Source organism: Molossus molossus, unplaced genomic scaffold, assembly GCF_014108415.1.
Source record: "Molossus molossus isolate mMolMol1 unplaced genomic scaffold, mMolMol1.p scaffold_m16_p_18, whole genome shotgun sequence".
Taxonomy (NCBI): Eukaryota; Metazoa; Chordata; class Mammalia; order Chiroptera; family Molossidae; genus Molossus; species Molossus molossus.
Window position 1 is genome coordinate 26,163,906 of NW_023425353.1, and position 71,303 is coordinate 26,235,208.

The 71,303-nt window shown below is 48.0% G+C and overlaps 1 protein-coding gene across 2 annotated transcripts; it reads left to right on the top strand.

The window, feature by feature from the left end:
• The first annotated feature begins 18,990 nt into the window (after positions 1-18,990).
• SLC6A1 (solute carrier family 6 member 1) lies at positions 18,991-60,375 on the top strand. Of its 2 annotated transcripts, XM_036267330.1 has the most exons (17): positions 18,991-19,041; positions 28,209-28,394; positions 40,879-40,941; positions 42,088-42,430; positions 42,799-42,930; positions 43,500-43,600; positions 44,427-44,536; positions 45,956-46,088; positions 49,772-49,906; positions 50,139-50,242; positions 50,458-50,582; positions 51,806-51,918; positions 52,298-52,429; positions 54,064-54,166; positions 55,211-55,311; positions 56,215-56,382; positions 58,349-60,375. In XM_036267330.1, the coding sequence occupies exons 4-17, from the start codon at positions 42,193-42,195 to the stop codon at positions 58,451-58,453; spliced, it is 1,800 nt and encodes a 599-aa protein (XP_036123223.1). In that variant the 5' UTR covers positions 18,991-19,041; positions 28,209-28,394; positions 40,879-40,941; positions 42,088-42,192; the 3' UTR covers positions 58,454-60,375. The 2 variants fall into 2 exon arrangements, with proteins under 2 accessions (XP_036123223.1, XP_036123224.1); XM_036267331.1 differs by lacking the exon at positions 28,209-28,394 and having other exon boundaries at positions 18,992-19,041.
• Positions 60,376-71,303: the final 10,928 nt, after the last annotated feature.

Here is a 71,303-nt window from a genome sequence, read left to right on the forward strand (position 1 = left end):
TGCTTAATAAAATCTAAAACGAATTGATGAGTGAGTGAACTCTAATTCATGCCAGAATGTAAATGGTTCTGTTAAAATCAGGTACAAAGAGCTCTGTGAGTTTGGAAGAGGAAGACATCCAGGAAGGCTTCCTGAAGGAAGGAGTGTCATAGATGGAACTTCAAGTGAAGAGGCCGAGACTGGCCCTGCCTGGGGCTTCCCTGAGCATCTTCTCATTTCAGCCTCACAACAACAACTCAGTCATAATTAGACCAATGATTGTATCCACTTTACAGATGAGAAAACTGAGGCCTGGTCAGGAAAAGTTCTTTCCTCGACGTTTCACTGCCAGGAGGGAAAGAAACTGGATTGTTAAGCCAGGTCTCCATGCCCAGAGCACACTTGCTCCCTCCTGCCATGGGCTCCAGTCAGATGTATTCATGGGGGAAGAGTTATCACGACATCATCCACACCCACACCAGCACAGGGATCCGCAGGCTGGAAGCCTCCACAGATGTCTTGCCAATGGGATTTTAATCCATTGAAACCTGAGACCCCCAAACCGCCATCCACAGAGGGCCGCTGTGAGGACTCCATGAGTAGACACACTCCCTGAGTGTGCTCAGTGCTGGGCACCCAGTGAGCATGCATAACAGGGGACGGTTGCTGGTGGGCTGTTTATTGTTATTTGAACTTGACCAGCATCCCTTGCTGGATTCAGAGTAATTCCTATCCCCAGAGAAGGGCAGAGAAGAGATGACCACATGGCCACATGCGGTTCAAAGCCAAGTTTCCCAACTCCTGACTCCCAGGAAGTGTTCCTTGACCCTCAGAAACCTGCCCACTCAGCCTCACTGAGCTCTGCATTTTTGACGAGATAATTCAAATGCAACTCCATCACAGAACCACACATCTATTCCCATCTCATCTTGTCCCCACCCTGCTCCCTGTTTCTAATCAGAGATTTGATGCACCACATGTCAGACTAGCCGGGGTGTGCTGGGGAAAGTATGTGAGCCCAGGGGAGAGAGAAAGTAAGAAGGTGTGTGTGTGTGTGTGTATGTGTGTGTGTGTGTGCCCAGTATATGTGTGAAAGAGAAAGAGAAAGAGCCCAGGGGCGTGTGTGTGTGTGTGTGTGTGTGTGTGTGAAGTGTAGTTTCAGTCAGCCAAAGATGTGCTATGCTGCAGTAACAAATGGCTCCCAGATCTCACTAACTCACAGCAGCAGAGATTTCTTTCTTAACATCTACTGGTTAATTCACAAGTCACCTATGGCTCTGCTCCTTGTCAGCTGTACCCCAGAACCCAGAGTAAATGGGCAGTCCCTACCTGGAGCACTGCGGGTCGCCATGGCAGAGAGACAAGAAGACGGAGAGGAACCTCTGGCTAGCTCTTAAAGCTCCCGCTCAGAAGTGACACACAGCGTCTCCACTCCTACTTCATGGGCCGGAGCTGGTCACATGAGCGGGCCCGTCTTCCACAGGACGGGAGGGAAACTCCTGTCTCTCTCTGGGAGGCCAGAAAATAGCCGTGAACAAGGAGACAGTTTGCCCCACTGTGGTTCCAGTGTGTGAGAAGCCAATTCAAAGGAACTTTTGCATCTCGGTGTGTCATGTGTGAGAAAGTGCAGGTGTACAAATGTACCTGTTGGGGTGCCTTGTGTCCTGATAGGTTTAGGCTGGTGTTTCTGGATGTTAAAAGATGTGTAAGACGTGTGTAAGAGAGCCTGTGGATGGATGGATACGTGCAAGTGTGCATGTGATGGGAAGAACGTAGGTCAAGGGGGTTGTTAGCTAGTGTGTGAGCATGTGTGTCTGCATGTGTGTACATGCCCTAGCACAGCACTGAGTCCATCTGTACCTGCTTCCCACACTCACACCAAACACACACTCCCAGAGGGAAGAGGCCCTCACAGATGGGAGGTGAGATGCTCAATTTCCCAGCTCACAATTTAGCAGTTTTATTCATCCCTCATTTGTGGCCATCTGTCACCTTCCAAACAGCAGCTGTCTCCACCTGGCCTGCACACAGCGACTGCAAAGGAATGGTGACAGGACTTAAAGGTAGGGATTCCGTCCTCAGCTACCAACTCCAGAGTCTGGGGTCTCCCACCCGGCCCCTGGACTGACCCTTTCAGAGCTGCTCTGGGGAATAGCAGCCCAGTGGGGGACAGGCCCAGCCCAGAGCTGTCGCCAAGAACAGATGAGATTTGGGAGTCCCCAAAATGCCTTGGACTCCCCCAAACCTACAGCAAACTTCCTCTTCTCACATCTTGCCCCTCCTTAACGTGCTATAGCAGGCACCTTGTAAAGAATGAGAAGCCTTTTCTGCTTACCTTTCTTAAAGCTGCAGCCCAGCCCTGCAGCAGGCCCTGACCTTGGGCCTTGCCCACCTGCCCAGCTACATCGTCCCCGCTGCCTTCCTCCCTTGCTTTGACTTTCTCACCCACATTCCTTCAACTCTGATCCTTTGTACACACTGTTCCCTCTACCAAGAACCCTTCCCTCTCCTTCAGCCTTTCCAGGCTAACTCCTGACCACCATGACCTCCTCGGGAAAGCCTTCCCTACCTCCCAAGTCCACGTCAGGGGTCCCATGTCTGTACTGCTGTAGGCCCCTCTCATTCTTTACAAGGTGCCCCTCACTCACCCACAGAACTCTGATACTGTTACCTGCAGTGTCCCTAGTCACTCACTAAACAAATTAACCATCTTCCCCTACCCCAGGCCAAAGACCATTCTAGAGGCCAGTGATACAAGAAAACAAAGAGGGGGGTTAGCTGGAGAGCGACTAGGGTGGGGCTGCAGCTTTAAGAAAGGTAATCAGAAAAGGCTTCCCAGAGGTGGTGACAAGTGTGCTGAGGATGAGAAGAAACCAGCCATGCAAAACTCTGAGAGTAGGGGACTCCTGGCTGAGGAAGCAGCAAGTGCAAAGGCACTGAGGTAGAAGTGGGTTTGGTATGTATGGGTTATACCCCTGTAGGTGGGGTGTAGAGAGCTAGAGGAGGGCAGGGGTCAGAGAGGTAGCAAAGAGTTTCCCAAACATTTTTTTAATTTTGTCTTTGAATGCTCCAGACCACCTCTTCTGGAGAGCCTTCTCTGAGTGCACATCCTCCTGCCTCTGAGCTCTCCCACCTTGATGATCTCAGTTCCCTTAAGATGGACGAGTCTCCAAACCCCTGTCTTGTCTTTTTCAGAGGATTTAAAAAGCATTTTGCAACCAGGCCTTGTTCTGGTCCCAGGACCCATGGCCAGAGATTATCTGTGGAATTTGGAGAGGGTCCCACACAGGACAGTTGTCCTTTGTGTCAGCTCTAGCTCCAGTTATCAGGTCCCTAGGTGAGGCAGGCTGGGCTGGCTGAGATGAGAGGCTGGGTTATTTACGGAATTCAATTTCCCAGGCTGCCTGCAAACTCCCAGGTGCAGCAGAGGGAGGCTGCAGAAAGGATTTTGTCTGGGCCTAGGAGAAGGATTAAACTGTCAAATGAATGAAATGCCCCCTGAAAGAGCCCATGAACATTTCAGGGCAGTGGCTGAAGGACCAAGAGAGATGGAACAAAGGACTCCAGGCTGAGAATCAGAAAACTTGGGTTTGAGTCCTGGCTCTGCCCCAATTTTAAGCAAGAATCTATCTGGGCCCCAGTTTCCACTTTAATAAGAGATGAAAGAGACTGATCGAGGTCAGGGGTTACCATATGTTTTCTTGTGAAAGTCCATATAGTAAATGTTTTAGGCTTTATGGGGCATAGAGTCTCTGTCATAATTATTTCTTTAAAAAACAGGTGGTAAGCTTCACTTGGCCCATGGATTATAGTTTGCTAACCTGTGGCCTAGGTAAACTTTCTGGTCATCAGTCAGGAAACTTTAGGTTGTGAAGCAACAGGACCCAGAACAAACTGGCTTAAGCTAAACATTGTCTAAGAGAGGGTGGTTTATTGGGTCACATTAGAAAAGTCCTAGGGAAACTTCAGGTATGGCTGGATCCAGAGGCTCAGATGATATCATTAGGATGCACTGTGACTGAGTTTAATTCTACCATTCCTTGACTACATTTGCCTCTATTTTGACTTTGATTTTAGACAGGCACTCTTCTTGTGGGGCCAACATGAATAACAGCATCAAAAGTCCCAGGATACATTCTGATTGGACCAATATTCATCCTGTGTGCTTCCATGAACCAGTCACTGTGGTGGTGGTAATGAAGTTACCCATTTTGACCAGACTTGAGTCATGTGTTCATATCTAGATCTGGAGGGGAGTGTAGTCCCACCTAAACCACATGACCTGGGAGGAATGGAGTGGGTGGTTCCCCAGAGGGAATTTGGGTCAATGGATAGGGGTGCACTTGCCTACAGCAAGCACTCATGTGAATTAGAACAGCACCCTCCTCTGGGTGGATATAATCATACACTTTGACTTGGTCAGTAGAGCAGAAATTGGATTTCAGACTTACTTGGCCTTGGTCAGGCAGGGGCAGTGGACACCATGAGATGTACATGTGGCCCTCGCAGTGAACAGTCAAGTTTCTCATCATGGTGTTATTATTTCTCCTTGGATAATTGCAGCCACCTCCTGAATGCTTCTCAGCCCCAATTCACTCTTTCTCCATCCAACTCACACGACACACACCATCACCAGATTTATCTTCTATAGCTTCCAAGTCACTCCTCTGCTCAAGAACCTTCATTGGCTCCCAACTGCCATCAGAACAAGATCTTCATGCTATTATCTAATTCTTAAGACCCCTCAAGGTATCAGCTTAGTTCTTCTTTTCAGCCTCATCTCTTCCACTCCTCTATGCTGGACTAAAAGTCCAAGACTTGAGCTGACATTACTGTTCATTAGCTGTGTCTTTGCACAGATTATTGTCCCTCTGGGTCCTTAGCCTCCTCGTTTGTAAATTGAGGGTGATAATTGGTATGTTTTGACAAACGTGAGTCACTTTTTTTACTGTAAAATATTATACAGATACAAAGTGTTGTTATTATTTATTACATCTTGAGTTTTCCCCAGGCCTCACCAGCTTTCGGGTTCAGACGGGGCCCTGGTAACAATAATAATTTACATTTCATTGGCTTTACCACCAATATCATTTAATTAGCCCCCCCTCCCCGAAGATATACTTAGGTAAAAATTCAACAAAATATGTACAAAGTCTATATGAGGAATCCTACAAAACTCTGATGAATAAAATCAAATAACTAAACAAGCAGAGAGATATTTTATGTTCATGGATAGGAAGACTCAATGTGGTCAAGATGTCAGTTTTTCCTAACTTGATCTATCGATTCAATGCAATCCCAATCAAAATCCCAACAAGTTATTTTGTGGACACTAACTAACTGATTCTAAAGTTTGTAAGGAGAAACAAAAGATTCAGAATAGCCAATGCAATATTGAAGAAGAACAAAGTTAGGGGACTGACACTACTTAACTTCAAGACATATAAAGCTACTATAATCAAGACAAAGTGGTACTGGAATAAGAATAGCCAAATAGGTTGATGAAACAGAATAGAAAGCCAGGAATAGACCCATACAAATACAGTTAACTAATCTTTGACAAAGTAGCAAAGGCAATGCAATGGACCAAAGATAATCTTTTTAAAAAGTGGTGGTGAGCCCTGGACAGTTTTGCTCAGCGGTTAGAGCATCGGCCTGCGGTCCGGAGAGACCCGGGTTCGGTTCCCGCTAAGGGCATGTACTTCGGTTGCAGTTTGTCCCCGGCCCTGGTTGGTCGTGCGGGTGGCAGCCACTCGATGTGTCCCTTCACGTCGATGTTTCTCTCTCTCTCTCCCTTCCTCTCTCTCCCTCCCACTCTGTCTATACAAAAAATGGAAAAATGTCCTCGGGTGAGGATTAAAAAAAAAAAAAAGTGGTGGTGAAACCACTGAACATCCATGTGCAAAAAAAGTGAACCTAGACAAAGACCTTACACACTTCACAAAAATTTACACAAAATTGATCATAGACCTAAATGTGAAACTCAAAATAATAAAACTTCTAGAGGATAACATGGTAGAGAATCTAGATAATGTTGGGTATGGCAATGACTTTTTAAATAAAACCCCAAAGGCATGATCCAAGATGTCCTTTAGTATAAATAAACTGTGGTTCATTCAGGCAATGAAATATTATTCAGCACTAGAAAGAAATGAAGTACTAAACCATGAAATTACATGGAGAAATCTTAAATAAATATTACTTAGTGAAAGAAGCCAATGTGAAAAGATTTTATGATTCTGACTATATGACACTCTGGGAAAAGTAAAATTATGGAGACAGCAAAAAGATCAGTGGCTGCCAGGGACTTGGGGAGAAGGAAGGATGGATAGGTGGAACACAGAGGATTTCGAGGGCAGTGGAACTATTTTGTATGATATTATAATGATGGGTACATGCCATTATACATTTGTCCAAACCCACAGAATGTACAACATCAAGAGTGAACTGCAATGTAAACTATGAACTTTGGGTGATAATGATGTGTCAGTGTAGGTTCATTAATTGTAACAAATGCACCGCTCTGGTGGAGGATGTTGATAATTGGGGAGGTTGTGTATGTGTGGGGACAGGGATTAAATGGGAAATCTCTGCACCTTCCTCTTACTTTTTGCTAAGAATCTAAAACTTCTTTAAAAAAAAAAAAAGGTCTTATTTTAAAAAGTGGCAGAATGATAACTAGAGTATAATACTATTTCTGTAATATAAACAACACACACACACACACAAAAAAAAACCCACCATTTTATTCTTTCTAGGTATATATAGACGTGTGCAGACAGAAGGAAACAGTCTGGAAGGACATGCAGCAAACTGTTCATATTATATCTGGGAAGTGAGGAGGAGTGGACAAGGATTAAGAGGGATGGTCAAAAGGAACTTCTGTCTTAAATATTATAATAGTTTACAAGGAGTAAATATAAGAAATACTTCTGCAATTAATAATATTTTTTATAGAGGAAAATGAAGGAATGCAAAGTAAGGAAAGAAATGAAAGAGAGAGGAGGGAGGAAAGGAAAGTAAGAGACAGGCTCAGGGAGAAGGTGAGGGAGGGGAGAAGCAGGAGGGAAGCAGGTTGTGCAGAAACTCCTTGTGGCACCCTCTTCCCTCACTGCCAAGGTCTCCAGCCCCATCAGCTTGGGTGGACACCCTGAAATCCCAGGCTCTGCAGCATTCTCTCCCACTAAGATGTCGAGTCCTCTCCTGGCTCCTGCCTGCCTCTGACCCTGGCTTCCTGCAGAGCACTTTATTCCCCTTATCAAGGAGAACCAGCAAGGACCACATCGCTGGCCCCGCTGATTGCAAATTGTTTCTGAAGGAACATTTTGCAATGGGTTTTCCCTCTCCTGGGTCTATTCTAGGAATGTCAATAGCTTCCGTTTGGCATAAAAATGCTGAATCCATTTTTCTCATAAATAATTATATTGTGATTAGCTGCCATTCTGATGGCGGATAAAGAAAGTGGAACACACATTTCCTGCTTCTGAATTTCCTAAGATAGAGATGCATGGATGCCACGAGCCCTGGTGCAGCATCCACTCTGCGCCAAGCTCTGAGTCCACAAACTCCTTCCCCCTCTCAACACCATGGCTGTGCCTGTATAACCGAGAAATAAACGGTGACACAGTGATGTCACCCAGCTATGAAGTCCTAAAGTGAACTGGGGACTTCTGACTCCATAATCAGGGTTTGCACCCCTACACCCCAATGCCCCTTATTCATGGAAGGCAAAAATTCCCCAAAATGAATAAGCTTGAGTAGATTCAGGGTAATGCTCCACAGCTCAGCCCCATCAGGCATCTACCTTTGCAGTGCCCACCCCGTCCCTCCTGGAGGAGACAGTGTACCACCAAAACCTTGGATTGACCTTTCCCAGGGGCTGTGGCTGGCCTCTCTCTCTCTGAAACTTGCATCTCTGTGCCTGGGGCTTTCCCACAACACAGCTCCAGAAGGTTTCTCTGCCAGGTGCTCCGGGTCCAGAAGTTCCAGGAAATGAGCACCCTCAGAGCAGTCCTCAATCAATGGCTGGCATCAGCTGGTGTATAAATACCCCAGCTCCCTCTCCCTGGGGTGTGATAATTCTGAGGTATATATGCTACACTGTTTCCTAGAGTTTCCCCACTAAAAGTGTCAGTTGTCCACGTGGTAGCTGGCTGGGCAGTGCACCCTAAAGGGGCTGCCATCCCTTCCCAATCTCACATCGCCTTCCCCGTGCCTCCTGAATAAACCACTTGTACTCAAGTCCCTGTTTCAAGGTCCGCCTCTCGGGAAACCCAAACAAAAAAATTCTCTGAAGCCAAAATCCAGGCACTCTAACAGAAGGTTTGGACACCAGCAGCAAATCTTCTAGAAGACATTTCCTGAGATCAGAGCTGACCGCATCCTTCTCCAGGGCATCCCTAGGTTACGTTCTAACTCCTTAGGGTGGTATTTAGACTTTTAGAGGTTTTGCCTGCTCAGCAACCATTTTTTCCTGGTCTGATTACAACCTCTTGATTGGGGCAAGGGGAGAATTACTTCTCCCAAACTCAGTCCAAACAGGACATAGGATAGTATCCTGGTCAAAACTGGTTGAGTGTGCAGACTTGAATCCTGCTGGGTGATGTGGGCAAGCACTTTGCTTCACTGAGCCTCCGTTCTTTCTCAAAAAGATTTTTCCCTTTATTGATTTTATAGAGAGAAGTGAGAAGGAGAGAGAGATAGAAACATTGATGAAAGAGAACATTGATTGGCTGCCTCCTGCATGCCCCCCACTAGACATTGGGCCCACAACCTGGGCATGTGCCCTGACTGGGAATCGAACCAGCGACCTCTTGGTACATGGGTTGACGCTCAACCACTGAGCCACACCGGCTGGGCAACATTGATCTTTTTTTCTTTCACCATTCTTGTTTCCCACTTTAGGAATTCTGCCAGACCTGGACAGTACTCAGATCTTTCTTTAGATCAACCCTCTTCAAACTGCAATATCTTTATGTAAAAAGAAACATTTTACCACTGCAAATGGAAAGTCAGTATCCTTTGCTAAAATAGAAACAAACTTCAAATAACTACAATAACAATAACAAACAAAGAACAATGTTATCGAATTTTAGGTTGCAGGAGAGAGGCTGAAGCCATCTCTCTTTTGTTAAAAATGGAGATTAGCAAGTATTGGAGAGGTATTAAAGGCAAGGTAACACCAAGCCAAGGCTTTCTTTTTGATGTGAGCAGAGGATTGGAGGTGAATTGAAGAGGAAGTCATGTTCCATGTCAATGTTGTTTAATGCCATGTCCGGGTACCACCTGGAATCTCCTCCTGGTCCCCCGGTGGTAAACATCTAACTTGAGAGAAATTCTGCCACAGTTCAGTGCTTCTGAAATTTTAAGGTGTACATGAGTTTCCTGGGGATTTTGTTAAATGCAGATTCTAACTTAGCAGGTTGGGGAAAGAGAGCCAAGATTCTGCATTAATAATAAATAAATTGCCAGGTGAGGCCAATTGCTGGTGGTCCCTGGAAGACAGTCTAGATCAGGGGTCAGGAAACTATGGATCATTGACCAAACCGCCCCCCCTCATCTATTTTTGTAAATAAAGTTTTATTAGAACACTGCCATGCTCATTTGCCTAAAACGGCAGAGTTGAGTTGTTGCAGCAGAGACCATATGTTCTGCAAAGACTGAAATATTTACTATCTGTCTCTTTATGGAGATGGTTTGGTGAGTTACTGGTCTAGAAAGTGACCCCTCCCCCCCCCATGCTGGGAAGAGGGACCAGACCCTCCCAGGTCTCTGACTGCCTAAAGCCACAGGGTAATGTACCTGATGTCAGCCAGGCTAAAGAAAGCCAAAGAGATGAGTCCACCTGCCATCTTTGCCACCCCTCCCTGAGCTAGGGCTGGAAATAAAAAACTTTGTATTAAGAAAAAATACAAGCCCTGGCCGGTTTGGCTCCGTGGTTAGAACGTCGGCCTGCGGTCCTGAGAGACCCGGGTTCGGTTCCCGCTAAGGGCACGTACCTCGGTTGCAGTTTGTCCCCGGCCCTGGTCGGTTGTGCGGGTGGCAGCCACTCGATGTGTTCCTTTCACATCGATGTTTCTCTCTCTCTCTCTGTTCCTCTCTCTCCCTCCCACCCTACCTGAACAAAAAAATGGAAAAATGTCCTCGGGTGAGGATAAAAAAAAAAAGAAAATACAACATAAAAAAGAAAGAAAAAATAATAAAAAATAAAAATAAATACATAAAGATGATTGTATAGAATGCAGTATCAAAACACCACATCAAATGATGAAACATTTTGACACAGCAAGGAGCATTGCTGTCAGACAAAGGAATTAAGTAGCTCTGGAATGCTCCCTTTGGTACCTATGGATTGTGGAGCCAGAACCCTGCACACGTCATCTTCAGCCTCTCCTAGCCTGGGTGGCGAACCTAAAAGAGAGCCCATTTCACGGGCTTCTTCTTCCCAGTCAAAAGAGGATGGTTTGGGTTCTTACTAACAAGGATCCAGAGCACTTAACTGGACTGCTGGCATATTTATGCAAGTTAAACACACACCCATGACCAGTAATCCCACTCAAGGGATTGGAAATACAATTCTGTGAGTGAGCCTTGGCTCAAAAATGCATGGCATTTTATCAGGAAATCTATGTGAAAGAATAACCCTGAACAGAAGTGTGTTCACATGTGCACCAACAGGCATGTACAAAAATGTTCTCAGAAGCACTGTTTATAATAGCTCCAAATGGGGAAAAAACATAAATGCCCATTAACAGCACAGTACATAAATTATAGCATATCTGTACAGTGGAATACTATACATCCCTGAAAAGGATGAGCTATTGTTACACCCAACAGCTTGGATGAATCTCAAGAAATGATGAAAGAAGCCAAACACACACATGTGAACAAAGCCAGACAAACAATAGCATGGCTCTGTTTGTGTAAAGTTTAAGAAGAGGTAAAACTAAGTGGGTACTTAAAATATCAGAGAGGATCACTCTATAAATTATATGATTGTCTACTACTATGCTGTACACCTGAAATTAATACAAAATAGTATCGAATGTAAACTAATTGAAAAATAAAATTTTAAAAATATAGAATTCAAAATAAAAAAGAACAAGCAAAACTAATGTATGATGCTAAAAGTCAGAATAGTGATTACCTCTTGGGTGATATATTGACTAGGAATCTCTGGAAAGCTAAAACTTGCTCTTGGTGGTGGCTGCATGGATGTGCACATGTAAAATTTATTGAGTCGTACATACAGGATCAGTGCTCTCTCTCTGCATTTTAATGTGTGCATGTTATACCTCGATTTGAAAAAAATATATGCAGGCTGTTGGCTGGGCCAAAAGGTAATATGGATCACTACAACACCATGAACAGGCAGGAAAGTGAGCTTGATAAGATCTGGCCTCTGGTGGCTTTTGGCACCCAGTTGGGGGCAAGAGTGGAGTTAGAGAAGCACCTAAGGGCTTGGCAGCTGGGAAACTATTTCTCTACTTCCTCCTTAGAAGAAGCCCATCCCTCATCGATGCTTATCTCAAAATTTGCACTCAAGGTGCCATCATTTTTAAAGCCACCAAAAGACCTTTGCTAGGGCTGCTATTGTATGACATGCCACCTTGGCTGGGCACAGGGCATGTGGTACCCATCACCTTACTGAACCCAGACAACCAGCCACCCCAAGAAGCAGACACACAGCAGAGTTTGAGCAACTTGACTGAGGTCACACAGTCGATAAGGGGTGATGTGCTTTTTAGCTCTTGCTTATGTAACTAGAGTTTATGCTTGCCTAGGACCACATACCAATGCTCTATGGATAAGACCAAAAAATAATAATCCTTACAAACATATGACAATTTCTACATACTAAGAGAATGTAAAGAGAAGCCCCAGCTAAACTGCCTGGTTTCAAATCCCAGCTCCAGCACTTCTAGGTAACTTCTTGGGCAAGTTACCTAACCTCTCCGTGCCTGTAAAATGAAAATAGTAATAGTACCTCCCTCCCAGGCTTGTCAGAAGATTACTGTCAGTAAAGCAACTAGAACAGTCTTGAGCAAGTATGCTCTTGATCATAATAGCTATTTGTATGTTACTCAGTAGATTCACTGAGCTCTCTCCAAGACTGCACACCCTTCCAGCCTATCTCGTGCAGATTTCAGGGTGCCACTGGAGGCTTCTGTCTCATTCCCACTTCACAGACCATGAAGCAGAAGTTTAGTGACATGAATAACTTGCAAACAGAAAGTGGCACAGCCAGGATTTGATCCAGGTCTTACTAGCTGCGTGACCTTGGATAAGTTATATCACCCTCTGAATCAGCTTAATCTGCAAAATGGGAAAAACACCACCCATTTTAAGGGGTCATTGGGCAGGTAGTGATGCATGTGAAGGGTCCCGGCACCAAGTAGAAGCTCAATAAATACATGTTAGTTACTGAGAATTTTAAAGACATGATTTGCTAAAGTCGTGTAGCTCCTGGATAACTTGCCGGGATGTGAGTCAGTCTTCCGACCCTGAGCCTCATGTTCTTCCCACAGCACCAACTGCCTTTCTGCTTTTCTTCCAGTCTTCTGGTTTCTTTCCGGTCTAGTCACCCGGTTCCCCTCATATCCTCTTGGGCTTCTGGAAAAGCCTCGGTGTCCCACGCACGGGAACTAGCCTCAGTCGGTTGTCCACAGGTGACATTCAGATTCGTCCTGGGGAATGACCGCAATGACCACCAGTTAGGCAGGGCTTTTACTCCCAGGAGCCTGGCAGTGCCCAGAGGAGAACAAATAGGGGTTCAGAACTCTGAGCCCTTTCACACTCTGTCTGTCTGGGGCAGACCTGCAGGTCCCTGAACCTGACACTTGAATGAGGTGTGAACACATGGTTTTCACTTGTGCTTTCCTCTATTAAGCAGAGATTTAGTAAATGCTGCCTGTGTGCCAGGCACTGAGCTAGTCACCCGTTCCCGACCTCACATAGGTTAGAGTCAAGGAGGAGCCAGAGGATGAAGCCGGAGTTAGACCAGTGCTGCTTACCTATGCAGAGTGAACACAGCCGGGGGCCTGGGCCAAGCCAGAGGGCAAGAGGAGGCCCGCTGCCCTTCAAGCTGAAACCGGCAGAGTAAAGAACCCACCAGGAGAAGAGGATAAGGGAACAGTGTTCCCGGCAGAGAAACAGCATATGCAAAGGCTCAGAGGGGGGAATCTTCTGAGGGGCACTGAAAGTAGCCTCACGCGACTGGATGCAGACAATGCGTGTGGAAGGAATCCAAGGGTCCCAGGCTCTCTGCACTGGGAAGGAAAGTCAGGGTCAACAAGTATGGAGCACCACTGTGTGCAGGGCTTCAGGGACAACGGCTCCCTCCAAAGAGAGAGCGGTAGTAAGTATTGAAAGGAAGTCAGGAACAAGACCTGTGTGGGAATTTGAAGGATGAAGAAATCATATGCAACTGGGCAAAAATCAGGCAAGATTTTTAGAGGTGGTAACATTTGAGATTGTCTTTTACCCTCAATTAGAATCTTATCAACTGGGGAGGGAGGGCAGGACAATTCCTTGTGAAAGGCAGCAGAATAAAGAAGTATGTCAAGCATCTACCATGCACCAGGGCTTCTCTAGCAAGCTTAGCTGGTAGATGCCATTATTATTCCCACTTTATAAATGAGGAAACTGAGGCCAAGGAAGGTTAGGTCACTTGTTCAATGTTTGTCTAGTTCCAAAGCCAGCACCTTGCCCACAATGCTGCATGCTGTGAAGAAATGTTGATTGAGCCACCTACTGACGGAAAGGCTAATTCTCCACAGCTGCTCCCTGCTCATCTTTTGGGGGTTGCCTCTTTGGAAGCAGCAGTCTGTTGAAGTGATAAAGTATTGAACCCAGCCCAGTATGACATACACAAATATTTGAACGTTCAGCAATAAGGCCATTGCCAGGGACCTGCCCCAGCATGACTTGGGCAGAATAACAAAATGATCTTATGTCCTATTATCTCCCATGAGGTTTACTGTGGTTTAGCAAGTGGTTACAAACATTAATGCAGTGGTGCTTTTGCTAATGGGGGAATTTCTGGCATGGAGGGAATGTGGTTAAAGTAAGAAACTCCCTTCAGTAAACAAACATGAAGCCCTGTTTCCCCACAGGAGATGTTTTCTTAGGTGGAAGGTAGGCTTCTCTGTCTTACTATAATTTTGGAGAAGCTAGAAGATGGAATGCTATTGTCCAAGGAGACTGAGTCTGCTCTAAGCAGCTAAGGGGGGTGAAGGCAGGAGACTGGGCAAGGGGTTGGGGAGCAGATGTGGACATGGCATCTCCTGAGCCCCCATCCAGCAGCCTGGTGACTTGGGATGGCAGCTGAGAATTGCAATCTCTTTAATTTACAAGGAGGAACGTGGGGATCAGAGAGAGGGGAGGACTTGCCTGAGGTCACGCTGAGAGGGTTAGTGACAGATCTGGGCATCCTGATCTCGCAGCGCCACCTGTGGCCTGACGGGAGGCTGTCTGGGGTGGCAGGAAAGCCCCAGGGGCAAGAATAATGAGCTTAATGGCCCAGAGCACTGGGCTTTGGAGGCGGTGGGGCTGGAGTTGGACCCCAGCTCTGCTTCTCCCCTACTGTGTGACGTTGGGCCAGCGACTCTCTAGGCCTCTCTTTCCCCATGTGTCAATAATTAGCACACAGCAAGTGCTCCAAAATGTAGCTAGTAGTCATCTTCCTGACTTTGCCACCAGATAGGTAGGTGTCCTCAGGCAAGTCACTGCCTCTCTCTGGGCCTCAGTTCACCCAAAAGAATTTGATTAGGTCATATCTAAGGGCCATTTCCAGTCTCATGTGCTGTAAATCTATGAGTCAATGAATTACCTCAAGTCAAGAAAAGGAGAGAACTATAACAATAATATTAACAATAATTGTTCAACCATTTACTGAGTGCCTATTGTGTGCTAGGAACTGCTTGGTGCCAGCCCATCCCACCTCACATCTACAATACTACAACAGCCCCTGCTGGTCTCCTGCCTTCCCGTTCCCTCCAATCTACCTTGCTACCTGGCCAGTCTCAGCTCTCTTAAACCCTACTTCACTCTTCTGCTCCAGCACATTCAATGGCTCTCCAGTGCCCCCCAAGATCAAGTCTAACTCTTTCATGTGGAGGTTAAGCCTCGCATGCTCAGGCCTTGTTGTCTTTAATGGAATCTCTTATCAACTGTGTTATCTCTTGTCTAGATCTCCCTGTGCCTCCTGCTCAGAGGTGCTCAACAAACATTTGTTGAGTGAATAAACATCTGAGTGAGATGCTTCTCTAAATGAGGCTACTCAAACTTCACTCATTTGCAAACCAGCCACTGGAGTTTTGCAAAAATCTGTGCACTGTGTCTATTTTTATTTACTTAAATATTTTCCTCTTTTAGATTAAAAAAAATGTATCTCAAAAGGAAACTGTACATTATACTATAACTAGAAGATCAGTATTACTTGCCAGAAATAGGTCTCCATTAAAATAAACACAAGGACAAATGAGCAATGCTTTGAACTCTAACTAGACATTGTTGTCTTCCAAGGCTGGAGTCATAAGGCTTATCTCTCTTGGTTAAAATAGGATTAGTAAATGCTTTGAAGAGAAGTTAAAGACAAATTAGCACTAACCTGAGAATTGCTCTTGGACAGAAATCACAACGATGTCACAGGCAGATGAGTGTGAAAGAGCTTTTACACACTGAGTTATTCCACTACACTGAAAATGATCCTAGCTACCCACAGTGGTTGCCAGCCCACATACTGGGAACCCTACTTAACAGAACCCATCACTCTAGCCCACAAATAACACATGTGAATTCTCTGGAAGACTTTAACCTGGGCTTTTGGGAAGGACACAGAGGCCCTGCATGCAGCCACCTCAACTTCATAGTGTCGTGAGTGCCCTTTTCTGAAGTCGCACTGAAATTCTTAGAGCTCAACCAATATGAGTTTGTTGTTTGAAACTATTTCCCTGGTACATAATGAGGTCCCATCACTGGAGATGTACAGACAGATACTTGAAAGTCAGGAGGGAGTGGGGAGAGGGGCAGGAAGCAGAAAATGTTGCGGAGATAATTTCAGCATCTGATAGTCAGCCTATGAAATTGACTGGACAGCCAGAGTTTGCTTTCATATGTAGGCAAAGCACATTGCAATGAAAATAGAGAGGAATTAACTTCTGATTAGGAATATGGGGGTGGGGTGGGGACAAATTTTATGTGAGGCTATTCAGGACATCTGAGGAAGGAAGGATGGAAATAGTTATTATTCTTATATTATCTAAGTAATGCTTCATTTTTTTTTTTTAATCCTCACCAGAGGATATTTTTCCATTGATTTTTTTCAAATAAAGTGGGAGGGAGGGAGAGAGAGAGAAACATCGATGTAAGAGAGACACAGCAATTGGTTGCCTCCCACATGACCCTGACCAAGGCCAGGGATTGAACCCACAACCAAGGTACCTGACCTTGACTGGAAATCGAACCCAAGACTCTTCTTTCTGCAGGCTGATGGTTCAGCTGCTGAGCCAAACCAGCCCGAGCTCATATTTCTTAATCCAGTACTGTATTCATCAGGACTATTTTGGTTTTAAGCAACATTAAATAAATTCAGACTTGCATAAGTGACAAAAATAAATTCAGTGAGATTTAAACAACTGCACTGCCTTCAGGCATAGCTGAATCCAGGGACTCCAACAATGTTCATCAGACCTTATTCTACTCTCTGTCTCTCAGGTCTGCCTCTATGCTCGCTTCATTCTCGGGCAGGGTCTGTTCAAGATGTGCCAAAGCTGCTAGCAGCTCCAGGCTTAGGAACCACAGCTTAGGAAGCATAGCTTCTGTCTGACCATACTTTTAGCAAAAGTCTCAGGGAGACTTCTCACTGACCCAGCGTATGTCACATTCCCTCCCCGCCCCCATACACACACATGCCCACCTCTGAAAGGAGGGAACCCCACCCAACCATATGAATGTGAGTGGAGGAGGGGAAGTTCCCCAAATCAAAATTGAGTTGCTATTACTTAAAGAAGCTGAAATGAACATCAGGCCAGCAAAAATAGCTTTCATCTCTGTTAGTTTCATATCCTTGCTCAGAGCTGTGCCCCACATCCCCATTCAGAGAGCTCGTATTCATTCTTTCAACCACAAATGGCTCAAATGGTACCTCCTTGAAGAAACCTTCTCTGACCACCCCAAATTGGGCTGGGAGCCCCTGAAATGTGTGCTCCTGGCAGATCTCGTCACTCGGGGTTTGTGTGGTTATTTGACAAAAGCCTGTCTCCCATGTTGGTCCAGGACCACCTTGAAGTCTGCCTGCCTTGTTCACTGCTGTGTCTCCAGAGCCACGGACAGTGCCTGGCAAGTAGAAGGACTTTAATAAATATGTATGTGAAGCCCTGGCCGGTTTGGCTCAACAGAGTGTCGACCTGTGGACCAGAGAGACCTGGGTTTGGTTCCCGCTAAGGGCACGTATCTCGGTTGCAGTTTGTTCCCGGCCCTGGTTGGGTTGTGCGGGTGGCAGCCACTCGATGTGTCCCTTTCATGTCGATGTTTCTCTCTCTCTCTCTCTTCCTATCTCTCCCTCCCACTCTATCTGAACAAAAAATGGAAAAAGTGTCCTTGGGTGAGGATAAAAAAAAATGTATGTGAAGTACTGGTAAAGATTACTAGGGTCCTGGTGACCAGTGAGGGGTAAGAAATGGATGGGTCAAGAAAGATATAAAGATTCCATGCTTGTGGTTGAGTGTGGGGAAAGAGACAAGAGAAGACAGGGTGACCTTGGGGAGCACTGTATGTTGTGGTCCACAGGATGGATGATCAGAGTGTGGGGCAAGGTGGGGGGATAGGAAATCAATCAGCAAATGCCGCCCCTGAGGACAGAGCAGAAATGAAGAGTAAGTCCAGGCTGGAGAGAAGGGATCTTTTCTGAATCCTTGGGGGACCCAGAGGGAAATGCAGTCCAGGCCCCACTCCCAGGCGCATTTGTGAAGGAAGATGTGATCAGGACTTAGCAGGGGGAAGGGAAGGAATCTTCAGGCACTAGGCTGGGATTGGCTGAGAGAAAGGCTTCTCTAGGACAATCCTTCAAACCTTAAACTAGAAAGAGGAGGTGTCTCCGGGTTCTTCGATCATACCTGGGTGTTTCCAGGTTGTGTTTCCCTTTTCTGTCATCTGTTTATCATCTGTCCATCCACACATGTAGCCACCGTGTGAACAACCCCTGACAGCAGACAGGGAGTCCTTCTAACCTTCCCATCCCTGCCACACGCACACACCCAGGCTGGTCCCAGGTTGGGGGGGGGGGGCACAGAGCTGGCAGGAGTCCACCCCACACCCACCCTGAGGGCCCTGTAACCTACAGAGAGGAGGGGGACACTGAAAGAGAAACAAAAAGGACAGACCAACAGAAGCAGACCTGCAAGGTGGAAACAGAATCAAGAGAGAAATTCATGTTGAAAAGGACTGGGAGACTGAGGATCCCAAAGCCAAAGTAGGGAGGAGGGCAACAGACTGGAAGAGAAGGTAGGAGTGAGAGGAGGAAGGGAGAGGGGAGCTAGCCAGGCAGAAGAGAGAGGTGGGGAGAAGCAGGGGAGATGTAGAGGGGAGGAATGGAAGGGGGAATGGGAAAAAGAGGGAGGAAGGGGAGAAAAGGGAGGGGAGAGGGGTGAGGGAAAAGGTGGAGGCTGCTGGCGCCAACGCCGCCAGGAGGCTGCTGGAAGGGCTGCCCGCTGCGGGGTCGCGGGAAAGGGGGCAGCGAGGAGGTGGACCGGGCGGGGGCCGGGTGGTGCGAGCAAGCTCCTCCCCGAGTGGGCGGGCTCCAGCGCAGCGGCCACGCCCCCGCCCGCGCTTCCCGCCCCTCCGTCCCGCGCTCCCCCAACCCCCGCTTCCCCGCGTCCCTCCTCCCGCCCTCGAAAGACCCAGCGAGCGGCGAGGTTGCGGGAGAGCTGCACGGAGCGGAGGAGCCACGGATACGGGAGCGCAGCGCGGCCCGAGCCTGGAGAGGCCCCGCGAACGGAGCTCACCGGAGTGGCCGAGCTGCCCGCCCAGCGCCCGCCGCGGGCAGCGCAGCCCCGGCCGCAGGTAGGAACGGACGGACGGCGTCGGGGCGCGGGGCGCAGAGACCGGGACGGCCAGGGCAAGACGGCCGGGGGCCCGAGCCGCCGCTGCGGGCCGGGCCGGGTGGGCGGACACCCGGAGATTCCAACCCCCGTGCCTCGCCTCGCCGCCGGCCACATGCAGGAGCCAGGGCGCCCCTCTGCCCGTCGACGCTGGGCAGATTCCCCTGGGAGGCCCGGAGGGCAGGGGAGCGCCCTCGGGGGGAGTCACCAGACTCGCGTGCCTTTCCCTTGTCGGGGGTCCCCTTGGACTCCTGGGTTAGCTCTGTACTCTGCTGGAGCCATCGAAGCGTCGCGTCTGTTTCCTAGGGGACAGTGGGGGACCTGGGAGTGAATGTTTGGGGGACCAGGCGCCACTTTTCTGTCTCAGGGTCAGCTGCCTGGAGATAAAGCTGTGCCCCTCATTTATTCTCCAAGGGCTAGGGAGGCCAGCAACTTGGGGATGGGACACCTCCTTCCTATCCTGGGGCAACTCTAGCTCAAGAAACATTGGCTGGAAAACACTGGACAGCTTGGGCTGAGCGCACACAAGCTCGCACTGCACTCCCCACTCCTTTACCCTAGGGATGTAGGGGGGCTCCACCCCACGTTTTGAGGACTGTCCCCTTGCCACAGCAGGACTGCTCTAACCTTCTTGCCTTATGTCCTGGCATTTATTCTCCTGGGATGGGGAAAAGGGGTGACTCTGCCTGCCCTGGTTACCGAGGTGAATGCCATCAGATTTCCATGTACCCCCAGGGGTGGCACCCACAGACGCCCTGTTATAGCTTGGCTTGGTCTTCAGACAAGGAACTCAGACCTGACAGCCCCCACTGAGGCTCTGAGCTAGTGTCCTCCCAAAATGGATGTGAACCCCAAAGAGAAAATTGGATTTTAAAAACCCAAATAACACCCCCTTTCTTCTTAATGTGAAGCTGGAGCTTTGTCTCCCTCTCTCAGGAAGCTCAGCCTCATCCCCATGAAGAACTGGGGTGGGGGGGCATCGAATAAAATGGCTTCTGAGCTTTGGTGACATCCCCCAAATCACAGACTGCCAGGCTATGCGAGTAGACTTTGGAAGTGACCTTCATTTTTCTGTGACACACAAGGTGGGTGCTTAGTGACAGAGCGGTTGTTGGGTGCTAGGTATTGCCTAGCTTCTGTCTTTGAGAACTTTGGGGAAAATATATTCATAATGGAGTCTGAAAAGGCCACCTCAACTCCCAAATTCCAGAACAAAGGAGGTCAGTGGGACTACAGGCTTCTTGCACCCTCTGTCTCTCCCTTTGGAGCAAGGAGTGGGAGGGACCTTTTCCCAGATCAGCCAGGGCAAAATGGCTGAGCCTCCCCTGAGCCTCAGAAATAAATTGTGAGGCAGGCGGCAAACAAAGAAAGCTCTCTCCCTTCAGCCAAGCACTGGCTCAGTGGCCAGTCCTTGAAGGACAAACAGTGAGTTCAGCCGGACACACAGCTTGGCTTGCCTGGCAGAGCATCTGGAGAGTGGAGTGATCCCTAAGAACCACAGAGGCAGCCGCTTGGGAGAGAAAGTGGGACCATCTCTCCTAAATGTGGCTCTTTATGCCAGGGCTGGAAGCTTGGTGAGAAGTAGGTCCCCGAGCTCAGGATGGGGCTGGGAAGAGCTTCTAGAAGCCAAGGAGTAGGCAATTCAGAGGGTAATGACAAAGGAAACCAAGTCCATCAAAGCTGAAAGAAGCACAACAGCTCCGTCGCTCCCTGGATTTCACAAGCCTGGCAACCAGGAGCTCCAAGGCTATGAATTTGTTTACTTACGCGTGGCCCAGCACACAGCTGGCACTCAATAAGTATCTTAGAATAAAGCCAGCATGGATGGAAGGCGATGACAGCACTAGCATAGACCTACCTATAATATATTCCAATGTCCTTGAGCCAGGACTGCTATAAAAGGTGGCTTCTGTCCAGCCAGTGTGGCTCAATGGATTGAGCATTGCACTATGGACTGAGAGGTCCCAGTTCTATTCCTGGTCAGGGCACGGTGCCTGAGTTGCAGGCTCGATCCCCAGTGAGGGGCGTGTGTGGGAGGCAGCTGATTGATGTTTCTCTCACATAGTTGTTTCTATCTCTCTCTCCCTTCCTCTCTCTCTGGAAAATCAATTAAAAAAAAAAAAGGTGGCTTCTGAGACCACAACCAGGAATGAGCCCTGGATGGGTTCACTTTGAGCTGGGGTGCTGCCATTTTCTGGCCAGGTGACCTTGGGTAAGTTCTCGTCCCTGCTGGAAAGAAGAAATGGATTATTGAAAGCTTCTAATGTGCCCAGCTTATAATTCTTACAATAACCTTGTGCAGCAGATACAGCTGTATCCTCTACTGCAGAGGTGAGGAAATTACAGGAGAAGGGAAGTGACTTGCCCAAGGTCACACAGCTAGAAGGTTGTAGGGCAGGGACTTGAACTCTGTCTTCTGATTTCCCAGCCAACACTTGCCCCGCTGCTGAGTCTCTAAGTCTTGGTTTTCACCTCCATAAAGTGATGTGGTGGGGTGACGGTTGGGATTTGATGATTGACAATGAGGCCCCTTAGGCCTCTACCTTCCTGGCATATGCTAAGAGCAACATTAAATAAAGCATAAATGCCAAGCGGCTTCTTGCCATCACATAAAGACACTTCCTATCAGTGGAGATAGATATTACTCAAACCACTTGGAATTTGGACACACACACACACACACCCGCTTGTGTATGCATCACAAGCCTTGCTTGTCACTTTCAGCCCCCTGCATCCTGAAATACCTTGGGAGTAGGTGGGACGCCCAAGCCTGTCTCTGTCACCTGGCCTGAGGGGTGCCCAGCTTTCACGCCTTCTTGGCCTGCATCAGAACTGCCCCTTCAAGTCAACCCTGCAGTCGCCCAGCCTCTCTGTGCCCAGAGAATGGTGGGCAGAACACAGCCCTAGGCACGATGAAGACGACCTTGAATTGACCCCAACTGCAAAGAGCAGCAAGGGCCCCCTTTCAGGAAGGAGATCATCAGACATTTGCCTACTGCCCGGTGGCATTCCTTGGCTCCAGCTCCTCAAACGGCCCAGTGTCCGCAGTCCTTTTTGTTACCTTTCCCCTAGTCTCTGAAGGTCACTGGGAGGTGGAGGGAAAGAAAGTGATCCTTGAGAGGAGGAAGGGGTAGGAGGCCAGATATGGACCCCAAAATAGGGCTTTCCAGGAAATGTGCCTCCTGAACCTCCAGGTGTTCCCTTGCAGCTCTCCTGAGGCCGGCAGGAGCCAGGGAAGGGGGTGTGGGAGTGAGTGGGAAGCCAGCTAACTGGGAGATAAGGGTTGGCTGGCATAGACGGTAGGTGTGAACACAAGCTGTGGGATTTCAGCGCAGGCTTGGATTCAGTCATAAACGGAAAAAAAAAACACACTCAATATTTTTTCAATGATAATATCATTGATAACAATAATAACTAACAGTTACTGCAAGTTGATGATCTGCCAGGGAATGTGCTGTGTACTTTCCTTATATTATAGCATTTAATTTTCACAAAACTCTGTGAGGCACGCAGTGGAATTGCCCCGTACAGATGAAGAAACACACAGGGAGAGAGGTTAGGGAGCTTGCTGCAGGCTTGCGGGGCTTCTTAATGGCCCTGGAGCCCCAACTCAACTGCAATGGAAAAGCCCCTGGTGTTGCCACTTAGCAAGGACCACAACTGGCCATCTAAGGAGCTGCACAGTTAGAAAGCATTTCCCCATTCCCTTTCCGTCGGTGGAGCTTTTCCACAGCTCTGGGAGGCCGATGGCTTGACAGCCACTATTTAATAACTGGGGAAGCTGAGGCCGAGAGAGATGAACTTGTGCCCAGCGTCCCTCAGCTGCCGAGTTGCAGAACTGGAATTCACATGCAGGTGCCCAGCCTATTACAACGTATTTGTAACCTAGACTTTCAATTCATTTAAAGCTGGTGTTGACGGTGCACCCAGCCATCTTTCCTTCAAACTTATGTGTCCCCCAATTTATCCACCCCCTCGCTGCTCGGGAAGAAGCCACTCAGAGCGGCCGACAAAGCCATCAGCTGCGTTTACCGTTATCTGACATGACACGGAAGTGGCATCCGATTTGATGCAAGCTGCCTGCAGCGAATAGCCTTCTATTTTTACATTTCTCACAAATTGAAAATTACAAGGAGGCCAGGTCTTGCAGAATGATTGGCTGTGGTGCTCTGAAAGCAGGGGGTGTGTGGGTAGGTGGAACGGGCCACATTAGGGGTCCAGGGGCCCTCTTGGGCTTGACTCTTGGCAAGAGAGGCCCCCAGCTTCCGGGGCTGGATAGGATCCTGGCACATGGGCCAGGCTGGAGGATGCTGCTTTGGACAGTGACCTGCAGCTCTGCCCACCTGTCAACTGCATAGTGTCTGCAAGATCAGTGTCACATGCCAGCTCTCGAGATAACTGAGCCCTGGCCAGAGGGACATTCAAGGTCAAAGATGCCCAGAAAGACATTGACAGCAGGTTGCTTTCATGGCCTTATTGTTTGGTAAGGAGGTTCTGTGCAGGGAGAGGGCAGCCGCCACAATGACATTTGGTATCAGTATTGCTGTTTGTTGGAACTTAGTGCTTATAACAATATTCCTGGACATCAGAACAGTACTTTATAGTTTGCAAAAAAAATGTTCTTGCAGCCATTCTTTTTTTTTGACCCTGTATGGAGTATTCCAGGGAAGAAAATATGGCCCTTGCTATCTGGAGAAGAATCTTCTCTCAAACAAAAATAGACATTGTTTTAAAAGCTACTTTTTTCATAAAACTCAAATCAGAATGACCTTGACTCAAATAAGGCCTCTTGGCACACAGCGTGAGTACATGCATTGTTAACATTTATGTAGAATTGCATTAAGTGCTTTCTCCATTGAGGCATATAATAACCCTGGGAGCTCCCGTGAAAATAATAATATTATTACCATTATCTCCATCTTTTGGATGGAGAAACTGAGGCTCAGGAAGCCCTGAATACCCTTATCTCTGACCTCTGGGAAAAGCTGATGGGAATCACCTTTACCAAGACCAGATCCAAATTCACCAGGTAGCTCCTTGATAAAGTGCCCAGATGAGTCCGAATCTACAGGAGGCAGAGCACAGGGATGGACATTTCAGGATAGAAGAGAGGCACAGCCATGATGTTTAGGAGCTGTGGCATCTTACCTGAGCTCTGGCCAGAGGCTAACACATCCTCGGTCACACTCAGAGTTTTGGGGTCTGAAGTGTGCTCATTTGGCCGGGGAGCCCCCAGCAGTGGCAGGGTGTGGGAGGAAAGGAAGGGATGATTCTCTCAGACACACATGCAGGCACACAAACCTGCTTATCTAGATGGATTTGGGTGAAAATGAACGCTAGGGATTCTGCAAGATTGTCTAGAAGGATCTCAGGACCTTGATAACCAGTAAGATGTGGGGAAATGTTCAGACACGAGTCTCAGAACACTTGAGACCCCCTGGAGGAATGGGCTGTGCAGTGCTGAGTGGTACCCAGACAAGAGGGTAGAGAAGGGAGTGGGTATGGAATTGAAACCACTCACCCTGGCAATGACTGCACCTTCCCCCTGCCCTTGAAATGCTATCCATGCTGAGGATTGTGAAATATCACAAATTCTGGGAGATTCTAGGTTGCTGGGGAAGGTAGGGACACCCAAGGGTTTGACGTGTCCCCTCTGTGTTTGTGGCCAGCCTGGCCCCGACCACCAAGTATGGAGAGCCTCCAGTTCTGGGCTGCCCGAGGCTGGTGAGAACGATGCTAGGGAAAGGGTGCCACTGTCCCATCGGCAGGAGGACCACCCTAAGGTGGAGCTGCTAGCTCCGGTTGCCCAGCAGACTGAACAAAGGCCACTGCCTCCCCATGCTGTCTGTGCTCCAGTGGTCCAGCCCCGCTGCTGCCTGAACCCCTTTGCTCCCACATCGGATAGTTCTAGAGCTTGAGGTCAAGAGCTCACCAATGATTAAAAAACCAAAGAGGGACTGGGGATGAGAAAAAAGTAGTCTTACTGGAGAGAATTCTGTGAAGATGGGATTTAAATGCATACATGTATTACATGTACATGTACAGGTTGGTTCAGCATGATGACCCCCAAAAGTCAGATATGTACAAGCCCCAATTTTGAGTTTTGACTGTGACCCATGCACTGAGCAGAGCACTTTATTTTTTTATTTGTTTTTCATCTCCACTCAAGGACATTTTTCCATTGATTTTAGGGGGGGGGGGGAGAAGAGGAGAGAAACATGATTCGAGGGAGAAGCATCGATCTGTTGCCTCCCACACTCACCCTGACTGAGAATCCAACCTGAAACCTGGGTATGAGGAATCGAACCGGCCACCTTTTGGTGCACAGAACAGTGTTCCAGCCAACTGAGCCACACTGGCCAGGGCCTGAGCAGAGCACTTTACAAGCAGTGTCCCAGGATCCTCAAGAAGGAAACTGAGGCCCACTGAGCTCATGTGGTTGTTTCTTGAGGCAGAGTCGGGACTCAGATCTGGGTCTGCTGGGCCCCAAGGCCTGGGCTTACAGACCCAAGAAAGAAGCGAGAGAGCAGCCTCCAGTCCAGTGGCCTCAAGCCTGCTGGGAACTATGGGCAGGGTCCTTCCTTTCTCTGGGCTTTGCATTCTCAGTCCATAGAGCCAAGGGGTTTGGACTGGACAGGACAGTGGGCTGCTGCCAGTGCCCAGGTGGGGACGGGAGGCTGCATGTCCCACTTCCTGCTCCATTTCCCCCGTAATAGCCTCCGAGACTAATGACTGGGAAGATAAGAGCCCTTTTTCAAATGGCAGTGAATGCCACTGATGACGGTGCAGCCATGGCTCTGTTAATTATGCCACGGGCATTACATGAGAATGCCAACCCCAGAGGAGTCAAATATCACCGCTGGGCTACAAAGGCTATGCCCATAAGCCATGCCGTCATCCTGGCCAAGGCAGAACCCTCCCCCATCCCCCCCAACTTTGGAGCCAGACAAGAGTCACAAAGCCTCGTTCACACACCAGTCTCGTCCCCAGCACAGAGTCTGCAGTGGCTCCTGGGAGCTGGAGACACCAGTGGCCACTCCGGGAGATTTCCTTAGAGACCTCTGGGAGGATCTAGACAAGTTACCTTCAGGAGCAGATGTGGCAAACAGCTGGACCAAATGAAACTTTGAGCACCTACTGTGTGCCAGGCCCTACTGTGGATTGTGGAGGTAAACCAGGTGTTGTTTCTGCTTTGAAGGCTGCTCACAGTTAAAGCCATAAATTCCCCAAGAGCAGGAACCCTGTGTCTCTGGGCCTCCAGTGGCCAGCATAGTGGAGGACACATAGTAAGTACTTACCTCTTGCTTTTGATTGTGTGGCTCCTTAAGTGAGAGCTAGAGGCCACACAGGTGGGAGCCAGAGCAAGATCAACTGTGGACTGAGTGGGGCCGAGGAACAGGGTAGGGGACCAGCTTTCTCCACTAGGCACCACCAACCTGGCCTTTCTGGTTGGCTGGACTCTACTTGCTGGGTAACCATGGGCAACCCCCTTGCCCCTTTCTGAGCCTCAGTTTGCACATCTGAAAATTGGGCAGTGTGAGGTCTGTGATGGCTGCCAAAAAACTATGTCTCCTAACCCCAGTCCTGAACATGGTGGGTCACAGACATTGCATAAAGGTTTGAAAAGTGACATTTTGGAGGCGGGTTCATGAGAGAGTGCGGTCACCAAAGGCAGTTTCTGGTTCTTCTTGTGGACTTGAAATGTCACTCAAACCTCCAACCCCTCTCCAGTAGCTCCAGTCCCCTGCCTCCCACTTCCTGGACCTCAAAAGCTGTTTCTCAGGTTTTTCTAGGCCAGAGAAAGACACAAACCCCACCCATTTTAGACACCTCTGCATTACAGATAGGTAAACACCTAGAGAGAAGTCCTAGGCCCAAAGGTACTAAGAGCTTCTAACCCCTAACCCAGTGCTCTTCCCCCTGCCCCAAGCCAGCCCAGCTCTACTATTGAGAAATTATTAAATAGAGTTGGTGGAAGGACTCTGGTTGCTGTGGCAACGGAGCCTGTGTCCTCGGGAGATAATGGCGTTGTACAAGGCAAAGTGATGTGTGTTGAATGCTGATTCGGGAGCTGCTGGAGTGAGCAAGAAAGCGGAGGGGACTGTGTCTAGGGTTTAAGATTCCCATAAAGGATGCTCGGGGCTAGTAGGGCTAGGGGCAGGTGTGAGGAAGCGTGTTTTTCTACTTCCATCCTTCCCATGACCCTGGCAGAAAGGGATAATCTTCATGGAGCCACAAAGTGAGGTGAAGAGAGGTGCAATAGCTCTTCCCCCAGGTCACACAAGCAAGCCAGAGGTGAAGCTGGGATTTAAACCCCAAACTACTGCTGGGGAGTTGGGGGGAAGGCTGGAAAGGGACACTGTGAGGGGGAGGGTGGTTGGTGGCACAAGGACCCAGAAGGGAGCCAGCTCTGAGCCCTGCAGTAAGAGTACCCAGACCTCTCTAAAGGCTGCAAGGAGGTTGCTCATGGAGATGTGTCGGGCCAGGAGCCACAATTCCAGCACAGGAGGAATGGGGAAACAGTATAGCAAGGTAGCTCCAAACCTTAGCTTTGGTGCCAAAGTCAAAGCCCTTCCTCCCACTCCCTAGTTGTGTGACCCTGAGCAAGTCACTTCACCTCTCTGAGCCTCATTGTCCTCATCTGCAAAATGGAGATAATAATAGACCTACCTTATAGGATTGTTGTGAGATTAGCTAAGGTAGGTTAGGTAGAGCATCAAGCCCTGCTTTTGGGCATAGCTCAATCAATAGTCACTATTATTATTAACCAGAGAGGAGAGGCTAGAAGGGCCCATCCACTCTCAACCATGCATTGCTTCTAATTGGTGGGGTTAAAAGAGTGGAATAGCTAAAGCAAGTATAAGAATGATAAATAACAGGCTCTTCGTTCCAGGATGGTGAATATCAAAATGAACAGCCCCCATCACCAAAATTATGCATAAATATTTTGCATTTGGAAAACATGATTGATGTACCTCCCTGCAGATGCACTGTCCCTAAAAGCCTACGCACAAACCACACTAGGGGAAAGTGTGTTTTCTCTGTGCCGGCCAACTAGATGACTCCACGCTGCAAACCCTTTGGAAAATAAACTCTCACCCACGCTCTTCATTTCTCTCTCCTGCGCAGCTGGCACGGTGTATTTACTTCCCTAATTGGGGATTGGAGAGCATGGGGTTAACACCTTGAGAAGCCCCAAAGTTCATCATTTGCATGCTGGCAGAAGTATGATAAGAGCTGGCAGACAACCTCATTCCACTTCGGAAGCAGAAAGAGGGTGCTGGACTCAGGCATCCGGCTGATTCAGAAGCAGTGGTGAGTGCTTAGGGTCCTGATTACTTGGAGGCGAGTAACCATTTTGTTTGTTTCCATAAACCTGTTGGAGCCAGTCCACCCCCAGAGACAGCAACCTGTTTCTGGATTCCCGGAGAGGGAGGACCTTTCGTCCCCTGCCTGTCCTGGGGCTGGATGACAGGGTACGAAGCAAGGAGCCTGAGACCTCGGCTTCCGACATCTCCATTCCGTGCAGGCAGGAGAGGGGCAGGGGACAAATAAAGACCGTTGACATTTAACCAGGATCTGAATGAATGTGCTAATTACAGGATAGGCATACATGTCCACTTGGGGAATTGTGTTTTATGAACAATTTTCTCTGAGAATTTGATTTGGTCAGCATCTCCCCGTGGCTCCCACTATTCCCTTGCACTGATTGCCTATAGGTTAAGAGCATTATGACATTCTACCCAGGACTTTATCCCACAGCTATAAAAAAAATAAAAATATATATATACCTATATACATATACAGATATATATATAATACTAGACCTAATCAGGTGACTTGTTATAATATCGACCAGGCCTCAAGCATTTACTATGTACCATGTACTGTACTAACCACTAAGGATTGTCTCATTTAATCCTCGCAGCAGCCCTAAAGGTAAATATCATCACCTTTGTCTTAGACAAAGAGGCTGACGACTAACCTTCAGTCACACAGCACCTGGGCTGAGACTCAAAACCATGTTTTGTTCCCCTCAGGCCAGGGCCTTTAACCATTGCCGTGTTCTGCCTGCCCCTGGCATGGCTCATGACAAATAAACCTCCGAATACCCCTTGAATTTGTGTATGGTGCATGGAACTCAAGAATATTGCTCAGTAAAAATCCCATTTTCCTGAATGGGTAGGTTATTCTTGCTATGTGGGATGTTTCACTTTACAAAGAAGGGGGGATTCACACTATCGAGATTCTTTTTGAAAGCTAAGTGAATCAATCAAGAACAGATGCATTGGTACAAGTGAGCATCCATGCAAGTCTTTTAAAAAGAAAATCAGCTTTCTCTTGTGGGAAATATTTGAGACCCTGGAAACTGACCTTTAATTGACTCTGAAAATACATGCCCTCTTCATTCTTGCAAAGTATCCTAAAGCAGTTATTTTGACATTTTTTTAATCCAACTGAGCTTATATTCAGATAACAGTAGGGTTTGTTGTTTCCCAAATATAAAATTATAATACTGACTGTGCTTTTATTGATGTCACCTCCCACCAGGATTTTTGCATATCCCCTAGGGAAGGAGAATCACTGACCTGGTCCTCCTTCTACCACTTAGAGTAGGAGCTCTGGAGTGACTAGATTGCACGTGTGTATTAGGATTGCAAACTCAAAGTCCACTGAGGGCTGGGCAGGTCAAAGAAATAAGCAGAGAGGTCAGGGACAAGATGACAGTCATGGTGGGACTTCTAGTAAATTGGAAAAGGCATACCTACAAAGCATGCACATTCGAATTTCAAAATTCTAGACTGATGCCGCTCAACCAAACACATATGTGGGACCCATTTGGCCCACAGACCACTAGTTTGAGATCCCTGGTAGTTCTTATTGTGACTTTGTGTGATCTTGGTCCAGACAGTTTATCTTTTGGGCTCCAGTGTGTTCATCTCCAGAATGGGGCTGATAAAGCCTGCAGAGTTGTTGAGAGGAAGAAATGGAGTCCAGGTGTGGACACTTAATGAGGAACCATGGAGATGCCCAGGGCCACCGTCACTGAAGTGCCATTCTGTGACATGGAATCAGCTCCCCATTTGGGCTGTGTGTCTGTGTGTGATTTATTACAGATTGTCATTTAGTTCGGCCAGCCCCAGCAGCATTATTCTTTTTCTTTTCCCAAATCTGACATCTTAAAGGGCCTAATATTATCCCAATGCCCTTCAGAGCCTTTCAATTATATCTTGAATGAGAGAGAGAACAGTTATTTAACCCCCTGGTTTTCTTATAAGTGTGTCTTAAAAGGCAGAGAGTGATGTCAGAGATTGCCAGGTGGTCATCATGTCACTTTTATTTTCTGATCTGAATTAATCCTTTCTGGGCTGTTGAGTCAGGGACGTTTTCAGAGAGCTTCCCTGGAACAGAAATGCCCGAGAATTCCCCACACCAGCCAAAGGAAGGTGGGTCGAAAGCAGCAGCCTGGAACAGGCCTGCAAGGGCCTGGAGACTGGGAACCTTGGCCTAGTCTGCTGTGGGCTCCCGTTGCCCCTGGCTAAGGGTATGCTCTCAATTTGCGCCTTGAGCCCTTCTTGGAAGGCTGAGGCTGATGGGCTGGCCCACCAAAATCCAGTTAGAACCAGCTGAAGGAAGGCAGCGGGGAGACCCCTTGGCCTGGGTTTCACTCTCAGCTCCTCAACCACTTGCAGCCTTGCACTCCTCCAACCACAGGTTTCTTGTTGCTAACCATAGGCTCCTTCCCTCCTTAGTTCTCCCAAAGGTTCAGTGAGATCACAGAGTACCTGTGTTCCTCCTGTGTGTCCTTTTCCCGTCACTCTGCTCCTCTCTTCCTGTCTTCCTCTTTCTGCATTTTCTTCACTCTCTTCTTCCCCTCCTCTTTCCCACCTTCCTCTCTCCCACCCCTCTAGATCTCCTCTCCCCCTCTTTCCTCACCCCTCCCCACTCCCCAGCATCCATGAAGGGGCTCTGAGCCCCTCCCTCCAGCTGCACCCACAGGAGCTGCAGCGTCTGCTCTGGTGCCAGCCCAGGAGCTGATATCCGGAGCTTTCCTTACAGGGAGTCATCAAGAGCCCACCGGCAGAGTGTGTGCATCTCTGCAGTCCTGCGGCCTTGTGGGGGTGCTGGGAACCGGCTTTGGTGGGAGCATTCACACCACAGAAATCAGCAGCAGCCCCAGATCGGCCTTTTGTTGCTTTTGTGCGAGCTCCTTGTTCAACACCCACCAGCACAGCACTGCTTGGGAGACCCGTGCCTCCTTCTCCAAACGGACAGCGTCCCCTGTCACAGAGAGTGGAATTCAGGAGAACACCTTTGTGTCTAGCTCTGTTGGAGCTGCTGGGGGAAGCAGAGCAGTTGAAGACCCAGCACCTACTCGTGCAGAGGTGACCCTACATGGGGAGATAGGACGGAAGAGTTAGCTGTTAGTAAGGAGAGAAGCCAAATTGGGTAGAGTGACCAGGCCTTCCCCATAGTCCCAGCTCAGGCGCTGTCCTTCCACCCTCCTCCCACTCACCCACACAGCTGCCCTGCTCTTGCCAAATCACCATCCAATAAAATTTCCCCACCTAAAAGCTTCCAGTGGCCCCCCAAGCTCCCCCAAGGCTCACACTGGGGAGGGGCCACTAGAATCATGGTCTTTGGAATCAAGCTGCCACCTCCTGGACCTGGGACTCTGGGCGAATTGCTTTACTTCTTGTGCCCCATTTTCCACATCCGTGCAATGGAGTTTTGTGAGTTAAATACGATCATCTATGAACGCACTACACATAATTATTACTTAATAAACGACCTGTGTGATCGTTATTCTATTACAGGGTACAACACTACTCCCTTTCCTGCATTCAAAGCCTCTTACTGCTATCTCCCCAGCCATGGTCCCTAAGTCACCCCAGATTCTAGCCAACCAAGCCAGGCACCTCGCCATCTCAAAATACATTATGCATTTTGTCCTGTTCGCTCTGCCTGGAATGGATAGACCAAAAGCAGTTAGTCAAAGATTCTAGTCCTGCTTCAGTAGCTGTGATTATAAAATAATGTCTCTACTTCTGTCCACTTTTCACCAGCCCAAATTCTATTCTCTCCCAGCTGCTTGCCTAAACCCAGGCCCCCTTGGCAGGGTGCCATCCCTCTTTCTCTGGGCTGCGGAAGAACTTATCATGTGGATGTTGGTTCCATGGCCCATCTCCCAACTACGCTGAGAATTCAGTGCCAGCAGGACTCAGACTCCAACTGTATCTTTATTCCCCTGCACCCAGCGTGTGACCTGGCTTCCTGGAGATGCACAGTCAATGCAGATTGAATTGGATTGAAAATTGCCGTGGCAAAGCGAGGTGCTCAGTCAGACGTTGCAGGCAATTAAGGGCCAGAACAGATGTTTGCAAACCACTGATTGTGTGAGTGAGACAAGCAGGATGAAATGAGAATGAGGATGGAAGTTAGAAGATGCACTAGAAATCAGAGTCCATCTCTTCTCCTTGCACATGGAAGAAAACCGAGGCACAGAGAGGGAAAGGGACTGGCTCAAGATCACACAGCTCGTGAAGTGTGGATTGAGGATTCAAATTGGGTCTGTGGACTCCCAGAGTCTCAAGCTAAATGTTCTTCCTCCTCTCGCGTCAACCCCTGGAGAGGCCCTCTCCCTGCAGGCAGGTCCTAAGGCTGAGCCTCCTGGCTGCTGCAAGCACAGGCAGTGTTTGCAGTTGGAGGAGAGCTGGGGCCTCCCAGAGGGGATTGCCACCCCTTGGGGCTGGCTGCCTCCTGGGAGACTCTAACTAGAGCCCCCAGCCCCAGGAGCCTAGTGAGAGCTTCTCAGCCTGAATCCCAGGTGATTGGCTCCCCAGATACCTGCAGGATTTGCCCAATACGATCATGGGCCTTTCCTGGAGCCAGAGCTCTGAGTGTCTAGTGCCAGCAGCCTCTCTTGAGCTTCTTAAAAAGAGCAGCAGACCTTATCCTAGTGGGGGTTTGTCTTGGAGAGATCTGCCTCCTGAAAATGATCCACTCTTACACCAAAGGTGGGGCTTGGGAGTTCCACAGGCACCCCACTAGAGACAGCAGAATAGAATAGAGTGGTTAAGAGCATGGGCACAGCTGCCTGGGTTCAAGTCTAACTCTCCTATTTCCTAGCTGGGAGACCTTTGGCAAGTCAGTTTACCTTTCTGTGCCTTAGTTCACCCATAAGTAAAATGGGGGTGGGTGATAATAGCAAGTTAATATACACAAGAGATAATTAATATACATAAAACATTTAGAAGCCCTGGCATGTTAGTCAGAGCCCAGCTCATTTCTGTCCTCCACTCTGAGCTCTCCTTTCCTTTCCCTCCTTGTTAATGAAAAGTTGGGGGTTTTGTTTTTGTTTTGTATGCAACTACAGAAAGAAAACGAGGACTCCTGAAGTTCGTTTAACCTTTGGACGGTTTTATTAAGGTTTCAGCAGTTATAACGCTGAATTTTATTTTTGTCACTCTAGTTGTTGGTGTGGGATGTCCTTTAGCCTTCTCCTACATTCTGGTTTTGGAGGCACCCAGAAAACCAGACTTCCAGGGTCTCAGAGGCTGCAAGCAGAGGGGAAGGATGGGAGCTTCTGTTTTCTTGACTATCATAGGGCTGTGAGGCCAGGTGAACTCATCTCCATGCAGTCACATTTCTCCCCATCCAGAACCCAGCAGGCAGGCTCAGAGAGCTCATGAAGCCACATCTAAAGGCTTCTGAGAATTTCACACAGGCTGGTGTTTGGGAGGTACCTGCTGGGTGAGCAGATACCACTGGACTGTGATTCCGAGGACCTGGGTTAAATCCTGTGTGACCGTGGGCAGTTCATTTGACCCCTCTGAGCCTCAGTACTATCATCTGAAAAATAGGATTAGTGATCATTTTAGCTTTGCTATATTTGGCACTTGCTGGGCTGGGCACAGTCCTAGAACATTCAAATCCAGTCCTCAAACTATGTGAAGTGCTTACTATTGGCCCCATTTCCTGATGAGGAAACAAACACTGGAGAAAATACGTAACTTGCTTAAAGTCACACTGGGATGTTGTGAAGAGCAGGTATTCAATAAATGCTATTGAGAAATGCATCGGGTCTGCAAATTACCTCTCAGCTATGTGGGGGCAGCATACGGATGTGCTCTTTGCGCCGAGATGCGGAACTGCTTTCCTTCATCTCTTGAATAAGAGTATACAATGGGCTGAGTTGGGGTCTGTAAGGATCATACCACTAGTGTGCTGTGTGACCCCAGGCCAGCCACCAGCCCTGTCTGGACCTTCTTCATCTGTAGACTGCTAGTGCAGACCAGGTGTACTGGTACGGCGTGGACCAGAAAGGAGGCTGCATAGTTCTTGGCCCCAAGCCCTACTGGCTGAGGGTCCAAGGATGAGAGCCTACCACCTAGATTTGCAGCTTTCCGTTTTGCTCGCAGCCTGCACCCTGGCAAAGATTGACTCCTCACCACCAAATGGGGCTCAAGCCTCTGAGGCCTAAGTCCTGAGGCCTTGGAGATCCTGTTCAGCTGCCCCTTCTCCATCAGAGCACCTGCTCCAGGGAGCTTTCCCTCACCTCAGGAGCATTGCATGACAGGGGCTGCCCATAGCACCTGCCATCCACCTGCACAATTACAACCTCCCTCTAACCTTCTGCACCTGATTATCAGCCACTAATTGGTCCTCACATGCCTGTATTTTCTCAATTACAAAGCACTTCTGCAGCCATTCATCTCTTTGAATAACTCTCTAAGCTGCTATTTATTGAGCACTTCTTGTGTCCCAGGCCCTCTGCTTTCCTCGGTCTCTTTCCGTGTATTATCTCGCTTTAGAGTTTTGCAACAATCCTCCGAAGTATACAAATTCATATTTACAGATGAGGAAACTGAGACTCAAGCAAGCTAAGGATCTAGCCCCTGAATCGAGCTCTGTGAAGTCATCAGGGCCATCCCTGGCCTCCAGCCTCCGCAGCTGCCACATGCACTGGAATCACTGGGATCCTGTTAAAACGCAGCTTCTGATGCAATGGTCTGGAGGGGCCAAGATTCTGCATTTCTAACAGGCTCCTCGATAATGCCAGTACTGCCCCTCAGAGAACCACACTTTGAGTAACAAGGCCCTGGATCATTGAGCAATTTGAGATTCCTTTCCAAGAGCCCCAGGCTGGCAAACCTCAATTTCCTTATCTGTCAGATAGGTGAATTTGCTTTTAGCTCACAGAGCTGGAATGAGGAGTGGATGTTATAGCGCCTGTGAAGTGCCTGGCCCACAATAGGTGCTCAATAAGTGCTGGCTCTTCTCCCTTGATAGGAGCTGGCATGGGTCTAGGTGCACAACAGATGCTCAATAAAGCCTTGTCCAATTGATTAAGCCTAGCATTTTCCCCTAAAGCACAGAATAAACTGCATTATGTTTCCTCTTGGAACAAAGCCAAACTCAATATTAATTTTTTTCCTGAACTGCAGTTGCAGAAAGAAATAAAACCGAGTAGAATGATTGCAGTCTGAAGCAAACCTCTGTAATTTCTGTAATTACAGAACAGAATAGGAGCAAAACAAAGCAGAAATGCACACAGCGTCATGGGAGGGAGTGGGGGCTCTATGCCCAAGCTCACTACTCTCCTTCTGATTTCCTGGCTGTGTGTGGCATCCCACTAGCTCCAAGTGGGTTCTGGGCCCAATCCTGGCCCTGGACAATAGCAGCCCTGAGACTTGCCTTGGCCTTTTGGCTTCTGCCTAAGTCCCCACCCCACGCAGCCTCCTGTCCCTCTGATGCAATGGGACAGAGGGGAATTGTCCAAGTGGCTGCCACATGCTCCCCTCCCCCCAGCCCGCCATCTGGCCCAGGGCTGGGCTGCTGACAGCCAGTCCACCAGCAAGGCCTGCAGGCTGCACCTCCCAACTAGATTCCCAAGTGCCACTCCTTACTATCTCTACCCTAGCTCTACTGGTCAAGTCACCAGCATCTCTTGCCTGGACTCTAAGCCTCTTAAGAAGCATCCCTGCTCCCACCCTTGACACTCTGCAGCCTCTTCTGGGCTCACAAGCAAAAGTCAGATCGCCCTCACTGCCTAAACTCTCCAGTTTCTCCCATCCCATTTAGAATAGAATCTGAACCCCTTGCCGTGGTCTCTGAGACCTTATGTGATCCTGCCCCTGCCCACTTCTGACTTAGCTCTGCTCCCTGCTGCATTGGACTGCAGCCACCTGGCCTCCATGCTGTCTCTCAAACAAGCCAAGCTTATTCCTGCCTTGGGGCCTTCGCACTCCCTGCTCTCTGTTTGAAATGCTATATCCCAGAGAGTCAAATTTATGGCTCCTAGTTCAAACTGAAAAAAAATTTTGTTCAGGCCAAATGAAACAAGCCTAAGGGCAAATTTTGACCCATATCGCCACTCCTGATCTAGAGCTTCCAAACTCCACTTATTTTCTTTTTCTTACAAGGCATCTCCTCATCCAGGGATTGGCAGAAATAGTCTTTCTGCTTGGTTTGGCCCATTTTTATCAATGGCTTTAGGACTTGGTCACAGAGAGCACATCAAGGAAGGATGGGGCATCATAGGAACATTTTACCAACTTCCTGCCTTGAGTCTCTTTCTTTAATTCCTTCCCAGAGACCCCCTGAATTAGTCTTCTATAACACTAATCTGATCACATTACCCCCCTGTCCCATCCCTGCAATTGATCCCCAAGTTCCTTAGTCTGGCTTTCAAGGCTCATCACAAACTGATCTTTCAAGCTTAAAACCTCTCCACTTTGGTCCATGTATTTCCCTTCATTTGGGATGCCCTTCCCTTTTTTTGAGCCTGATAAACACCTATTCAACCTTTAAACCAAGCTCAAATGTTCCCTCATCTGGGGTACCTTCTCTGGTTGGATTGGCTCATTCCTTCTAGGCCTACAGTGTCTTATTCATACACTCTTGCGGTACTTATGATTATGATTAGCTAGAGGCAGAGGTATTTCTACTTCTAGGCTGTGACCCTGTCAAGGTCAGGGACCTTATCTTATTAATCCTTGCAACCTGAGTGTCCAGCTCAACTCCCTGTGCACATTAAGCCCTCGGTAAGTATTTACAAAACTGAATCTTTCTGCTGGCCTCTGTTAGCTCACGGATTCAAACTCTGGTGACCAGGGTGTAGTTCAGAATACAAAATGCTTGAAACAATTGTTCCATCGCCATTCCACATGTACTCAGCAAATACTTGTTGAACAAATGAAGGAGTGAATGAATAGGTGAGTGAATATAGAGGACTTGTCACTTGTGGTCTCACATTAACAGTGCCCTTTTAAATATAGCTTTGGTGGAATTCAGTTAATGGTGGCATATTAAGGACCTGGAGGACCATGGAACTAGGTTCTTGTTCACCTGATGAGGGAGAACTGGAAGACCCTGGAAGGCAGCCTTGAAAAAGAAATGCCCTACATCGTGAGCTGGTGAGACGCACTTCCACCTGCTCTGCCAGCAGGGAAAGCGGGGCTGCAGACTGGCACCAGGAACAGGGAGACACACGGACTCACCTCAGCAGACTCACAGCACACAGGAGTGTGTTTCAGAAAGGGGGTGGTAACAGTGGTAAAAGGTTAGTTCTGCTTCAGAGGTCATTGATTTTCTAGAAAGACAGCCGAGTTCCCTTGCTGTGCACTTGCACATTCCTGTGCTTTCTGCGTGCTGTTTTTCATGAGGGGAGCGGCCGGTCAACCAGCTGGGGTCAGGAATTAAAATTCCCATGCAGGTATCCCTCCAGAGTGCTTGAGCAAGGCAGCTCCTGGGACAGCTCTATGTAAACACTGGGTCCCAGGCTTTTTCATGAAATGGGGTCCCTTTATCATTTTCCTCCCATCTACTAGATGTTTGTGGTTTTTTTCCTTACCAGACTTTATTTATTACAGAATAATTCTTTTTTTATTATTTTAACCAAACACACAAATGTACCACTCCCAGCTTCTGACTGGCCCAAAGTGATCAGCTAGACCACTTTGAATTGATATACCAAGAGCCAAAGCAAAAGATTCGACATTTTTATTAGCTAGTATTCTGCATGGCAACTAAAAGGATGATTTCTGGCTAGCTTTTGAAAATGCTGAAGGGCCTGAATAATGAACCCTCAGTATATGTTAGCTGCTATCATCATCATCATCATCATATTATTATTATAGCCTCTAGGGAGCTGTGAATACCAGATTAAAACCACAATCCATAAACAGATGGTAACAATCACAACGATAGTAATGGTGGCGATTCCTATGACCTCACTCTGAGCCAGGCATTCTGTCACGTGTTTTATGTGCATGATCTCATTTAATCTTCACCACAAACCTATGAGAGAGGTGTTGTTATTATCCCACCACTTTACAGATGAGGATCAATATGGGGAAGTAACTCACCCAGCACTAGTAATTGTTAGAAGGAGCTGAGGTCTGATTAGCAATGGGGTAGGCTTGCTGTCCTGCGAGTCAAAGAGGCTTCTCAATCTGAATCCTCAAAGAAGCATCAGTTATATTAATTCATGGCTTTATGTCTTTGATCTTCATATATTGCACATGTTCTAAAAGGAAAACTCCACATATGCTTATGTGGCTCTTCATAAGGCAGTTCTAGGCATTTGGCTAAATCTGAATACACTTTTCCGTATTCTGGAAATCACATGTATGACTTGTGAGTTCTTCAGACCAGCCACTGCCTCCGATCCCTCCAGGCTTGGCACAAGGAGGTGTTCCACGCGGGACAAGACTACAGCATAAACTTCCTGGTGAACTGAACCCTCCTTCTCTCCCAACCTTCCGACCTTCCTTTGGGTTGATGTTGAATGATTTCTTCAAAGGACATACACACTGTTTCACCCAGTTAAACATGTCCAGCTGTCTTGCTGCTTGCAGGGGGTGAGCCAGAGCTTTACCTGGTTTGCTCGCTCTCCCTCCCTCCCTCTCCTTTTTTCTCCTCGCCCTCCCTTTCCCCTCCCTCCTCCTTCCCTCCCTGAATGGTGTCTGGTGCTCCTGAAGCCCAGTGCACAGCACCAGTTAAAAAAACCCCGGTAGATTTTGGAGTTTGGTTTGAGTCTCCATGATAATCAACAAGTAAATCCAAAGTGGAGGCCAGAGGCTGTTCCCACAGGCCATAGGCATTCCTGAGAACTTGGTCAAGCAGTGAGAGGTTGGGCGCAGAGATCTGAGGTTGTGGCAGAAATCCCCTGAACCCAACGTAAACAAAAGTGGGGAATTTGTTTTATGACTATGGAACTGCTTTGTAAGCTCCAAGAGCAGGAATGTGGCCAGTCTTAAGGAAGCCTGGAACCACCAAGTAGAATGCCTTCAAGATTCTCTCTCCATCTTTTGATCTCTGCTTTCTTTCCTCCTCAGACCAACTCTCTCTGCTACTCTTGAGTACAGGTGGCCAGAAGAGGGCTGCCTCTGGTCACAAGTCTCCGGACAGATGCTGTATTTCTCCATTCAATGCCAAATTCCCAGGAGAGGAGCTTTGATTGGCTAGCCAGGGTCAGGTGCTCAGCCCTGGTCCAAGGTGATTGGACCGTTTTAAACAAACATGGCGGCTGGAGCACACACACGTGGGTAGATAGTGGGGTCAGTTAAGGGCAACACTGTTTCACAGTTAATGGCTAATTCCTTAAAGTGGGTCTTCTTGAACCTCCCCCACTTTCCTGAGGCTGCCCCTCCCCCGAATACCCCGAGACTCTGTGGTAGACCACAGAATCGGGCGCCTCCTGCCACTGCTGACAACGCGAGGCTGGCACTCTACGTGAATCTGAACGTCCTTCTGACCGTGTCAGGACCAGGCCGGGGCCTGGATGGGCGTCCGAGACACCTGCGGGTCATCCTTGAGAAAAAGAAGCAGGGTTGGCGGTAAAGGTTGGATTGTCCGAAGGTGGCCTGGCTGTCCGGGACCTCCAGGAAGAAACAATGGTGTTGGTAATGGGGACTGCATGGAGGGGCCGAGGCGAGCGCACAGCACACCTGGGACCCCCAGCAGGGCAGAGGCGGGGAGGCAGCCTCTGGCGCCCGGGCCACACATTGCTTTGGCTCCCACATCCGAGTCCACAACCGCTGCTTCACATGTTCCTCCTGTTTGAGCCGAGGGTTCCATAAGTTTATTCTGTGTGATTGTATTAGTTTAAAAAATTTTATAGAAATTGAGAACTTTATTTTATTTTGTTTATACATTTTTGTAGAAATTTAAGAATAATTCTAGAAATCCACAAAAGTGCAAAAAAAAAAAAACCCAAAAAACAAAAAGTAAGCAAAGTCATTTATAAACTAGTCACTGGGAACATATTAGGGTAAATCTTTTAGTTTAGGTTTTTAATGAAGGGATGCGGGGATAAAAATAGGAACATCCATACTAAATAAACTGTTTTAAGACCTACTTTTCTCATTCCACAAAACAAGGGGCTCTTTCTCATGTTATTACAGTGGTTTTTCACAACATTGCTGCAAGGTTGGGTGGAGGATGGGGGAAAGTATCAGCTGCATTCGTTGACTCCCATTGAAACCCTGGGAAGCTGCAGCCCCTCTGTGATTTATCTTTTCTTTCTGATAAAATTATGGAACGTCTTCCTCACAGTGCCCTCATGCCCACTCTCACAGCTGTCCCAAGGGCAGCAGGCCATTTCTGCATGTTCTCAGGACCTCATGGGCCAGCCATGTTGCATGGATTCACAGAGGTCACCCCAGCTGGGTGGTTCCAAGGGGCTCATACACAGCACTGCTACTGGCAGGCTTCCTGCACCCCTACTTCTCTCTGCCCAGGGCTGCCCATCAGTGCTGCCTGCCCATTCACCTCTCCTCCTTCTGTTTTGCAGGCTCTCGCCCAGGAGTTGCAGAGGGAGCTTCTCTGGAGCTGACCCACCTGAGAAAATCATCAGGTAACATCAACAGCCAAAATTATAACCATTTCCAGACTAATCAGGTGAAAAGCATTCTTACAAGCCAAGAAAGCGCATTTTTGCCACAATTCTACAAGGCAGATAGCATTACCTCCATTTTATAGATGGGGAAACTGAGCCTAGAGCAATCAGAAGTGGTACTTAGGGCCATTCAAGTGGTAAAAGGCAGAGTAGAGATTTGAACCCAGGACTTGACTGAGTGCACTGTCACACACTGTCCTCTGTTCCTCGTTTTCTCTGGAACTAGAGATGGGAAGAGTGCAGTTTAGGTAGAATGTCTGGGGATGACCCAGGAGAGGATCTAAGCCAGTGGTCCTTTCTCACCTGAGGGATGGGGTTGGGCTCCTGGCATAAGAATCTCCTTTATGGAATTTGTTAGAAGTATAGATTCAGAGTTATCTTGGGTGGGAGCTGGGAATGTCTTCGTAGAGCTTCCCAAATGACTTTGAAACACAGCCAGGTTTAGGAACTGCTGATGAGATAGCAACAAGATCTCATTATTTTTCAGGCACAGTGTGTCTCAATAAATAAGTGAAGAACAACAACCCAATGAGGGACATACTATTATCATCCTCAGTTTAAAAGCTAGGGAGTATGGGGCCCACAGAGGTTAAAACGTTTACTCAAAGTCACACAGCTTGAAAGTGGTGAAGAAGACTTTGGTCATGTGTTTGTGCTCATATACCACCTTCACCCACCACCTGCAGCCAGGACATTTCCCTATTCAGTTCCACATTCAGCTCCACCATCGCTTACCTTGCTATGGCTATTACAGCACCAGGAAATAAAAATCTCCTGATTACATTCAGGGAGGCAACGATTAGGAGCACTTAATATTTCTCTCTGGGATTTTGGTCACCTTGGGTTTCTTCTATGAGCATGACACATATCGGAGGGCACATGACACAGATGGCCAGAGTTGAAGCTAGTCCAGGAGACAACCACACCCTCACATGTTGTCTGGAAACAACAGACACCTCCCATCCTCTGGGAGCAGAGCCTGGTGGGAGGAAGAGGGCTTATAGGAGAGCTTTCTTGGGGCCCTGTTTTTTATGTGAATTAGTTTGTTTTTGTTATTTTGGGGCAACTCTATAATCTTGCCCCCTTCATTGCTTGTCACCCCAGCCCTCTGTTCTAGGGTGACCTTGAGCCGCAAAACTGCTGTCCACGTGGACTGGGGCTGACATTGCATGTCCATCTGCCAGGACCCCTGCGTCCAAACTCCGAGACATGGCAACTAATGGCAGCAAGGTGGCTGATGGGCAGATCTCCACAGAGGTTAGCGAGGTCCCCGTGGCCAATGACAAGCCCAAAACCCTGGTGGTCAAAGTGCAGAAGAAGGCGTCAGACCTTCCGGACCGGGACACATGGAAGGGCCGTTTCGACTTCCTCATGTCCTGCGTGGGCTACGCCATTGGCCTGGGCAACGTCTGGAGATTCCCCTATCTCTGCGGAAAAAACGGCGGCGGTAGGTGCTGGCCTGGCCACCTCCAGCTGGGCCTGGACCCCACAGAAAGTGTCCCACTTAGACGTTTTCTGGGGCAACCTTAGTGGAATGGGTGTCGGGCCCAGTTCCTGTTTCTTATCCTTTTACCAAAGGATTCTGAAAGGGCAATGGTCCTCTGTCAGTGATACCACAAAGTTCACCTCTTCATTTGCAAAGTGAGGGGCATGTATTTTGAGCAGAGAATGTCCTTGGGCCTCACTTTGGCTGCTTTTGAGGCAGAGTGTATGGAAATCATGGCAGAGACCCCAGAATGCCCTGCCACGATGCTCTCTGACTGGGGTTTCTCCAAAGCTGTGGGGTCACAAGCATCTCTCTTCTTGACCCCACAGGGGCCTTCCTGATCCCCTACTTCCTGACTCTCGTCTTTGCGGGGGTCCCACTCTTCCTGCTCGAGTGCTCCTTAGGCCAGTACACGTCCATCGGGGGCCTGGGGGTGTGGAAGCTGGCCCCCATGTTCAAGGGTAAGTCTGCAGAGTGGGGCCATGGGTTGTGAAGGTGATCCTGCCCATGGGATGTGACAAAGCCAGGGCCCTCCCAACTTACTCGACCCCTCTGGACAGACGGAGTTGCTCAGCCACATCTGAGTAGAGTGGAACTGTTACAAGGGGCCTGGTGACAGATGGCCACACTGGCCAGAACCTAGGGCAGCAGAGAGGAGGACCCAGTCTGGAGGCTGCCACACGCACATCAGCCTGCCTTGTTCTGTGAGCTCATTTCCCTGAGTTTCCCTGGCACGTGCTGGGTGGGACATTTTTGGCTTCCTTCTCACTACTGACAGACACTCAGGTGAACACATGGGGAATCCTGCTTCCCTGGCAAGCCCAGCCCAACCCCACCTTTAGCCAACCTTTGTGGGGACCCCAGACGCAAGGCCTGGCTCCCTCACTTGCCAGATGTGTGTGACCTTAGCCAAGTTCCTGCCTGTCCCCAAGGTCAGGTGAGATTGTAGATGTTGTGGGAAATGATAACAGTGACCTGTGCTGGGGAAATTGTGGTTATTAAGTGAATATCATGGTGTGTTCGCTTCCAGGTGTGGGCCTTGCTGCTGCTATGTTGTCCTTCTGGCTGAATATCTACTACATCGTCATCATTTCCTGGGCTATCTACTACCTGTACAATTCCTTCACCACGGTGAGTGGCCCCTCCAACCGCTCCTCGAGGAGGAGCCAGACCGAGTCCAGCCTCCATCCACTAGGACCTCCATTCTGCTGACAGGGCCATTCCTCCAGCGGCAGGCGATGAGAGGTGGTCTCTAGCAGCCCTGTCTCCCCATAGTTATAGCACTGTGACCTGGGCCCCTGTTCTGGGCCAGGCGCTGAGCCAAGCACTTTATACGCTAACATCTAATCCTCACGACACTCCTCTAAGGTGGACATTGTTAGCCCACTTTATATGGACCGTGGTTCAAACACTGACCCTACTGTACACCAGCTGTGCAACTTTGGGAATGAGACTTAACCTGTCTGAGCCTCAGTAAAAGGGAAACCCACCTCCTAGAGTTGTGAGAATTAAGGAGTAAATGTGTGTAAAGTGCTTAGGTCTTTGCCTGGCAAAGAGCAAGCGCTGGTAAGTATTCACTGTTAACATCAGTGTGCACAGGCTCAAATGGGTGAGGTCTCTTGCCCAAAGTCTCATAGCTGGGAAGTGGCCCCAGGATGGACACACAAAACCTTGTTGTGCAACTTGGAAAGCTCATTTTTAGAGTGAAAAAGTTGAGGCTCAGATCTCAGCAATGACCCTTAGGAGTTGTGTGATCTTGAGCAACTGGCTGCCCGTCTCTAATCTCCAAAATGGGGCTCACAGCATGACCTGCATTTGAGAGCTATTGGGAAGGAGAGGTGAGATAATGGCTGTGAGGAGGCTCAAGGGATCGTAAGGGTGGACAGGGTGTGCTAGGATCACTGTTGCCAGCCCCTGGGGGCTCAGCAGCGTTTGTCGTGCCACTGTGTCTTTGCAGGCACTGCCATGGGAACATTGTGACAACCCCTGGAACACAGACCGCTGCTTCTCCAACTACAGCATCGCAAACACCACCAACATGACCAGCGCTGTGATGGAGTTCTGGGAGTGAGTGCTGGGTTATTCGTAGTGGGTGGCATATCAGTTTAGGGCCAGCAGGCACAGAGGCACCCTCAAAAGGCTGATAGAAGAGTTAAGTGAAGGACTGTTTGTGGAGATGTGGGCAGGGCTAAGGGAGCAACAAGAAAGAGTGAAGCCCCTTCCTCTCCCAGAAAGAGCTGAACCTTGGAAGATCCACTAGATGTGCACTAGACCTTAGTAGAGAAACCCAGCTATAGACAAAGCCACAGGCAGCAGGGTGGAGAAGGGTGGCCAGTGGCCATCTTCATAGGCCAAGAAGAATTACCAGGAGAGGCCAGTAAAGTCCCTATTCATCCTGAAAACCAGTCCAGAGTCACTTGGAATAAACACACACACACACGCTCTCTGTAGTGAAGTCATGCTGATTGTTAAGATGCACTTGGAGAGCATTCATTTTCCAAAATGAAGCCCTGAGACTCAAATCTCTGGTGTGAAGGAAGCATCTGTACTAGGCAGCTTGAAAGGATCTACCTGGAAGGTTCCACTGCACCTTGGATAAGCTGCCAGGAGGAGCTGTTCTCAGGAGGTGTCAGAACATGTGATATCAATCTCTTTGTGCTGAAACGTTCTTGGCTAGGCTGTCTCCTAACAAATAAAAATCATATTCTGCTCTGGCTGGTTCTGCTTTCAGTCATATCCCACATACAATTGTCTCGCATGTGTCCAGGCTTTTCATTCAACCATTTATTCAGTAAATATTTCTTGAGCACCTACTATGTGCCGGTCTGGTTAGAGACATGGAGAAGTAAATAGGCAGTGGCTATGAGGTCCCAGGGAGGCACCTGGACCAGTCTAGGTGAGGAATGGCATTTGAAGATGAAAAGTGGCATCAGGAAGACAAGTGTTGGCAGAAGGAAGAGTATGCGTGAAGGAAGTGAGAGCAAGCAAGGCTGGAGTGAGGGGATGACAGGTAGTCCAGTCTTATGAGAGTTTGAGGGGGCTGTCGTGAGAGCCAAGACTGGAGAGAAGCAGGGGCCATCTCATCAAGCCTTGCAAGGTCCACCTGGAGGGTTTGGGCTTCGTTCTGCGAACAATAGGGAGTTGTTCATTGCAGATTTTTAAGTGGACCATACTTGCAATTAGAAGGATCCCTTAGGGCTGGAGTGGGGACAGAGAGAGAGAGAGTGAAGGTGGGGTCCTGCTAGGAGGCCACTGCAGCCATCCAGGTGAACAACAGTGGTGGTTGAATTAAGGCACTGGCAGGTCAACACTTTCTACCGATTTGTATAATGGGCCCTACAGTCCCCACCCATCTCTTAGATCTCAGTGATCACGGATGTCAACACAATCACAGTGGAAGATATAGCTCATGTCCACACACTGGCCTGTGCTCTCCAGGTCACTTCAGCCCCACATGACTTTCTCCTCCCTCCTCTTTTTCATCAGGCGCAACATGCACCAGATGACAGATGGGCTGGAAAAGCCGGGTCAGATCCGCTGGCCTCTGGCTATAACCCTGGCCATCGCCTGGATCCTTGTGTATTTCTGTATTTGGAAGGGTGTTGGCTGGACTGGAAAGGTAAGAGATGTACACAGCGGGAACTGGAGGGGGTGCAGTCTACAGAAGGATCCCTGCCCTGGGAAGGCAGTCTCTACCTCCCAGGAACCCTACCCAACCTTAATTTAAGCAGGTCCCTTCATCTCTTTGTGCCTCAGTTTTCTTTCCTGTAAAATGGGAGTAACATTACCTACCTCTGGGTAAAGTGTGAGGATTAAAGGAAATAACAGAAGTCAGACAGTTAACACCGTGCCAGGCTCATGTTAAGTCACTTGAGATTACCCCAGGCCTGGCAGAGCCACAGCTAAACAGAGGGTGAACGTTGCTCATGGACCATTAAACAAACTGTCCCTGAGCGTGTACTCTGTTCCAAGCCTTGTTTTAGGTGTGAGCAGGTCCAGGGGTTACTACTCCACATAGCAGCTTTTGAGGAGCAACAGGGATGAATTAATAGTTGAATACTCAGGTATTTTATTCAAATAGACCTGACTTCAGATCCCAACTCAGCCATTGATTTGTTTGTGTGACCTTGGGCAAGTCACTTTACCTCTCTAAAACTGCATTTCTTCCTCTAAAAATGGGGCTAATATCTATGCTTATCTGTTGGTTTGTAATGCAAATCAGATGAGCTGATGATCTTGTAAGGCACTCAGCAGCTAGCAAGAGGAGTTATTGTTTTTGTTTTTATTATTGATGAGGGCAGAGCCAGACCAAGTTGGGGTGTCCAGCCTAGGGACATTGGGGGAACTTGCCGATCAAACGGGGGAGGAAAGCTGGCCTCACCTTTACTTCTTTCCCCCTTTAAGCCCACCCCATGAGTCTGGGGACAGAAGATGGCCAAGTCTCTTATTGGTCTTGGCCTGAAGGACTCAGGGCAAGTGTTTTGTCTGAGGTCTAAGAGCAAGTAAGGGAGAGAAAGGATCTGAACTAAGGCTGGAGACAGGGAGGTTCAGACTGCCTAAGAAGCTGAATGAGCAAAACAGAACCTTAATTACTTTCACACTTTGCATGGACACGGCTGATGAAAAACTGCCCTATTTCAGTCTGGTGGGACCTTTGGACCTAACAGGTTCTCAGATTCCAGGCTGGTGTCATAGTAGCTCTGCTCTGTCCCTAGGCTACCCAGGGAGGAGGATCGCACAGTTGTCTCCAGACCCAGCTTTTGGAAGCAGATGTATGTTGGCCTAAGGGTCTCAAAGAGATAGAGCTGAGTTTGAATCTTAGTCCTCTGGTGCCTAGCTGTGTGCTCTTAGGCAAGTCAGTTCACTTCTCTGAGCCTTAGTTTCCTCGTCTGTGAAGAGGTCACAATAATAGTACCTTACTGGGTTGTCACAAAGATTGAGGAGGATAATCTATGCTGAGTGTGTAGCATATGCCTAGCACATAGTAGGCACTCAATACATGACATCAATTATCATTTGGGTGGTATCTAGAGTCCCTGCTACATTACAAAACTGCTGCTACTTGAGGACAGAGAGTTGGGCCTCTCTCACTGCATCTTTTGACTGAGTCAACCAGCCCATCAGTAAGCATCTACTGTGCCGTCTCTCAGCCTGCCGAGATCAGTGCAACGCAATGAAACTACAAGCACAGGCTGCTTGGAGTGAGCGGGAGCTTTGCAAGGTAGCCAATGCTCCAGTTCTCTGGACGCAGTCCCATTTATTTGCTGATTGGTACCCCCAGGTCACAAGTGGATTTAAGTAAATTATTTCTTTGAGATGGCATTACTGCAAACATACACCCTAGCTTTGTCTCTTGCTTTTTACAGGAAGAGGCCTTGAAGCCAAAAGATAACAAACCCTTATTCACATGCAAATGAAGCACCCAATACATCTAGGTGGGCCAGGTTTCCTTCCTGGACTAGGATTCCGACAAAGCATTAACACAAGGTTGAGAGTGCTTAACACAAGGTTAAAAAACGTCCATCTTCCAACCCCCCAACTCCACAACTGAGCATCTACTGTGTACCTAGATGGAAGATACATTGACGTGTAAGACCTAGCAACAAATACTAAGCATATTGTGTATCTTCATGCAACCAACCTTTCTGAGTAACAAAGCTGATTGTACCCATTTTCCAGACAAGAAAACAATAGACTCAGGAAGGATAAGAAATCTTTTCTCTCCCTTACTTGCTTTAAGACCTCAGACAGCACACTTGCCCTTCAGGCCTATGTCACATAGTTTGTAGGTGACACAGATGGTTCCGAATCCCCTCTTTCTAATTCCAAGTACAGTGATTTTGCTATGGGATGGTGGCCCCCTTTTCTAACCCCGAAGAATCTCAAAGTTAAATCAGAGAGATGAAACGAACCCAGAGAACAATTTATGCTGAGCATGATTCTGAGATACAAAGGTCACTGAACTTGAAAATTGCTCTTTCACACTAGTGAGCAAAGAAATGTGATCTCCAACAATGGTCTCAATCTTTTGACGATTAATTTGGCAAAAAAATAATTGTTAAGGTGATTATACTCAGTGCCGGCATCTTTGCAGGAAAGGTGCTGGACAAAGTTCAATTTCTAGAAGGTAATTGGGCAAGATGGATTGAAAGCCTTTGAGAAGCTTATTCCTTTTTTCACAGTAATTCTAGTTCTAGAAACTTTTTCCAAAGACTAGTATAAATTTTTAATATAAGTTATAGTATTTTTAAATATAATTTGTCTACTTTTGTAGACAGAGTTTTATATACAGAGGTGCCCAATGTAGTAGGATTGTGATTCACATAAAATTGGAAGTAGCCTCAGTGGATGATGGAACCTCCTGGAGGACTATTTTGTGTAATTAAAAATCACATTGTTATGAGACAATAAAATAATCTGTAGTAAACAAAAACAAGAAACAAAGCTGTATGTACTGTGTTTTAAAATTTTAAACATGTTGAATGAAGAGGCAAGTACATAATTTGAGCCTCATCCTGTAAGAAAATGTGATTATATATATATACAAAGGAAAGTCTCAAAAGAGAAAGAGTAAAACGTTAACATCAATACATTGGTGTATTTGTCTGGCATTTATCAAGTGTCCACTGTATCGGGAAAACAGAGACGTGAACAACACAAGCCCTGTCCTTCATGTAATTTACATTCTTGAGGCTGTTGAGAACTTTAATTGTGTGTTCATATGTGATTTTTAAATTTTTCCTGTCACCACGTTTAACACATTGCGTACCGCTTAGAAATCTCTAAGACATACGCCAGGTACCGCACGTTTTTGGGCAAACCGCACGTTAGGTTCTGAGCTGCACTCATTTGAACCAGCAGATGAATATAGAATGGTGTGCTGTTTTTTGAACTTGACCCTCAGGGCAAAGAGTCACAAATACAATAATCCTATATTACCCTGAGTTTCAAAAACTGAAATAGCTAATGCAAGTGCAAACCCGAGTTAACTCGTGCACGGTCCACAACGTTTGGGCAGGAAAACACGAGTTAACTCGTAAGCGGTCAAAAATGTGTTCATTTAAACAAATCAAAAAGTAGGAAAAGGGGAAATTCTGGCACTAAGCTGGTTGTTCAGACTCCAAGGAGGGGCTACAGAAAAGTGGCCAAGCAAAGCAGGTTAGGAACCTAGGAAGGCTTCCTGGAGGAAGAGAACTGGAACCAAGCTCAGAGCCACAACAGGTACAGATGTCGGTGAAGCGGGGAAGGAGGAGGCATGAGTGCGCTGGAGGGGGCCTGACCTGTCACCCACTTTCCTCCCAGGTGGTCTACTTCTCAGCCACATATCCCTACATCATGCTGATCATCCTGTTCTTCCGAGGAGTGACGCTGCCTGGGGCCAAGGAGGGCATCCTCTTCTACATCACACCCAACTTCCATAAACTCTCGGACTCCGAGGTGAGCGTCCTCCTGGCCCCAGGTACTAGAGGGCACCAGCTCCGATAAGTGCACATCTGAATCCTGAGCCACAGTTGACCAGCTTTAGATTGGTTATTGCAGCTCTCTGACCCTCCTGTGTAAACGGATTGTTGCCTGTTGCCAAGTAGAGCTGGTTAGCACATGTAAGAGGCCTGGGGCACTGTGGCTTTATGATTATAATTTTGCCTATTTTTTACCATTCTTCCTGTAGGTGTGGCTGGATGCTGCTACTCAGATTTTCTTCTCCTATGGGCTGGGCCTAGGATCCTTGATCGCTCTTGGGAGCTACAACAGCTTCCATAACAATGTCTACAGGTGCCAACACACTGGAGCACCTCCTCCATGGCCACATCCGGCCTTTCTCCACCGTCAGCTCCTTTCTCAGAGCCAGTCTCTCCGTCCACTCCTGGTTTTGCTCCTTCCCTGGGGGTGGAGGATGGACCCATTGCCCTTTAGCCCCACTCCCAGACCACCCTCCACACTGCCAGCCCCCCTCTCCCCGCCCTGACTGCACCCTTCCCTCTCTGCAGGGACTCCATCATTGTCTGCTGCATCAATTCCTGCACCAGCATGTTCGCAGGATTTGTCATCTTCTCCATCGTGGGCTTCATGGCTCATGTCACCAAGAGGTCCATTGCTGATGTGGCAGCCTCAGGTCAGCACCACACAGGACCAGGGCTCCTGGAGAAGGGGGGCTGACTACTGTGGTGTTTGTGGTCATCGTGTCACCACCACCTTGGCTCACAGGCACAGAGGTCACTGTGTGCCAGGCAGCACACTGAGCATTTACGTGGACTGTATCCCTGGATCTTTCTAACACTGAGGTTACCTGCCTCAGGGAGCTAGAAAGGTGGTGGAACTTGGTAATTGGAGCCCAGACCTGGCTGATTGCAGAGCCTGGCCTTACTGGTGCTTCCAGCACAATCCTGGACATCTGGGGGGAGAAGACTCTTGCCCCAAGGATATACATTTTGGTCCAAGTCAGACACATTCACCACCGTGAAACAAAGTACTAAATTCTGTGCATTTGTCCCAGTTCCAAAAATGTTCTCACCAAGTGGGCTCTGCCCACTCTGCTCTCTACACAGTCAGACACAGGATCCAAGGAAAAACCTAGGCAACTTCTCCCTTCCCTGCTCAGCCAGGAAAGTAGCAAACATGAGGACCCAGTGTGTGTTTACAGCAGAGGCCCAGAGGGTCAGGAAGGAAACATCACTTGCTCCTTCCCCATCATGAAGAACCAGGCTGGTTATGCCGAAGGAACATTCTTAGGCCCTAACCTCCCCACTCGGGCACCTGTCACCAGTTCTCTGGAACTCGCAACCGCCACTCCTCTCCAGAGCCAGACCCCAGGGAAGGTAGAGTCTCTTTCCTTTTCCTGCCAAGGTTCTCCCTGATCGCTTGAATATCACCCCGCCCAGACGCTCAAACACAATATGTCCCACACTGACCTCAAGCCTTCTCCCCTGTGCTCCCCACTGCTGCAAAGGGTTGTCATCCAGCGCCCAAGACAGAGCCCCAGCATCACCCCGGTTCCTTCTGTCACCTTCACTCGCAAAGCAACCAATGCCAGGACCTGCCCCGTCTGCCTCCTAACTATTTCTCCATCTGGTCACCTCTCTGCCCTGCACTGCCCCCACTGCTGGCCAGGCCACGGCAGTCCCTCATCTCATCCCACTGGTACCCTGGCCTCTGGACCGAACACTACCCCTCCCCTGCCACACACACACATACTTCTCATGTAGAAAAAGGAGCTGACCACACTCACCCGAAAGGTTTCTTGGAAGATGAAGTGAAGCTTAGAAAGTGGGTGTGTACTGAATAGGCTGTAGGTGCTTGGCACGTTTTGCTTTATTTTTTAATCCTTTCCCCCCACAGGCCCTGGGCTGGCATTCCTGGCATACCCAGAGGCAGTGACCCAGCTGCCCATCTCTCCCCTCTGGGCCATTCTCTTCTTCTCGATGCTGCTGATGCTGGGCATTGACAGCCAGGTGAGGACATTCTCCCTGGTACCGTGAGAGTCCCCTCACTCAGTCTTGCCCATCTGGGAGGAAGCAGAAAGAGAAGGCCACTGCTGTAGGCCCCCTGAGAAGATAGCCAAGAGTCTAGGACCCCTAGAATATCCCACCGCATGAAACTTCAGGGAACAGCTCAGCCACCTTTCCCGGTTTTGATATGAGGAAACTGGTGCCCCAGAGGGAAGGGACTCTCAAGATTACAGAGGGAGGCAGAGATCAGGCCTGGATCCCAGGGCTCAGCTGGCCCTGCTGTCTCCATGCTGCTGGTCTCTCCGTCTCCCGCCAGAGTCAGGCTTTGGGTGGGTTGGGGTTGGGGCCTACCGCAGGCAGCTGATCTCCACTCCTCCTGAAGTTCTGCACTGTGGAGGGCTTCATCACGGCCCTGGTGGACGAGTACCCCAGACTCCTCCGCAAGCGCAGGGAACTCTTCATTGCTGTCGTCTGTGCTGTCTCCTACCTGATTGGCCTCTCTAACATCACCCAGGTAAGCACAGTCAGCACCTGGCACACCTCTGGTGCTGCCCCAGGGCCATACCCAGGCCCTCTTCACCCCAGCCTTGTCTTAGCCTACACTCCCCCCACCGTGTTCATTGAATCCATCTCCATGCCAAGCCCAGCACGTGCTGCAAGAAGTAAGATGGGGTCCCTTCCCTTAAGGGGCCTGTGGGTTGGTGGGAGATACAATGAGCCAGAAATGATGGGCGGAGCTAGAGAATATAGCCCATAACCCAGCCTGGGTACCAGGTACTCTTCCTGGAGCAGGGGTGCAGGGGCTGAATTTTAAAGGACTCACAAAAATTAACTGGAGCCCTGGCCTGGTGGCTCAGTTGGTTGGAGTGTCATCCCATACATCAAAAGTTTACGGGTTCAATTCTAGTCAGGGGACATACCTAGGTTGCAGGCTCAGTCCCTGGTCAGGATGCATACAGGAGACAACCCATCGATGTTTTTCTCTCTCTACCCCATTTCCCTCTCTCCCTCTCCCTCCTCCTCCCCCTTCCTCTTTCAAAAATCAATAAAAACATATCCTCAGTTGAAGACTTTTAAAAAATTAACTAGAGAGTCAAGGTGGAGTTAGTTGGGGCCTTTGAAGTTGACACAGCCCTTTCCTCTCATTCCTACTTCTTTTCTGTGGATGTGAATGGGCAGGGCTCTGCATTCAGGGCCTCTCCCCATCTACTCAGAAGACAGAGACATAACTGATGAATTATGCAGTAAATATGAATGACCTAAAGCCATGAGCTCAGCCCTATGGGTCTAATTTTTGATCCAAAAAACTACCCCTGGGTCCAAATACAGTTCAGCCCTAGAATTGTTGTTCATTCATTCCTTCATAGTTGATGAACACCTACTATGGGCTTGGTGTGGAGATTCAGCAGTTAGGATGACACATGGACTCTGTTCTCTTGGACAAGACTGACATACACATTAGATCATTAAACGCCATGAAGAAAAGAGGATAGTGGAACAGAGATTGACCGGCAGGGATGGGAAGGACGCAACCTCGACAGAGTAGTCAGGCAGTCCCTCTGAGGAAATGATAGTTGAACTGAGACTCAAGTGAGAAGAGCCAGCTAGGGGAAGTTCTAGCTAAGGGAAGAAGCACAGCAGGTGCAAAGGCCCTGAGATGGGAATGGGCTTGGTGAACTTGAGGAATTGAAAGAAGGCCAGTGTGGTGGGGGCAGAGGGAATGAGGGGCCAAGTGTGGGATGCAGAACCATAGTGCATGCAGGCCAAGGTGTTAGATTTCATTTTATTTTTGTATTTTATGTCTTTCTACTTATTTATATATTATGTTATTGTCTTATTTAAGCTATTAAAGGTTTTAAGCAGGGAGGGACATGACTGATTTAACATTGTGGACAGATGGCTCCTCTTTCTGCCCCCCAGTCTTATCAGAAATGGGGCATTTCCCTCCACCCCCAGCACAGTTTACTCCCAGTCCCCAGAGAATCAACACCCACATCTTCTCAGGATCACAAGTGCTTCCTGCAAGCCTTCTTGCTGCAGTTTAGCCTAACCCCAGCCTCATCAGACTGCAAAGCCTAAATTGTTAGGAACTGGATGCACCGGTCCCTGGCGGAAGTGGCCTCACTCGCACCGCTTTTCCTCTTGCAGGGGGGAATTTATGTCTTCAAGCTTTTTGATTACTACTCTGCCAGTGGCATGAGCTTGCTGTTCCTCGTGTTCTTTGAATGTGTCTCCATTTCCTGGTTTTACGGTGAGCATCAACTCTCCTCCCCCCATTACTCATTCATTCATTCATTCATTCATTCATTCATTCACTTTTTCAGTTACCATTCAACCAATGCAACTTGAACACCAGGCCCTTTCCATACACTCATATATTTAGTTCTCACAACAGCTCGATGTTAGCACAGGAGGCACCATGTTTAGAAGATAGCATGAAAAGAGCAGTTCAATAAACTAATTTAAAATGGGAACCAAAATTTCATAAATTTTGGGATAAAATGGCTTGTTTGAGATTTTATCTATAAAAGGGAAACCAAAACTACAAAAAACTTCTAAAGTTAAAAGTATGTACTATCTTAGAACAAAGAATGAAGGAAATATGATTACTTATTGATTTTGTGGCTATTTCTAGATCCAACTGCATGGTAGTCAAAGGCTATCCTTCCCTGCTCTGATTATCACAGCAAGATGATGTGTCTGAGAGAAATGTTCTCCAGGTTCCCTCTTAAGACCTGATAATTATTTTATCTTCTTTGCCACCTCACCCTCCACATCATTGTTCTTTCCTCAACTCTAACTGGTCTAATGCTATCATATCCTCCTGGTCATTGGCTTTACTTATCATTGGAGCAGTGCCCAGCATCACTCTTGTGAACTTTGTGACATCTGTGGGGCTTGGCAAGATTTGCAGTTGTTCTTTGCAGCCTGTCAACAGTTGCTGATAGCATCAGATCATGAGGGAAAACCATCCCCGCCCAGCAGGGCTTTGCAGGAATGGCTAGGATAGATGTTGCCTGGGAGGGACATTAAGAGTGATGGGGACATGTTTTGTAAGTTTATCCGATTAAGGTGATTTGCTTTCCCACAAAACCTACTTGCTATGGGGATTTGGTTATTGAATACTTTGATAATGAGCACCCCTCAGAGCATTCGCCCCATGTTACAGATGAGGAAACTGAGGCTCAGAGATGACTTGCATATGGTCGTACTGTGAGAAAGTGACAGACTGAGTTTAGCCTTTAGTGTGCCCACAGTTCATCCTTCCCTCCTGCATTTGCTCCAAATGTCACAGGTGTCAACCGATTCTATGACAATATCCAAGAGATGGTTGGCTCCAGGCCCTGCATCTGGTGGAAACTCTGCTGGTCCTTCTTCACCCCAATCATTGTGGCGGTAAGGATGCTTGACTAGCCCTGGTAGGATGAGCATAGACTAGGTCTGGGGACAACTCGGGTCCAGAGAGAAACTTCTGGAGGCAGAGGTGGATGGGAAAGGCCCCAGACCCCCTTTCCCTAATAGTACTCCCTCCCATTTGTTGAACATCTACTTCGTGCCCTGCATAATGCCAGACATATTACATCATCCTCACAAACCTCAGAAAAATAGATATATTGCCCCACTTTACTGCTGAGGACCAGCGCTCACCCAGCCATCATCACCCTGCGTGTCGGGGCTGCATTCAAACCAGGCCCACCTGATTCTGCAGCCCAGACTATTCAAGCAAGGAAGCCTCTCACTCTCAGCAGCTCCCATTCCCTTCTGCAAGGGGAAGCTGAGACATGAGCGAGCCTGGGAGGGGGCTGCCCTAAGTCCTTGGGTGGGGGCTGGGCCACTGTATGTGTTGTATCCTGCACAGGGGCACCCAGCCAGTGGTGAGTGGAGACTAATATCTGACTCTGATCTGCTTGCCAAGTTGGTTAACTTGGGAAAGGGATGCTTTTTTCTATTGGTCCTTTCATAGGAACCACCTTTCTCTGTTGGCCCTTCCAAAGAGTGTGCCTTCTTCATATTGATTCTCCCAGGAGGGGTGCCCTTTTCTGTTGGTTGTCATGGAGAAGACTCCTTTTGCTATTGGTCCTCCCAGAGGGGATACCTTCTTCCGTCATGTACGAAGGCTCCTTATGTACTAGAAGTGGCCTTGAGTGCAGGATTCCCAAGATGTTGGGCCCTTGTGAGGGTCAGCCTCAGGGTAGGGTGGAGGAGAGTGGATCTATCAGCTGCAGGATCTAAGGAGGGACCTTGACTGTCCAGTATTGGTGACTAACTGCCCCCACCCCCTCTCCTCCACCCTCCCAGGGTGTGTTCATTTTCAGTGCTGTGCAGATGACTCCTCTCACCATGGGAAGCTATGTTTTCCCCAAGTGGGGCCAGGGCGTGGGCTGGTTCATGGCTCTGTCTTCCATGATTCTCATCCCTGGGTACATGGCTTACATGTTCCTCACCTTAAAGGGATCCCTGAAGCAGGTAAGCCCCTTCTTCACCCTTTGCATCGTTGGTCCCCTTCCCCCACTGTGCTGGAACAGTCCCTGTCCTTGTGGAGCTCGCAGTCTAGCTGCGGAGACAAACAAATCAATAGCCAATAAAAATGGAATGTTAGAGGTGCCATGACTGGGGTAAACCAGGGAGATGGTTGAGCCCTGTCTGGGTTGGGGAGGGTTAGGGAAGGCTTCCTGGAAGAGGTGGTAGCTAAGTATGAGCCAGAGTTAAAAGTAGAAACAGAAAGAATGTTCCTAGAGGAGGATGGGAAACAAGTGCAAAGGCCATGGGAATAACTGATCAGTGTGGCTGGACAGTAGAGTGAGGAGGCGTGCATGGGGGTGCTGAGAGATTAGGTTGGGAATTAAGAAGGTCTGGCCATGGAGGCCTTTGAAGATCAGTATCGTAAGGGTTTGGAGCAGATGAAGGGTGGAATCAAATATATTGAGAGCTTACTCAAGACCTCATTTTTGAACCTGATAAAGAGAAAGCATGCCCTTACCTTCAAGGAAAGACAAAGCATGTAAGGCACACTGTCCCTAGCAGGGGCCCACTAGCACATACTAGGTCCATGATATAATTTGTTAAATTATATCAAATTCTTGAGTGAAACAAGGCAGTGCTGGAGGTGTCAGGTGCTAGAGACATTAATGGAGTAAGTGTACGCTGAGACGATTTCACTGAGGAAGGGTGGAGGATCAGATTATGAAGAGCCACAGCTGGGAAGACCCAGATCAGTGGCTCTCAACCTTATTTCCCACCAAGATGTACTCGCTAGACCCTCTCAGAGCCAGAAGGAAGGGCTCTCGGGTCTGCAGTAGGGAAGATGGGTGCTGGGCTGTGTGCAGCTCCTGGAGTTGCTAGGCAACAGCTCCTTCGATCACAGTTGGAGAAACAAGCCAAGTGAGGAAACCACTGCTCATTCTTTGCAGTAAGTTATTAGCAGAGCTGGGGCTTGTAGCCCTTTTTTCCAAATCCAGGGTCAGTGTTTTCATTTTCCATTTTTCTCTGCTGAGGCTCAAGAGGAAGGCAGGTTGTCAGTTTGGGAAGAGAGCACAGCCTATGCAAAGGCACAGTGGTGGGAAAGGGCAAGTCGTGTCTGAAGACACTGTATTACCTGTTGAGGCAGGATTGCAGGATGTGTGTAGAGAAGGTAGTGGCAGATTTCTTCACCCAGTGACTATGTATTGAATACCTACTATATGCCAGGCACTGCTGTCAGTACTGGAGACACAGCATCAAGCAAAACAAGCAAATATCCCACCCTTTTGGTGTTTATATTCTAGTAGAGGAAGATCAACAAATAGCAAAACAAAAACACATTAGATAGGTAGGAGTACTGTGGAGAAACATGCAGTAGGAAGGGGTTTAGGGAGTGCTGAGTCAAGCCTCGCTGAGAAGGTAACACTGAGCCAAACTTAAGGAGGTAGACATCAAGCTGTGTAACTATCTGAAAGGAAGGATGTATCAGACAGAGTACAGCAAGAGCAAAGGCCCTGAGGCAGGTACATGCTTGGTGTGTGTGAGGCGCAGTGAGGAGGCCAGCATGGCTGGAGTGAAGTAAGTGAGGGGGTGAAGGAAGGACATGGCGGTCTGAGATGGCAGGGGACAGATCATATGGGGCCATATAGGGCTTTGGTGAAATAGCAGCCATTGTTATATCCTGAGGAGGGGCGCGATCTCTAACACAACCCCTCTGACTGCTGTGTGAGACTAGAAAAAAGGGGATGGTGGTCTAGAATGGATGCGGAGGGCCAATGGGGAGTTGTTGCTATAACCCAAGTGAGAGAAAGTGTAGGTGGGAGCCTCAGAGGGTAGGGAGGATGTGGAGACATGGCCAGAGTCTGGGCACAGTTTGAAGCCAGAGCAGACAGAATAGACTTGGAAAGAAGGTGGGGGAACAGAGAGGCCAGTCTCTTTCCATCTCAGCCCAAATTCTCCCCGGTGCCCAAAGCGCATTCAGGTCATGATCCAGCCCAGCGAAGACATCGTTCGCCCAGAGAATGGTCCAGAGCAGCCCCAGGCCAGCGGCTCAGCCACCAAAGAGGCCTACATCTAGGGGTGTGGGGTGGCTCACCAACCTGACACTCTCACCCCCAACCTGGCTGAGCATGACCACCACTTGATGTCTGAAGATACCATCTATCTCAACCTACCTCGAGTGGCGAGTCCAGACACCATCACCACGCAGAGGGGAGGTGGGGACAGTCTCACCCCTGGTGGGTCCTGCCTTGGGAAAAGATACTGGACAGCTCCAGCACCTGCGGGCCAGTGACCTTTTTAATCTGGGCCCCCTAAGCATCAAGCAGTCAGCATTTACGACTGCTGCGGTAGATCATTTTTATCCTGCCAGCGAGTGTGGCCGTGAGGCTGCACCCTCCTGGCTTTTAGTCATTTTCCTGACTGTTCTCTTACTGCCGAAACCCGTGACTGTTATCTTGGACTTTGCAGGAGTTCGTTCGTTTCCATTGGAACACTGCTCTTTACACATGAAAAGGGCATTTTGTATAACAGATTTCTAGGGAGAGCTCACTCTTAAGTAGCAGGGAGCCAGCGGAGCTCTTTCATTTTTTGGTTTCCTCCTTCCCGAGGCAGCTTCACTTTCAAACAGGCCCCAAGGACCCCAGTGAGCATCTCCAGTGCTGCTCAAGCAGCCTGCAGTGTCCTTCCCCTGCCGCTGGCTGAGTGAGCATCTCTGGCTGAGCTTTCCTGCCCGCTCCTCGCCAGGCCATTCTGACTGCGCCTGGCCCTGCCACAAGCACAATTAATTTTTTAATCGCCATTCTGGGGGACCTGAGATCCTGCTGGGGGCGTTCCCTAATCAAAGCCCCAGTTTCTCTTCAGATGCCCAGCTCTGCAGAGCACAGAACCATTGCAGAGGAAATCAAGGTCAAGTCCTGCCCCTGAGTCAAATGGACCCAGTTATCTTTTTTAAACGATCTCCCTCACTGCCACCCGTTAAAACTGCTGCCTTCTCTCCTTCTCTGAAATTCCTCAGTAGGAATCCCCTCACTGCCGCTAAAATCTACCCAGCCACTGACTGAGGAGCTGATGTTAATCCAGACCCTCCACCTCCAAAGTGCTTCCAAAAGTAAAACTGCTTTTCTGGGAAGTAGTTTTGTTCCTTTCCAGAATGAGCTCTGTGGTGGCGGCGGCCAGTGGGCAAATCGGGTGAAGACAGTTCCTTGCAAGCCCCAGTAACTCAGCGTTTCTCCTTTGCCGGGAAGATGGGTTCCCAAGTAGCAAATCGTCTGTTGTGCCCGGTAGCTCCTTAGCTAGTTAACTCACAAGCTGTGTTCTACAACTAATCCTTAATAACTATGGTAAATAACTGTGACTGTGGGTTTTTAATCTCTTGTCATTCTCATCTGAAAGTGACCAGTGACCAGCATACCAGTTCTTGCAATAAGGTATTACCCTCAGAATATTAAGCACATTATTATAGAGAAAACAAAAAGTACTTGTACACTTATAAATGCACACACACGTACACTCATGCTCACACGTGGTATATAGGGTCTTCTTTGTTATTGTGTAGGAAATCTTAAACTTTTTCCTGAGGTCATCTGTAAAATAGTCTTATTGCTAAGGCATCCCAGATGCCAACTGGTGAATCCATGATCAAACTACATTATGTATTGTTAAATTATAGGGTTTAGACTGAAAGGAATCCTCCATTATGTCTCATAGTCTCACCCCACATCCTGTGTGAATTCCTTTAGAATAAGGGCAGGAAGACTTCAGACTTTCTCTTTGTTCTTCAATGTGAAACTAAGACCAAGTCTTTTTAAGACAAATGCAGTGTATTTCATGTTTGTAAGCAAATCTAAGTGAGATGTTTGGCAAGAAATCCCCTAACTGATTTCCATCCAAACCTACCTATATAGCACAATATTACGTGTTGTACAATTACTGTGAGAACTGTGAATATGTGTAACTTTTTTAGTATTTTCCCTGTGGGGAAAAAGATATTGTATTATCATATATGCTTTTTTTTTTTTTTTTTTTGCAATAAGGATTTATTCTCAGAACACCAAGTAAATCTATCTCTATATAAAAAATATATGTAATATAAACATATTCAAACTATATACAGAGCTTGTTTAAAAAAATTACAGTATTATTTAGTAAAATTATCTGTTCTATGGACCAAATGTAAAATATTTATAAATGAAGATGCATTTTAAATGTCTATAAATGGTGTCATAACTGGAGCACGGATATTATGCACATTTCTAAGAATTTAGAGGAAAAAATAATAAAGGTTCTATGATCTACATCAGATGTTCAGTTCTTTGGGGTGGGAGCACAATAGCCTCTTTTGTCAGACCAAACATACACACAGTATTATTTTTCCCCAACACAGAGAGAGAGAGACTTGGGCTAACAATTCAGTGAGATAGAGCTGGACTTTCAAAACGTCTTGGAATATATGGATAAAAAAATGACTCTGATCTACAAAAGGGAGATATTTTTACTGTTCTAGAAACTTTAATGTGGTCAACTAAAAAAAGGTCTAAGGCCAGGATAATAGGAGCACATTCAGTTAATAAGGACACTCATTCATTCCTTGAAATACGATTATTTTTTTAATTGCTATTTAATTTTATTTTTAAATTTTATTTAGAAAAATTTGAATTCTATAGAGAAGTTATACGAATGATTTGATGGACACCTAGATTCACCAGTGGTTGACATGACGATGCTACATCCTCTCTCTCAGTCAAATTTCAATCTAGGAAGCAGAACTACCATGAATGTTATAGAATAAGGGATTACAGGAACAAGACCTTATACATGTCAGGTAGAGGTTAGGAAGTAAGGGTCTGAAAGAGTTGGGGGGTCAGAGCCAAGTCACTCACCAGCCTGAGCAGAAAAGGTATGAGCAGCATGGGTGTTCCCACAGTTCCTTGCTGCCCCATATTGCATTCTTGATGCCCTGTGAGCACAGAATTCCAGTGGACCTACAATGGGTGGCGACCGAGAGACTTAAAGCCAGCACAAGGTAAGTGTGTTATGTCTACAACTGAGTGAGCAGGGGCTCTGAGAGCCCTGAGAAGCCACTCTCTATGTGAACTAGAACTAGGCTCCGAAGCAGAAAGAAGGTGATGGTGTTCTAAGAAACACCCATCACCCAAGGAGCCGTCCTTCATTCAAGTCACGTCCTTGTATTAGCCAACCACTACACCAGAAAGATGGCACAAAAGGGAAAGAGATGGTAACCCATGCTCTGTTTTCCTCATCAATCAGCTGAAGTGAGTGAGTACTGGCAGAATGTGTGCATGTCAAAGAAGTCATATAAAAACTCGATTTTATGCAAGTTTCTGCTGTTCTAAAGACAAAATGCATATGCGTGTACAAGCTTCGAAATACACACTGAGTAAGTCACATACAAGTTAAATGCTCTTGCATTTGCATGTTGTAAAGATGAACAGTGAAGTTGACGCTAAAGATTTAGATTTCAAGTTTTCCTTTACTTAGGACAATAGTAAATAGCAAATTAAAAAACACCATGACCAGTCAAGAAGAAAACCATGAAAGGAAGGATAGCAATATTACAGTCCCTTTAACAGCACTTTGTTCCTACCTTTTGAACAAGAGACCCTACATTTGCCTTTTTAACTGTAACCTGCAAATAAAAATAAATGGCCATGGGGAAAGTCTAAAGTAGGCTATTGCCTCTGCATGGCTCCCACCCCTGGATGTCTGGTGGATGACCTGGAGCCACTGGTCAGCAGGCCAATGGGCAGGGGAGAGCAAGGACAAGCTGGACCCTCCCACGCCTCTGGGAGCACACAGGTGTCTCACTGCATCCAACCCTGAAGACCTTCAGAGAGTAAAGCTCCTGCTTTACTTCTGCCTTCCAAATCTTGGGCAAACGTGGCTTTCAGCCAACTCTAATCCAGAACCACACAGAGAAAGGGATTTGGGAATTGTTAGTTTTAGCTTAACCTAGTGGATAGAACAGTAGACCACCCCTCCACTACTACCACCCCACACACATACAGACACAGTAATAATAATAAAATGATGATGATTTTGCTAATCCATTTGAGAGTAAGTTGCTGACATTTGGACTCGCTTCTATTAAAACATGCACATATCTCCTCTAAGAAAAAGGATATCCCCCCTACATAACCACAGTACGTTAATCAAATGCAGAAAATGTCCCACTGTTACAGTTATCTAATCTATAGTCCATATCCAGTTTCTCTAATTGTCCTGATAATGTCTCTACAGCAATTTTTGTCTGAACCTGGATCAGCCAATGTACTGAGTGATCATGTCTCCTGGCAAACATTTCTTTTTATGAATTTTTATTTATTTTTTTGTTACAGATATTTTACCTTTTTACCCCATTGGCACCCCCCACCCCACCCCACCTCCGCCCTGTCCCCGGCTTAGTTGTCCATGTCCATTGGTCAGGCATACATGCATATAAGTTCTGTGGTTTATCTCTTCCCCCCCCCCATCCCCTCTTCTGAGGGATGTCAGTCTGTGCCCTACTTCCATGTGTCTGGGTCTACTGTATTCCTCAGACTGTTATGTTCATTATATTCCGTATATAAGTGAGATCATGTGGTATTTGTGTTTTTCTGCTTGGCTTCTTTCACTTAGGATAATATTTTCCAGGTCCCTCCATGTCGTCTCAAAGGATAAGAGATCTTTCTTTCTTACTGCTGCATAGTACTCCATTGTGTATATGTACCACAGCTTTTTTTATCCATTCGTCTACTGGTGGACACTTGGGCTGTTTCCAGATCTTAGCTATTGTAAATAGTGCTGCTATGAACATGGGGGTACATATATTCTTCCTGATTGGTGTTTCAGGCTTCTTAGGGTATATTCCCAGCAGTGGGATCACTGGGTCAAATGGAAGTTCAATTTTTAATTTTTTGAGGGAACACCATATTGTTTTCCATAGCGACTGCACCAGTCTGCATTCCCACCAGCAGTGCACTAGAGTTCCCTTTTCTCCACACCCTCGCCAACACTTGTTGTTTGATGATTTGTTGATGGCGGCCATTCTGACAGGTGTGAGGTGATACCTCATTGTTGTTTTAATTTGCATCTCTCTGATGATTAGTGATGATGAGCATTTCTTCATATGTCTTTTGGCCATTTGTATGTCCTGTTTGGAGAGGTGTCTATTCAGCTCCTCTGCCCATTTTTTAATTGGGTTCTTTGTCTTCCTTTTGTGGAGTTGTATGAGCACTCTATATATATTGGAGATTAACCCCTTATCTGATACATCATTGGCAATGATGTTCTCCCATACAGTGGGTTGCCTTTCCATTTTGATTATTGTGTTTTTTGCTGTGCAGAAGCTTTTTAGTTTGATGTAGTCCCATGTGTTCATTTTCTCCTTTATTTCTGTTGCCTTAGGTGATGTATCAGTGAAAATTCTGCTCCGTATGATGTCCGAAATTTTGTTGCCTACATTTTCTTCTAGAATTTTTAAGGATTCACGGGTCACATTTAAGTCTTTTATCCATTTCGAGTTTATTTTTGTGTATGGTGTAAGTTGATGGTCTAGTTTCATTTTTTTGCATGTAGCTGTCCAATTTTCCCAATACCATTTATTAAAGAGGCTGTCTTGACTCCACTGTATGCTCTCTGGCAAACATTTCTGAGCACCTCTTGCCAGACAGAGATGACACAGTGAGGCTCCCAAAATCACTTGAGTTTGATTTGGCAAAAAAAAAAAAAAGCACTTGCAGGTCTGTATTAGGGGCCAGGCACGTGTTCTGCCTCTGGCTTCTCCTCTAGACAGCCTCAGGCCCGGTGCCTTCCCTTCATTCAGGTGTCTGCTCAACTGTCACCTTCTCCCAGAGGTTTCCCTCACCACCCACCTAACATAATACCCTCCCCTGTCTCTCGCTGTCCCCTAACTCTGCTTTATTTTACCTTTTAAAAATATTTTTTATTTTCTAGAGAGAGAAACATCAATTTTGTTGTTCCGCTCATTTATGTATTCATTTTGTTGCTTGTTATATGTGCCCTGATCGGAGACTGAACCCAAAACCTTTGCATATCAGGAAGACACTTGAACTAACTGAGTTATCCTGCCAGGGCCTGCTTAATTTTTTTTATTTTCAGCACTCATATGTTTTAAGTTGTCTGCCTCCCTCCAATATAAAGGAAGCTCTGGGAGGACAGAGACTTTTTCTGGTTAACTGCTGTGTTAATGCCCAGAACAGTGCCTGATACACAGTAGGAGCTCAATAAGTCCATGAATGAATGAATGAATATGAATGACAATATAACAGCCATCAAGGCCCCTGGTTTGGGGTCCAACAGCCCTAGACATGAGTTCTGGCTCTGCTGCTCACTCTCCAACCATCTCTGAACATGTTAGTTAAATCTCTTTATGCCTTAATTTTTCTCACAAAATTGTGCTTAAAGTGAAATGAGTTAAAACGAGGAAAGCATAAAGCACAGTGCTGGCCCAAAATGAGCATTCAAAAAATGGCAAGTGTTATTACGGCAATGGTGTCTGAAATCTTCCCTTAGGTCCATCCCCCACCCAGCGCCTGTGTTTTGAAGGATTTTGTCTACCAAACTGTCACTTAATAATAAGCCCCTTTTTTAAATTAATCAGATGAGGCTGCTAATTAGAGCTCCTGATTAGCATGAGGTAACCAGGGTGACAGCACTGAGCTGATATCATCCCAGACATAAACAAAGCAATGTGGCATTTTGGGAACCCAGCTCATCCTTATGGTGGGTAATTGCCTGATTTCCTCTGGGCTCCATGTCATGTGAAAAAAGAGGTTCCAGACACCCTATTGGTCTCTCCAGGGACCCTGACCAGTCCAGGGCCTCAGGTGGGGTCTGTAGCTGCATCAGCTCAGGAAATACTTGGTTGCAGACTTTGCATTTCTCCTCTTTAAAATCAAAGCCATGCAGATTGCTTCAAGGAGCAAACTGCCAGGTGGGGTGACCACAACCCGAGGATCAAGTTAACAGAAAAGATCACAGAAATGGCTGGCGGTCTTGAAGCTCAAATTATGTGCACTTCTCTCTCTTCTTCAGATGAACTTGCGAACTTGCAGCCATGGAGCTGCCGGGTCCATTTCGAGGCCTGTGTGTTTTTTTTGTTTGTTTGTTTTTGTTTTTTTATCCTCACCTGAGGACATTATTCCATTTTTGTTCCGATAGAGTGGGAGGGAGAGAGAGGAAGAGAGAGAGAGAGAAACATCGACATGAAAGGGACACATCGAGTGGCTGCCTCCCACACAACCCTAACCAGGGCCAGGGACAAACTGCAACCAAGGTACGTGCCCTTAGCGGGAACCGAACCCGGGTCTCTCTGGACCACGGGCTGACGCTCTAACCGCTGAGCAGAACCGGCCAGGGCAGCCTGTGCATTTTTTTTTTTTTTTTATCCTCACCCGAGGACATTTTTCCATTTTTTGTTCAGGTAGAGTGGGAGGGAGAGAGAGGAACAGAGAGAGAGAGAAACATCGATGTGAAAGGAACACATCGAGTGGCTGCCACCCGCACGACCAACCAGGGCCGGGGACAAACTGCAACCGAGGTACATGCCCTTAGGGGGAAGGAACCCGGGTCTCTCCAGACCGCAGGCCGACGCTCTAACCGCTGAGCCAAACCGGCCAGGGCAGCCTGTGCATTTTTAAGGGCACTCACACCGAGGGCTAAATTGTCTTCCAGGTAAATCATGTCCATTTTCATTTCCCCCCGAGTATCAGTGGTGATTGTTCCTCCACACCCTTTCCCAAATCAGGTCTTGTTACTTTCAAAATCAGTTCCAATTTCTCAGCCAAAGATACCTTAATAATTGAGCTTATATTTCTTTGAATTTCACAGATGCTGGTCTTTTTGTCATGAGTTGTTAGTCTCTTGTATTTATTTTGTCTCTCTCTGTCCTCACAAACCACCCCTTTCCCAATCCTCTTGGAAACTCCCCTGGGTCACACTGCAGGCTCCCTGAGCTGTGGTAGCCATTTAGAGAAGCTGCCCAGTGCTGTAGGCAATAACAACGATAATGATAACGAGCATTTATTGAGGCCCCACTAGATAAGAAGGAGGAGCCAACCACCTCCCAAGTGTTTCCTCATGACCCCTCCCAGCAGCCCCTGCAAGTGACTCTCAGGTCAATGTCCCAGCCTCGCCTCCTGGGGTCACTTTTCATTTCCATTGTGCTCCCTGGCTCCCTGTGTGCCTTTGCTCTGATATCTAGCACCTCCGTCTGTGCCACAGACACAGATATTGCTTTTTATAATGAAAAATACATAACAAACTGTATTTTTTAAAAAGCACAAAGCCATGTGAGCTTACAATCTCCTTACGATGCACACACAATTAAGAGCTGTACATATCTTGCTTTGAGGGGAAAGTCTTCTTGGACTAAAAAGTGCTCACAGGGACATGTGGCGAGCCCAACCATGGTGGAAAACTCTAATAACATCATCCAAGGAGAAACCAGGGGCTCCAGCAATGTGTTCGCTAGAGGTTTCGCCTAATGTTCTTAAGGGGATTTCTTGGTGTTGTCTTTGAGGTTTGAGTTCAGGTCTGAAAAGAAGCAGATGCCAAGACAGAATTAAAAGTGAGATAGATTTGCTTTGGTGAATGCCTTTAAATGACACGGGAGAAAGGGCAGGAGCAGGCCAGGAGATACTCAGGCCACTGTGACTCCTGCACCTGTGCAAGGAGGTGGGGGAGGAGGAGGCCTGGGGAGGAGGAGCCTCAGGCTGCAGGCAGTGCTGGGACGTGTCAGCCAGACCACTGGAAGCCCCAGTGCAGTGAGTGCCATTAGAGGAGTCCCGCACCGGGTACTCGCTCCGTCCCTGACTGGGCTGCCAGAGAGCACGGACTGTTCAAACACTCCGGTGGAGCCCCAGGCGCTGCAGCAGAGGCCACAGCCGGTCTCCGAGTCGCAGGAACGCAGGGACGAGAGAAGGGCACCACATGTCCTGAACGCCTTCCACCTGCCCAGTACTTTCTCATGGAATGCTGTTTACTCCCCACCACCAATCTGCCCAAAGTGGGGGTTCTCATTCCTATTTATCCATGAGTAGCCTGAGGCTCAGAGAAAGCAAGCAACTCTCCCAAGCCCACACAGCTGTAAGTCATAGGACTGGACACCGCAGTGGCCCCTGTGGGCAGAGACTCACACAGGGCACCAGGCAAAGGTCTCAGACCAGGCGGAGTGCAAGCCAAAGGGAAGAATGCCACGGTGTGGATGCCGGGGCTTCCGCCCCGTTTCTGCTGGAGCCTCGGGGATTGTCCCCACCTCTTCTGAGGACGATCTGATGTAAGGGCCTACACTGACCCAGTGAGTCTGTGAGGGGCTCAGGAGTAGCGATACAAGGACCATGCCAAGTAGCCCCAGCCCAGAGGGCCAGGGAGCAAGAGAACCTTAGCTGCCTCCTCAAAAGGTAGCTTTAAACCAGCAGTGCCCAGGAGAATCCCAGGGGGTGCCAGATAAAGACTGGCCGCAGGCTGCACCTCCTGCATTCCCACGCAGGGAGGCTGGGCGGGGGCCCAGGATCTGCCTTGTGAGAAGCAGCCCAACCCTTTCTCATGGGGAAAGGTTGCTGCCAATCACATCAGGAAACACTATTGAAAACAATCCAGAAACCCAAACTGAGGAACATTTTACAAAACAACGGGCCTATGCTCTTGAAAAATTGTCAAGGTCATAAAAGGCAAAGAGGGTTCATATTAAGGCGACATGACAACTGCATGCAACAGATAATCCCGGACTGGGAAAAAAATTCTTCCTCTTCTGTTGTAAAGGGCATTAGTGGGACAACTGGTGAAATTTGAGTGAGATATGTAAATTAGCTAATAATACTGTATCAGTGTTGATTTCCTGATTTAGATCAATGCGCTCTGGTTATGTGAAAGAATTGTCCTTGCTTTTAGGAAATGCATGCTGAAGTATCCGGGGGTAAAGCGACATCCTGTCTACAATTTATTCTTATATAATTGAGGGAAAATAATATACACACGTGTGTGTGTGTGTATAGTGAGAAAGAATGATGAAGCAAGTAAATGTGAAAAAATAACACGTGAGGAATCTGGGTGAAGGGAATATAGGCTCTTTATACTAATTCTGCAACTTCTAAGTCTGAAATGAGTTAAACACACCATCTAAGAGGAGCCGGTGTCACTGCCCTTTGACGAGAGCCATACAGAGCGGTGGGAGTGGGGCTCCTGCTGGGGACCAGGACGGCTCCTCACTCACACTGCTCTCCCTGCGACAGCCCCTCTTCTCCTGGAAAACTCCCCCTTCGGGTCTCCACTGAGAAGTTACCTCCGGAAGCCTGTCAGGATCACTGCTGTCCAGGCTGTGCTGGGTTCCCGTGCTCCCAGAGCTCCCTGTCACAGAACTTGTCTCCCCCAAGGGTCTATGAGCCCATTGGGGCTGGAGGGTGGTGTGGACTGTGTCTCATTTGTCTTTGTGTCCCCAGTTCTGGCACAATGTTTGCCACATGCCAAATTCAAAAGAGATCACTTTTGGTTTCCTGTCCCTGAGACCCAGCATTTTGCAACACCCACTAGCTAACTAAGCCCTGCCTAACCTGTTTCATTAGTGCCCACCAATCCCTAAGACCGACCTGATTATTCTCATCTTATGGATGAAAAAGATGATGCTTAGAGAGAAATGAGTGACTTGCTTTAAAAAACATTTACTGAATGAATGTATGAAGAAATAAGGCAGAAGGTGCAGAGTGTCCTATGACCCCAAAGGGGCCAAAGGTGTGTGTTTTGGGGGTTGGAGGGGCACTCCAGGAGACAGATCCCAGTTCAACCAAGGAAGTATGTTCTCATAGTCAGGACTGTCCAACAACAGAACAAGCTGACTTGGTAGGAAGTGAGCTCACCATCCCTGGAAGTGTGCAAGCAGAGCCCCCCACCCTTTGACAGAGATGAAAGGAAGATGAGAGGTGGCTGCACACCTGGGAGGGGCTAATTCTATGATTCCACTGGCAGCAGATGTTTCCGGAGCTGGACCAGTGGGAGAAGGGACTTGGGACACTGGGCAGCTGAAGATAAGTTGCTCTCTTTTCCTCGCCCTTGCCTAACCCCCATCCCAAGAATAACATTTTTCTAATGGCCAAGTCCATTAATTTTAAAAATTGGGCCTTGCATTTAGAGTATTTTTAAGCTGAAGCTTTGGAACAAAACAATGCCTCATTAGACTTTATTTAAAGCGAGGAAGCAACCTCCAATGAGACTACCAGTGGTCACGTGGGGCCTGCAGCTGGTCCTATCTGGGTCTCCAGAGCCAACTGGGATGTGCAAAATCACATCTTCTTGGCTCCCAGCCTCCACCCCACCCAGCTTTCCCACCCAATAGCCCTTGATGTGGGACCCTCACCTGGGGGTTCGCCGCTCCAAATATAGCTCAACTCTGGCCTCTCCTCTTCCCCTCCCCCACCCAGGCCACCACCATGGTTCACCTGGTGGTGGCATTGGCCTCCTAGCTGATTGCTAGCTTCTGCTCTTGACCTTCTAATCCATTCTCCACACACAGCTAGGAGAGTTCTTTCTAAATCTAAAGTCAGGTCGTGAGACTGGCCTGCTGAAAAACCCTCCGACAAACTCCTGTGGCTCTGAGAATCAGATTCAGACTCCTCACTATGCCCTGCAGGGTCCTGTCTGACCTGGTCTCCCACCTTCAAGTCACATCCAGCTGCCCTTGTTCTCCACACTCACCTGCCTGTTCTCATCTCTGGCTTTGTTTGTGCCTATCCTCTGTCAAGTGTGCCTGTGGCCCCCTCAGCTCTGCTTTGTAAACTCCTGCTCACACTTCAAGAGCCCTCTGGAGTGTCCTCTCTCCCAGAACCCTTCCCTGAGCCAGGTCCCTCCTGGCTCAGGCCTCGGACCTGCTTGGCTGTGCACAAGTGCACTGTATTATCATCTCTCCTCACTTCATTCCCTAGCTAGACTGTGAGTCCCATGAGGACAGAGAGTGTCCTGCTCACCACTGTTTCCCAGCACTGAACACACGTGCGCCACACTGGAAAGGCTCGGTGACCACGTGCTGATCGAGATGGGTGTATGCGCGAAACAGCAAGAATACCAGAAGACAGATTAAATGGTACCCTTGGCAGAAACAAACCAACAAACATAAACACATAAATATAAATGCCAATGAATGATCAAATGGATGAATACATAAATGTAAGTAAATAAGTGACAGAACATTTCCTCCAAAACATTGGAAGCAATGGCTCTCAACCAGGGCTACATGCTGGAACTACCCGGGGAGCTTTTAAAATATCCCGGCAGGCCTCTCCGATGAACTAACTCCAGATCTTCAGTGGGAGGCTCAGGCTCTAGATTTTTAAAAGTGATTCTAAGATGCAGCCAGGATTGAGCGTTTCTCAGAGTGTGGTCCCTGCACCAGCATCACCGCTTCACCTGGAAGCATCCGTGGTTTCTCACACTTCAGCACAGCCGTCACCTGATTCGGGAGTCTGGAATGGGTCCCGGTCATCTGCGTGGTGACAAGTTCCCAGAGGCTGCTGGGCTGCTGGTTGGGGTGGCCCTTGGAGGCCCAGGGCTCCAGACGCATTGTTTCTCTCCAGTCCTTTGCCGAGAAGAGAGAGGATGGGAGGGGTGACAGATGCTGCTTGCTGGTCTGGGGACAGAAAATGCTCTATCAGTTTTTCGCCTTTTCCTTCCCTTTCCCATGTATACAGATGAGGAACTTGAGGCCAGGGGAGGATCAGTAATTTGCCGAAAGCCCAGGATCAAATCCTTTTAAATTTGATTTAATGGAATATTTATTGAGCACGTGCTGTGCCAGGCACAGCTGTGAACTAGAGGGTAAGTATCTTAACTCAGCCCTACCCCTTTCTAAGTTGGCACCAGCTCTCCAAGGTTGGAGCCCTAGGGATGGAAGGCCCCTGGTGGGGGCTCAGCTCCTACTC

Bases quoted from the DNA above. Each gene is read 5' to 3' on its own strand.
- SLC6A1 (XM_036267330.1), top strand. From the start codon at position 42,193: ATGGCAACTAATGGCAGCAAGGTGGCTGATGGGCAGATCTCCACAGAG. The intron at 54,167-55,210 runs GTGAGCATCAAC...CAAATGTCACAG, and splicing joins CTCCATTTCCTGGTTTTACG to GTGTCAACCGATTCTATGAC. The intron at 55,312-56,214 runs GTAAGGATGCTT...CCACCCTCCCAG, and splicing joins TCACCCCAATCATTGTGGCG to GGTGTGTTCATTTTCAGTGC.